Source organism: Acartia tonsa, chromosome 1 (genome assembly GCF_053477335.1).
Source record: "Acartia tonsa isolate MP-2025a chromosome 1, ASM5347733v1, whole genome shotgun sequence".
Classification (NCBI taxonomy): Eukaryota; Metazoa; Arthropoda; class Copepoda; order Calanoida; family Acartiidae; genus Acartia; species Acartia tonsa.
In genome coordinates, this window is record NC_137260.1 from 11718164 (window position 1) to 11789736 (window position 71573).

The 71573-nt window shown below is 32.0% G+C and overlaps 4 protein-coding genes and 1 long non-coding RNA gene across 6 annotated transcripts in view; 2 read left to right on the top strand and 3 right to left on the bottom strand.

The window, feature by feature from the left end:
- The window catches only part of LOC145313048 (armadillo-like helical domain-containing protein 3), a 14120-nt gene extending 700 nt beyond the window's left edge, over nt 1-13420 (bottom strand). Inside the window, exons 1-23 of one of the 2 annotated variants that reach the window (XR_013877227.1) lie at nt 13363-13420; nt 12326-12379; nt 11912-12034; nt 11443-11500; nt 10550-10652; nt 10015-10100; nt 8956-9222; nt 8492-8608; nt 7715-7854; nt 7229-7305; nt 6698-6787; nt 6391-6472; nt 5936-6013; nt 5619-5682; nt 5211-5283; nt 4770-4843; nt 4197-4288; nt 3652-3703; nt 3093-3224; nt 2573-2632; nt 1631-1723; nt 1019-1143; nt 1-792 (exon numbers count right to left, since the gene is read on the bottom strand). The exon at nt 1-792 is cut by the window's left edge and continues 700 nt beyond it. Coding sequence is in view for 1 of the 2 variants with exons in the window: in XM_080152301.1 (XP_080008427.1) it covers nt 1081-1143; nt 1631-1723; nt 2573-2632; nt 3093-3224; nt 3652-3703; nt 4197-4288; nt 4770-4843; nt 5211-5283; nt 5619-5682; nt 5936-6013; nt 6391-6472; nt 6698-6787; nt 7229-7305; nt 7715-7854; nt 8492-8608; nt 8956-9222; nt 10015-10100; nt 10550-10652; nt 11443-11500; nt 11912-12034; nt 12326-12379; nt 13363-13391 (2007 nt within the window). In the remaining variant the exon portion in view is untranslated. Of the gene's footprint in view, nt 793-969; nt 1144-1630; nt 1724-2572; nt 2633-3092; nt 3225-3651; nt 3704-4196; nt 4289-4769; nt 4844-5210; nt 5284-5618; nt 5683-5935; nt 6014-6390; nt 6473-6697; nt 6788-7228; nt 7306-7714; nt 7855-8491; nt 8609-8955; nt 9223-10014; nt 10101-10549; nt 10653-11442; nt 11501-11911; nt 12035-12325; nt 12380-13362 lie in introns of those variants that run through there. The other variant, XM_080152301.1, reaches the window with a different exon arrangement.
- Nucleotides 13421-14275: 855 nt separating this feature from the next.
- On the bottom strand, nt 14276-27992 carry LOC145313055 (uncharacterized). The gene is made up of 12 exons (XM_080152316.1): nt 26930-27992; nt 26486-26542; nt 26222-26288; nt 25329-25430; nt 24639-24749; nt 23727-23806; nt 19859-19935; nt 18427-18672; nt 18061-18190; nt 17372-17578; nt 16864-16992; nt 14276-16333 (listed from the first exon to the last, which is right to left on the bottom strand). Exons 1-12 carry the CDS (start codon nt 27101-27103, stop codon nt 16286-16288), a joined length of 1428 nt encoding a protein of 475 aa, XP_080008442.1. The 5' UTR covers nt 27104-27992; the 3' UTR covers nt 14276-16285.
- A 1536-nt stretch (nt 27993-29528) lies between these two features.
- Nucleotides 29529-50389, top strand: SPoCk (secretory pathway calcium atpase). Its single transcript, XM_080168041.1, has 27 exons — nt 29529-29658; nt 29827-29891; nt 30037-30146; nt 30474-30570; nt 31096-31155; nt 31351-31443; nt 34266-34393; nt 34967-35054; nt 36145-36301; nt 38351-38443; nt 39121-39255; nt 40441-40504; nt 41006-41184; nt 41433-41443; nt 41763-41892; nt 42359-42518; nt 43061-43158; nt 43543-43601; nt 43854-43939; nt 44387-44523; nt 44917-45005; nt 45238-45359; nt 45931-46121; nt 46824-46907; nt 47370-47464; nt 47883-48031; nt 48336-50389. Exons 1-27 carry the CDS (start codon nt 29575-29577, stop codon nt 48482-48484), a joined length of 2913 nt encoding a protein of 970 aa, XP_080024167.1. The 5' UTR covers nt 29529-29574; the 3' UTR covers nt 48485-50389.
- A 704-nt stretch (nt 50390-51093) lies between these two features.
- LOC145313042 (uncharacterized) lies at nt 51094-59439 on the top strand. Its single transcript, XR_013877218.1, has 3 exons — nt 51094-52522; nt 53035-53130; nt 56541-59439. It is a non-coding gene; the product is annotated as an uncharacterized LOC145313042 (long non-coding RNA).
- A 5989-nt stretch (nt 59440-65428) lies between these two features.
- On the bottom strand, nt 65429-68492 carry LOC145313044 (uncharacterized). Its single transcript, XM_080152285.1, has 4 exons — nt 68348-68492; nt 67629-67674; nt 66577-67254; nt 65429-65600 (listed from the first exon to the last, which is right to left on the bottom strand). Exons 1-4 carry the CDS (start codon nt 68393-68395, stop codon nt 65521-65523), a joined length of 852 nt encoding a protein of 283 aa, XP_080008411.1. The 5' UTR covers nt 68396-68492; the 3' UTR covers nt 65429-65520.
- Between the last annotated feature and the right edge of the window lie 3081 nt (nt 68493-71573).

Genomic DNA, 71573 nt, shown 5'->3' on the forward strand with positions numbered 1-71573 from the left:
ATATCACACACACAGAAAATATTGAAACAGTTAAGATAGTGGTGATCATTTTAAAAGTCGGTCTACTGATAAACACAAATTATTTCAATTCATGAAACCAAACTATAAATTATATCTCTGTATTAAGAACAACAGGGAAAATAATTCTTTAAACAGAAAGGTACAAAAAAGTACAAAGGTTTGTCTTAATAGTAGATGTAGCATCATAATTAATACATAATAATTAGGGTTGACAATCCGTATCTGGATCCGGAATCCGCCCAATTTTTGGTCAATTTTGGAATCCGAATCCGGAATCCGTTTTCTAATAGCGGATTGGAATTCTTAATTGGTAGGCTAAAATTAGCATCTTGAGTTTTTTCTTTCAACTCCCGCTTTTTGAAGGCAAAGATTATCATCATTATATATAAATATCTTTAAAAATCTGGTTCGATTTTCGGAAGTGAATTATAGAGAACACTAAGAACATTAATTTTAGGACATATGTAGCACTTAATTTTTTTATTTAAAAATCCGGAATCCGCGGGAATCAACCATTTTTGTTGGCGGATTCTTGTAATAATCCGAATCCGGTCCAAAAATTTGACGGATTGCCATCCCTAATAATAATATTAAATATAAAAGGATGAACAAAAAATAAGCTTAACCAATAATATCAATATATGTTAACTTCTACTAATTTCTATTAACAATAATAAAAACACCACAAAAACCTTACTATGTAAAACAAAAATTTTAAAACAATTTTATCTTTAAACGGTACAAATAGTTTGGCAAAAAAGTCTCTACTGTCTTTTGCCATTTGTATTTCAAGAGAGGGTAATTTTTTTCGTAATTTTCTGTAAAGTTGTGTATTAGCATTTAGTCAAATGCGCTTATTAAGTCAAACTGTTCTTAATTTTTACCAAATGACATGTATGTTTGTGAAGTGTTCATAATTAAGAACAGTTTGACTTAATAAGCACATTTGACTAAACGCTTATACAAAACTTTACAGAAAATACGTGAAAAAAATGACCCTCTTTGTATGCCTAATTTATTCTAAAAAAGTTAAAATGCAAAATACAACAAAATGTTTTTTTACTGGATAGATGAAAAATTGTGAAGCACTTCTTGAAGGTCTAGGTCATCAAGCACTATGTTCTGAAATATTAACATTATTGAAGTAGTATAGTGGCTATGTTTGTTAATTGAGATCTAAAAGCAGATGGCCCTTTTACAGCAAAGACAAAAGATACAGAATGTCAAAAATAGATACACACACATTGTAGAAACAATCCAATTATTTTATTGGTTAGAAATTGTACACATTTTGATTAATGATTGTAATTCTTTGGATAAAGCTTTTCTTTCGGAATTATACCGTCCAAAAACTTGTTATTATGGAACTGAATCATGTGCATAGATTGAAACCCACAATCTTTGTCTGGTAGATATTACTTTTAGGATAGAAAGATTATTGTAACTGATTGGCCATCAAATAATAAATCTAGTGTTACGAGTTACTTTTAAGTATGAATAGTTATTACTTGATCGCTTTATGTCAGAGACTTAATGTTAGAGTCTCATATATGGTTGGTTGATATTAAGATGACCCAAAGTCATAGTCATAATATGAAACTAATGTTACCTGTCTATAATCAATGACCATATTTCTGACAAGATTGGTAAAGAATGGTGTGTGATTCGGATGCTCGGCGTAAGCTTCATATTGGTCCAAATTTTCCTTCAGTCAAAGATACTTCAAAAAATTGATTTTTGTTTTGGGCTGCTTGAAAATCAAAATTACTATGTAGTACTTAAATAAAAAATAAATTAACAGTTTTGTGATAATCAAGAAATAATAAACAGTTTAAAATACATGAGTAGGTTCTATGATTTATATTTGATACTTGGTTAGATATCCTTATAATAAAGTAAAAGGATCTGTTTGCACCGAAGGATCTCGCTAACTGCTTAACCGACATGGTTCTGCTTTACAGGGTAGTATCTTATGAGTTCTGGGAAGGGTTATAACTATTTTGGGGGAGGGTATCATCATTTTCAAACACATGAATAATATTACAAGAAAAAGAAATTATGGGGCACTTTTTATAGATAAATGGACATACGGACATTCTGGTAACGATTATAGAGTTGCTACACTTTCTAAATCATACCTAACTACTACAGGAATCACTACGCAAAGTTTGAAATCGATAGGACAATTCTAACATGCCTAAATTAACGAAAAAAGCTATCCGTTACAGACGTAAGGACGGACGGACCCTAATTATAGAAAAGCTTCGCTTTTAAAAAGAAATTATGGGGTACTTTTTATAGATGTATTTAAGCATATTTTTCAGGGAGGGAGCGGACATTTGGCTGTTAATTACACTAGTCCCCAAAGTTAAATGACGTTTTCTCATTCGTTAGCCTAACAACTTTAAGTCTGTAATTGAATTTTGATTGGGTGGTTCATTAAGTTGAGTGTCCAAACGTTTCAACCACGAATTATAATCTAAAAAATAGTTGATTTTGTTTTATCATAATTAAAGATGTACTTAAATTTTTCGGCTTTTTTGAGTATCTATTCCTGAAGCTTTAGAGTGAGGGAATCATAGTTAGAGCGAACAACCTCCAGAATATCAGTCTGAAAAAATTGAATAATAAGATTATTGTCATTAGGTACCTACGTACTTAGCACTTTAAATGACTGGTTATTTTTATCCATGCGACAAAAAAACCCCGACTTTTTTTATTATTTAACTCTAAAAACAACTAGGTAAGTTTGAAAACTTTCATTTAAATTTACATTTGTGTAATGTATATACTATTTTTATAAATATATTAACTCAAATGTGTCTGACAGGGGAGGGGACAATAGACTACAAATTATTCTGGCACCCAAAGTTTTAAGAACATGCTATGTCATTCGTTGTCACAAAACTTTCATTTTATTCTGATTGGTTGGTTAAAACTAGCACTTTTCAGCCAATAATATAAATCTGTAGAAGGGACAATTTTATTTATCATTATTGGAAATATACATCAAATTATCGTCCGTTGTCCTTTAACTTAAGATCCCTGTTATGCAAACTGCAAGGTATTACCTCTGAAGGTGTTGAAATCTGTTGAGCAGCCAGCCAGGCCTCTATCCGAGGCTGGAAGTGGGAGGTTATAGCCCGGATGTTGATCAGGCTGTTTGTAACTTTGATACTTGTGTCTTTAAACTCTCCACCACTCTAAACATAAAATAAAATCTGAAAAACAAAAAATGAAAAACATTGAACAGCTGATGGACTTACCAAACGTTCTGTATTATTTTTGTACCTCTATAATACGCTTAAAATCATTTTTTGAACAAAAAATCTTTGAAATCACATATTGGTACCGAATTGAAGCATAACTCTTAAGGAAAGCCATATCAGTTCATTGTTCAGCAAGTTATTAATGTAAAAACAAACTAACAAACATACATTATAACACTTTGTATTTCATAATGACAAGAAGGAGTTTAGCGTGAAAAATTTAATAAGACAATGGTACATTATACTTGCTCAACAGAAATTAAAAAGATGCAGAAAGACACATTAAGTATCTCATGAGACTATGACAAACAAATTTAATTACACAAGTTTAGTAGATTTGTCTTAAATAAAATGAACTTACCATTGAATATCGTAGTGACATTGTGTACAAATTATCAAATACATCCTGACACCTAAAATAACATAAACAAACTTGAAAAATTCCATAGGAATGTCAGTAACAAAATATCTAAAATATAAGTATCTTTATCATGCCTTTTCTGATTTCATTTGATATAATATTTCTCGGTGTGAAGATTTACAATTATATATTCAACTATTTATAATTGACATTTTCAATGGATGAAACGAAAAAAACTGTCTTTAAAAAAAATGTGTACAATAATGTGGTCGAATTGATCATACACTGTGTTCCTATTGAACCAACCTGGTGGGTATTGATGCAGGGAGGGAGTGGACATTGGGCTGTTTATTACACTAGTCCCCAAAGTTTTACAACATTTCTTTTTTTGTTGGCTTAACAACTTTGGGGACTTCAATGAATTTTTATTCGCGAATTTATTGAGTGTATTCTATTCTACAGAAGGGGTAATTTTGTGAATAATGATTTGGGATATACATCAATTTACCGGCCATTGTCTTATCCCTTTAGATCCCTGGACTAACCTTACTAGTTCATAGTATAGTTCATCATAGGAAGCGGCAGAGGGAAGGAAGGTGTCTCCATATGTTATAAATATATTAAAAACTGTAGAAACCTAAAAAAATAAGAAGATAAAATTTGCCTACATTTTGTCGGTTTCAGAAATGGATATAGAATACACGTGGATATTATGACTGACAGGGTAAAAATTGTCGTCAATTTAGGTTGCCAACATGGACATTACTTATTGGTCAGTTCATTTAGTAGGAGGGGAGGGGATAGGGGTATCGTTGTTTTAGCCAGCTAAAAGTTCCATTTTATTAGATTACATGATATTCTGTTAAAAGATCCAAGTAATCGTTGTAGAAAATGTATTAGGTATACTTACAAAGAGAGAAGGGACAATGAGCTGTTTATCACACTAGTCCCCAAAGTTTTATACCTTTTATTTATTTATTGTCCAAACGTTTCACCAACTAATTGTAATCTACAGAAGAGGTAATTTCGTGTAACATAATTGGGGATGTAAATCAATTTATCGGCCATTGTCTTATCCCTTTAGATCCCCGATCTTTGCTACTAATACTAAGTCATACTTGAAGACAAATGGTGAAAACGTTGAGCTTCTTCACGAAGAAGGATTCGTTTGTAACTATAAACTTCACAAGAGCTGAAAAGAAAATAAGTTTTATCAACCTCTCAGTCGTTGTCTTACAACTTTAATAAATTTTATTAAATCTTGAATGATTTTCCGCTAATAAAATCTTCTATAGAAAGGGTAATTTTATTGATCATAATTGAGTGTTAGCACCAAACGGTCTTATCTATTAAGATTCCCGTAATTCGTATATGTTAATATAACTATAGATAAGAACTTGCTCATGCATTTGTCAAGAATGACCTTTTTTTGGTATTACTCAATTTTATGATAAAATAATGGATATAAAATACTTGGACATTGTAAGAGATTTTAGCATAAACCAAATAAAATGTTTCTCCCACAGTTGGCTAGGTAATATCTTAAAAATTATATTTACCAATAAGTGTTGACCAGAGTTCCCTCCAATTATATGAGATTCTTACACGGCATCTCCTTTGGTAAGCTAACACCTGAACATCAAACAATATCATATTTTCTTTGCCATGAATGTCTAGTCTCCTATTTTAGTCTGAAACTTTAGATGATGATTTTTTGTACCAATGAGCATTAGTATGTAAAACTGTCGGCCATGCTTAAAAAGACAGAATTACCTATTTTTTACTTCAAAGTTTCGTTTTTTTTATGATTTATCGTTTATTCTATACCCTAAAACTCACTTAGACGGTTAGTTCATGCATGACTTATGTGCTTCGCTACACATGGATGATATTATCCTTGTTAATATTTCAATCAAAGCAATAAAAAATTTTTTTTTAGCATTCAATGTTAAGGTTTTAATACTGACCTTATGAATGCATCCAATAGCAAACATATGAAGTTGGTGAGGGAGGCGCTTCATCAGATGGGACCTTAGACAAACATAATAATAATAATAATAGGGAAATCATTCTTCAATAGAAAGTGAAAGATTGTTTGAAAGATGAAGCCCAATGTCCTCGGGGCCAAAAAAAACAGGGATCGATTTTATTTTATCTTAACTTTCCATACAATAGATACGATAAAAGATTTTTCAGTATGGCTCAGAAACAGTTATAATCTTGAGCGGAAATAAATCTGATTTGGAGCCACACTGGAAATATTCTTATCTACTTTATTACAAACCTGATGAATTCGACCATAAGGTCAATAAGCCCACAAACCAAAGGACGCCCATGAACTTCTATCTCACTTCCTGCTTTCCTAAAAATATAAACTTTGAAAATGTACCTAGGGATTTGTTCCTGGTATCTAATCGTTTTGCCAAGAAGGGGTTATTTTTTAAAGAAGGAAATGCTTTATTAAATTTAAGGAGAGGGTAGGTTCATACTCATAGTACAGGTACTTCAAGTTTTAATTAAATACATTTTGTCCTACTCACTGGCATAAAAAGTTAGGGGACTTGATTGGTTATTACAAAACTATCAGATCCAAACTTTTCTACCAATACTTCTTATTTGCTGCACGGGAAATTTTGTTTATCATAATCGTTTTATGTCGTAATATACCTGAGTTAACTAGACATAAACATATCAAATTCTGCACTAAGAAGCCTTGACATATATCAAGTAAATGGTTACCTGTGTCTCATTGGAGCTCTGTGTAGTTTGACTTTGTAAACAAGGTTGGGATCGTGCATGAGAGCAGTGGCATACTGGTCCTCTGGAAAATAAAGATATTACAAATCATCCAATATAAGTAAATGCAATTAATATTACATTTCAGTTTTTACATGTTCTTATTGAATTGGGAGGTTAAAATCATGTATTATTACTAGGGTCGGCAACCATATCGATTCAGCGGCTAGCGTGATCATTTGTTACACACAGACAGAGGTCCTGTTACTTTATTATCCGAATTTTTTAATTAAAATTATCTGAAATCTACCTGTAATACAAGTTAGTATGATAAAGCAGAGATTTACATTGCTTTGTGCAACCTCAGACTTGGAATCTTGCATAGCAATGCTGATATACTCTGGGTAATTCATTCATACATTATTTCTATGCCTTAACAAATTCAAGAAAATGAATCATCATATAAACGAGCGGAAATCTTCAACCATTCCTCTAGATGAGGAGCTAGAAGATAAAGAACTCAAGTATACCCAAGTAAATGAGGAAGTTCCAACCTATAGGGGCCGGCCGTCATATGGAGTAGAGGTTAAATCATTTCTCCCCACAGACAATGAACTACACATGACAAATTCATTCCCAATTTGTCAAAACTACGTAACCTTCTCAGTGATGCCCCTAGGTTGGAGATTCGGAGACTACAACGAACTAATGTAGGTTGATCAGCTTATATTATTTATCTTAAATGAAGTACATGAAACCTTTATTCTTTCTCTATTGTCCTATTCCTGTAGGCTGTATCTTTAGAAACCTAGTTTGTGTTTATATTTAATTGTATGAAAACCTAGAAATGTGACGAGTAGATTGACAGATTTAAGGTCTGCAGGGCTCACATCCACAGGGTTCTCTTCTGTTTCATTACTAGAAAAGTAAATGTACAAGTATATTTGTATAATCCAGACAACTACCTTTTCGTCTGATTTCAAATTGCTTTCTGTTCTTTTGTAGGGACTTTACGCTATTAAATATTATCTAATTTCAAAGACCCTTTACAAAATTGAGACAGGATTCTCAGCCTTCGCCTCATCAGGGAATCAAAACTGGTTATCATTTTATAATTTTTCAATTTTAATATCCGCGAAAAGCTGTCAATAATACGATGCGATAAATAACTATTATTGAAAAGAATTAATACAGTTTTCGGAAGGTTAACAATGCAGGTTCGTAAAATAAAAAACATATGTATTATATACCAATAATCCATATGCTTCACTTTTTATTGCTCTGTGTGTGTAGGACTGAGCCTTGCGGGAGGTCTCACTAAGTCTACCTGGGAACAGGGTTAGGCCCCTCTGTCTGATAATGTGCCAGAGTTGTGATAAAGTTTCTGTTGAGGTGAATTATTTCATACAATGCCATGAGGGCAGGGTTGTGGGATCTGAGCTTCTCATTTCTTACTGCACTGTCCTCCTAAGTATAAACAAAAGTTAGACATCTGAAATAAATATTAACAATCTGATCTTGTGCAGTTTATGGTAAAATGTTCCTGGAAACGATTGTCTCCATGTACTTTAAAAACTGCAAACGGCCAAACGTTGGAACGTATAGATCATGCTCACATAAAATCTTAAAAGATAAAAGAGTGATTGAAACGTTAACACAATTAACATAATGAACCAACCAATCAAAATTGATAAACCAACGAATAATTAAACATTATTTTAGAACTGTGGGGGCTGGTGTAATAAACAGTCCAATGTGCCCCCCCCCCCCCTCCCTGAATTATATTAGACAGGGTGCCTAACCAAGTGAATGTAGAACTTTACTTATCTTTTTAAATATTTGTTGGACACCTGCCATATTCTAACTATTCATACCTGTATAAACATATTTCCAACCATATTAGACAGGGTACCTAACCAAGTAAATGTAGAACTTTACTTATCTTTTTAAATATTTGTGGGACACCTGCCATATTCTAACTATTCATACCTGTATTAACATATTTCCAACCATATTAGACAGGGTGCCTAACCAAGTAGATGTAGAACTTCCAATTTCTTTATAAACATATGTTGGACACCTGCCATATTCTAACTATTTATACCTGTATAAACATATTTCCAACCATGTTAGACAGAGTGCCTAACCAAGTAGATGTAGAACTTTCTTTAACCATCTCCTCGTACTTTTGTGTATAACCAGACAGACTGCTGGTTACAATCTACAAAATGTCCTATCTTTTTTTGCATTTCAGATTTTTTGCATATGTAACATTTTTAGGAACAGCATCAAGAACTCGATTATGGCCATCTATGTTTATTAAGTTAATTTGCGTTTGCTCTGCTCTGCTAATAATATGTAAGTGAATAAATTGTCAGAGTAGGAGAATGCCATGGTCCAGACCAGGCGCAACTCATTACCAATCATAGTTACGATTTTCAGACAAAGGTCGTGCAATTAAAGGGTTGGTTGCCTGCAATAATTGGGGGGTGTTAATGCAATGTGAATTACCATGAAGGTCTGGCTTTACGTTGTTATTAATAAGGTATACGGAAAGAATAACAATACCTGTGAATAACCATGGAGAACAAGCTCTTGTTCCAGAATAGACAGGTTTAATATGTATGGATTTGTGGAGTCATGCTTCCTGTACTGCACCAGTATGGTAAGAATTGTGATAGCTTGATGCCCATGCTTAGCACGTAGGTCAGACTGGGCTAGCATCAGTATGAGACTGTCAAACACAGGATTGATGAGCAGGTACTCCAGCAAAGTGTTGGAGGACACGTTGTCTGTTCCTGTCACCAGAACTAACAGAAATTTCAGACATAAATCCTGGAAAATAAAAATACGGTTAGAATTGAAACATGACAAACTGTAGATTTTTTTTTTTAAAAAGGAAGCAATCTAATAGTTCTTGCATTACCTAATTCGATCAAGGTATCAAAACTAGATTAGGTACCTATCTTATTTTCTCTTTTTTTATATCAATGTTAATGAAACATAACAAATAAAAATACATGGAAAGAAAACAAAGTATTTGAGGGTTTATTCGTATTTTCACAGTAGTTTTATTTCCTATTTCTAACCCCTCTAACCCTGCAGGCAGGGTGTCGGAGCCGTTTAATTTTGATGCGGCTCCGGCTCCGGGGAGCCATATCTGGAAATACGGCTCCGGCTCCTACCTTAAAATTAATATATCAATTTTTGTTCATTATTGAATTTGATAATATAAAAAAAACAATAAAAAATATTTTGCTTTTATTTGATTAAAGCTATATAAAAGTAGAAGGATGTGTGTCTATTTGTTAAGTAACAATAGTTTTTCAGTTTATTATATGGAAATAGACCGTTGCCAAATTATAATATTACTTTAAAAAATCATTTTTAGCTAATCTAGAGCCGGAGCCGTTTTTAACGAAAAATACGGCACCGGCTCCACCAAAAATGTTGCTGCTCCCGGCTCCGGCTCCGAAACACTGCCTGCAGGGACAATTACATAACCCTGCGAGGCAATCATTAACATTTACCTAACCTAACCTAAAATAACCTTTCAAAAGCTACTGTGAAATTACGACGAGACCCGCTACTTCGCTTTTTTCCCAGTACTTAAAAAAAAGTACCTACCTTTAAACAGCTTGGAGACTCATTGATAAGGAATGTGTTTATGTGCTGTAACAGTCGGGACATTTCCTGTTCCGCTCTGTCGAACCCTGAAGTAGTGAATAGTTAAAAAATTGCATAGTCAAAAATTATTCGATGTTAAAACTAGCACGACACTTAATAAATACTTAAATGTTTTGTAAAAAGGCTATCCTAAAAGAAGAAAAAAGGGACTTTTTTTGTTGAACAGAAACCATAGGTACGTAACTATAAATTCACTAACTTATAAAGTAAGGTTATATTACTATCAGGGATCTTAAGGGATAAGACAATGACCGACAAATTGATGTACATCCTCAACGATGATACAAAAAATACCACCTAGGATTAGTGGTTCAAACGTTTTTACACTTAACTTAATGAACCAACCAATTAAAATTCCTTACATTCCCCAAAGTTGCTTAGACAACGTATACGAAACAGTATTATAAAACTTTGGGGACTAGTGTAATAAACAGCCCAATGTCCCCCCCCCTTCCCTGTATTCCTAAAGACTTACCAATCAAAAAGTTGACAAGATCGAATCCCGAGAGTTGAGCACATTTCTTGTAAACAGCTCTCACTACTCCAGTCAGAGTTTGCAGGGCATACACAACTTTTATCTAAACAACAACGATAACTCTTAATTACAACTCTCATTATTATAAACATAATTTAAAGCATCAAAATTAAGCAATTCAGGAATTGTTGAATGAATTGTTTTTTTTGTTTTCAAGTGCAGTGTTTATAATGATTAAATCCTAAGTATGCAGAGAAGATTTACAGAATATTTGCCCCAACTTTAAACAAACACATTTTTAACTGTCTAGCCAGACCAACCAGGCTGACTATATTACTTCGGGTGAATCCAGTTGAATCGGCGGAATTCCTGGAACTATCTTCTAGAGTGTCAGATATTAGAGAACAAAATAAAATCATACGGAAAATCATACCAAAATGAAAAAGAATAGGTACCTAATGAGAAAAAATTAGAAATAGAGAATAAATGAAAGTAGGTAGGGTAATGAAAAGAGAAAATAATAATAGAGAAAGACAAACAATTACCTATCATTGATCTTTGAGGTGTACAGGGGTGTATATTCTGCACAAGATTTATTTTTTTCCCCTGCTACAGATTTTTTTATTTCCCCCCCCCCCCTAGTTTTTTCTCACCAAGTAGGGGGGAAAATGGAAAAATATTTAAAGAACTCTATATTTTATTTATTTTAACCCTCCTACAACACATTTTTTTAGTTTTTTCCCCAAGAAGGGGGGGGGGGGGGATGGAAAAAATGTTTTCAGTTTTCTTAATTTTTACATTTTTTCCCCCTCCAACCACTTATTTTTTATTCCCCCCCCCCCCCCTGAGCAGGGGATCCCATGTAGAATATACACACCTGGAGGTGTACATACCTGATGAGAGTTTGAAAGGTGTTGGATACATTGATGGACAACTGTGTTCAGATTCTCTCTGACCAAGGAAAACGCTTTCATTTTTTGCAATTTTTTGTAGATAAGCTAGGTATTATTAAACTGTTTTGTACGTCCGTTTGTTCGTATGGATAAAGAGGAAACTATTTCTTTTGCCGACTAACAACCAAATAAATAGGTATGATTTTATCGGTTGCTATTTAAGACACGAGGCTAAATTTTTATGTAAAGATTCTTTCTTCTTTTTTATGCATTAATTTTTTTTTCGTCTGTCCGACATTAATGCTACATTGGAGACTTATGTGCTTCGCTACTTATTAATTTTGTATATATTTAAACTAGGGATTTTGAGCTAGGCATTTTTGATGGGTTAAAAGATTTTCTATCTTAATTTTCAAAGTATAAATTTCAAAATTAGCCTGTATTAATAAAAATTGAAAAATTTTCTTCCCTGATTCCAGACAGCTGATCAGCTTGCAGATTTCCTATCTCCGTCTCCAACGCTCCCATTTTCGGTTTCAACAGGAAAAATTCTTCCCAAAAATTTATATTTCCCAGCGTCATACATTCTCCCCTAAGAAATGAAATAAATAAGTTTTATTAAGCACAGGAAATGGATATAGAATATACGTGGATATTATGACAGGTGAAGAATCGTCAATTTAGGTTGCTAACATGAACAACACTTAATTGTTAGTTCGTTCATCCAGTAGCAGTGGAGGGTATAGAGAAAATGTGCATGGTAATCTGGTGCAAGATCAAAGTAATAATAAAACCATTGTATAAAGTACCTGAAAAATCTAATTTGAAAAATATTTATAAGGCTAAAAAGGCAAAATTATTTTTCTTTAAGAAATATACAAACCTAAAAATGCCTTCATAGAGTTGAACAATTTTCTCCTTTAACACCTTCCTCCCCCTAAACAAAAAAGAAAGATTACCTAAAATAATTACGTTTTCAGCAATCAACAGCCAAAATACATCATTGCAATTATATATATCACAAAATCAGCTAATCTGCGTCAATGAAATAGGACCTGATTAGAACTTTTTTATGGACGATTTCAACATTTTTTTGTAATGGTTCCCTGTATAGCATATTATGGGTTATAGGCAAGTCTTTCTGGTTGTAATCCTTGATGGTAAGGTGGCATTAATATTTTTGGGAAGTCTTTATTTATTTTGCTGCTAAGTTAATTGATTTGTAATAATCCAAATGACCTATGAGAACATGCTTTATCATTTACTTTTCCGTCCACCTGTTTGGTTTCCCTTGACATGTAATTTAACATTGTTTTATCTGTTTATTACCTTTGTTTATTTAAGAAATAGACATATATTGTAAAGTTGTGTAATAACAATGCAATCAAACCATTTTCCTCTACCTACTTATCCTATTATATTAAGTAGTAAGCGTTTTTTGTCTGTCCCAAAGAATCTCGCTAACAGCTGAACCGATATTGTTCTCCTTTACAGTAAAGCTTCTTATAGATCGTGGGAAGGTTTTAAACTATTTTTGGGGAGGGTGTCTTCACCCCCCTACCCCCCATAAAAATATTTTTTTAACTCTTTGGGACTAAATTTAAATAGGATGAGGTCGACTTTTCCACCTCCTACCTTAAGTGCCTCTAGAGGCTTCTAGGGGGCGTAGCCGCTAGTATATTCTAAACTAGCAGCTACGCCCGTAGGAAGCCCCTTGAGGGAGGGGGGAGGAAAAAGTTGCACCCTCCCCCTGCTTTTTTATCTTTAAAAAAGAAATTCTATTCCCAAAATAGCTATAAACCTTCCCAGGACTTATGAGAAGCTACACTGTAAAGGAGAACCATATCAGTTCAGCGGTTAGCAAGTTCCTTCGGTACAGACAGACACAGATCCTGCCAGATTGTTTGTTTGTATACTTACCCAGAACCACTCCTCTTTCTGACACTCATTCTTAAATCTTAATTCATTTCTAATTCTGAAATAATCTTATTCAAAACATATGCAAAACTATTTCTATTTGTCTTTACAAAACTAGATCTATTAGAAAAAACTTTCGAAAATAACGTTTACTTTTTGTTTATATTTAAGTTATAAAAGTGATGTTTTTCTTTCAATTTCATTTTTTAAAAAAATGTCTTGAATTTCAAATTAAAATCTTAATTTTTAGTACTAGGTACTATTTAAATATATAACATTGCCCTTATGATCAATTTTGAATTGTCATATCATTTTTGACAAAAAAAGCTTATCAAATTCATTTCTTTGTAATTTTAATTTTTATGATCTTAGATCATTTTTTTCATAGTTTTTAGCACAAAATAAAATTTGAATACAAATTACATGAAAACAATAAAATAATATTATACAAAACTGAAAGAACGACTAAGTGCATTGACAAAAGATATGGTTAGCATGCCCTCTTATAAGAGATAATTGTAGTACAGCTACTCAACTTATTTCTTTTTAGATGAAACTTTTCTCAACTTAAGAGTCGGTCTGTCCGTCTGTAAAGTCGGGCTTTGACCGATTATTTAGGTATGTTAAAATTGTCCTATCGACCTCGAACTTTGCATAATAAATACTGAAAAAATTAAGTCCAATGTAATAAGCAAAACATCTCTATAATCAAGTCTTAAACGTTAGTGCGAATATTTCTTAGATTTGTAATAACTTAATTGTTTCTATAATATTTTCATTGCAATAGATGTTTTTTGTCATCCCTTGTTAAAGCTAGTTATAATGTTGGTAACTTCATAAACATTTCTTTAGTATATAGGATAACTTGTCTATGGATATTTGTAATCCACATTTATTCGTTTTTAACGTATTTATCTTGCTATTGCTGCCTGCTTATGGATATAACTGTCTTTGTTTCAAAACAAATATTGTCATAAAATGTTACTTGTGTGATGGAAATTAAATTGTTCTTAGGATTAATAATACAAAAGAGTGATATATCATATGCAGGGATCTAAAGGGATAAGACAATGGCCGATAACTTTATATCCCAAATGATGATACACAAAATTACTCTTTCTGTAGATTACAATTAGAAGTTGAAATGTTTGGACAGTGGACACTCAACTTGTTGAATCAACCAATCAAAATTCATCAAAAGTCCCAAAAGTTGTTAAGCCAACGAATAAGAAAATGTTATTAAAAGTTAAAACTTATTAAAACTTTGGGGACTACTGTAATTATCGGCCCATTGTCCCTTCCCTCCCTCCCTAGATTTATGTTACAAAACTATGTGATTAACTATTATACATATGAGTAGGGTTGACAATCCGGATCCGGAATCCGCCCAATTTTTGGCCAATTTTGGAATCCGAATCCTGATCCGTTTTTTAATAGCGGATTCCGGATTCTTATTTGGTAGGCTAAAATTAGCGTCTTGAGCTTTTTCTTTCAACTCTTTTAAAATATGGTTGGATTCTCGGAAGTGAATTATAGAGAACACCAAGAACATTGATTTTTAGGACATATGTATGTAGCACCTAATTTTTAATTTTTTTTTTTAAAAATCCTTTTAAATATTGCTAGAATCCGGAATCCGAATCCGGAATCCGCCAAAAATAAGAATCCGGAATCCGCCAATTTTTTTTGACGGATTCTTTAAGAATCCGGAATCCGAATCCGGCCCAAAAATTCGACGGATTGCCATCACTACATATAAGTATAGGCATGTTATTTTTTAAGAAATCAAAATCAGAATCACTAAAACGAGATCACAATAATAATATTAATAATACGGTTTTCATTACATGAAATACATTATTTAGAATATTTTCCTTTTTGTTTGAAACATAAGAAATGTTTAACTGATTGGCTTTGCCTAACTCTGTAAAGCATAGGTTAGGTATTTAAAATATCTTTTTTTGTCTAAATTTTAAAATGAAGATCAGAATTTTTTGGAAAAAATCTTAAAAGTAGACCATTTAAGATACAAAAAAAAATATTTCTTTGCATTATATGAACAATTTAATTGCCCCAGCCATTTAGTAAACCTATAAGGCCATGGACACTTTATTTTTAGCTCTTTAGTAGCTGCTTACAAAGAATTTGTATTTTACTTTCACAAATAAAATTACTTAAAATATCTTTAGGTATAGCTTAGAAACCGATTAATTTCAGCTGGATTAGAACCGGTTCTCAGCCATACTGAAAAATCATGTATAACGTTGTACAAACAATTTTCACGAATATTAAAATAAAATCATAAAATTAATACCCATTTTGTTAGCACCGCGGCCTTATGCCCCTCGGGGCTAACAAAACTATCTTTGATCTTCCAATTTTTATTTTAATATCCCGCGGAAAGCTGTCTATATTACTATGCGATAAATAACTATAACTGAAGACAGGTAATAAATTCGTTTTAAGATGAATGCCCAAATAAAGAATATCAACATATTAATACGATACATAATACAAGTCATAAAAATAAATCACATATATAGATTTTTATCTTAATAATTGTCCATGTCGATGGAAAATACTACTATAAATTATTTTTTACTTCCAAATGAATGAGGAAAAGATATAATTTGAATGCTTTAAGCATGTTAAAAATTTTACTAGGGACAAGATTTAATCACCAGATTAGTTACAGGAAGTATACCTAACAATTTTTATTATCAAAAACTAAAAAAGTTTTCTTTAAAAATAGTCACCTCTTTAGTTTAAAATAATAATTTTATAGTCTTTTAAAAGACCTTTCACATTTGCAAAATGAAGACTTAGATTAAATAATTGCATTTTAGGAAACAAAAATGCACAATTTGTAATTTTTACAATTTTTTTAGGCCATTTAAAAAGCCTGTATGTTGACTGACAATAGAGTTTAGGAAGAATTTGACCGTTTGGTGAGTGGAAGGGCTGTTGTTTGTTCCTATAAAATCAATAAACAAATAATAAATGGTAGCTTTAAAAAAGGCATAAAAAATGAACAGGGGTGTATATTCTGCACAAGATTCATTTTTTTCCCTGCTGCAAATTTTATATTTTTTCCCCTCCTAGTTTTTTCCAGCAAGGAAGGGGATAAAATGGAAAAATATTTTCAAAACTCTTTAGGTATTTTATTCATAATTTAATTATCCCCCTCCCACATATTCTTTTAGTTTTTTTTCACCAAAGAGGGGAGAAAAATGGAAAAAAATGCTTTCAGTTCTCTTAATTTTTACTTTTTTCCCCCCAATCACATATTTTTATTTTTTTACCCCCTTCCCCCCTCATTCAGCAGGGTCAAATTCGCAGAATATACACCCATGAAAATGAAATAAATGATACACTATAGGCTGTACTGTGTACACTACAGTTACAATAAGAATATGAATAATGTAAAACAAAGATTTTTCTGCTTTTTTTCTTTTTCAAAAACTGTTTAAAATACCTACCAAGGTCGTATAAAGAGGAGTTTACCTGATTATTATGAGAAAGCAATGAGTTGTGAAGTTTCATGTGGTTCTTCAAAGTATAGCTTCTGTTGAATCTTTTGGGGCACAAATGACAAGAGTATGGCATTTCTCCACTGTGAATCAAACTGTGTTCCTAAATAAAGTTAATGTGTTCTTTTCAAATTCAATTTCAGCATAATTTCTTTCATGTAGCTATCCCCTTTAAAAAGCGAAGCATTTCTATGATTAGGTTCATCTGATTTTTGGAATATTGATTCATATTACCACAAGGTACAATGTTTAAGCGAAGCATCTCTATAATCAAGTCCAAAAATATAAGTATGTCCTTAAATAGTATCCTGTATATAAGAAGTTTTGCAACAAATTTACTTTCAATTTTGTTTAGACTTGTGCATTAATATTCTGCTTATTCAGTTCTGACACTCTACAAGTTTCGATGGTCGTTTGTTCTACTTTTTAAGAGCTTCGCATTTATGTATTTTGTCATCCTTGTTATTTTAGGGTTTACTTACCTTTAAATGATGCTTCATTCTAAACCGTTTTGGACAAACACCGCAGGCAAAGGGCCGAGATGGATCCTCAGTCTTTGGATAAACAGCAGTAGAGGAAGCCAAAGCAGCCATAGTATTAGCAGCTGCTGCCACAGCCGCCAAGGTGGCAGCTGTTGTTTCTGGAGTTGTTAGTGTTGGTGTTGTGTGTCCGTTGGCAGTCATAGGAGATCCTGTGGGAAAATACTTGATTGTTGTTTAGTTTCTTAATAAAGAAGTGCATAAGGTTTTTTGTCTAAAGCTTAAGATCTCGAAAAATTCTTGGTACTGATTGCACTTTGTATTGAAGATTCGTAAATGTATTGGGATGGTTCTAGGCTATTCTCCTAACCCCAACCTGTAATCCTCTAGATGCTAAGGGTGGAGCAACTGTTATATATATGAAAATATATTAAGTTTTATTTATATTACACTAGAAAGCTTATATCCAAACAGTGACAATGAAGAAGAGAATTAAGAAGCCTAATGCAAACAGAAAAAAATGGACAGAAAGACCCCAAGTTTCTTCATAGTTCCATATTGTAAAACTTACAAAAAACTTGTGCTTTAACTCTTGTTTTGGTTATAAAAGTTTCAGATTAGAATTCAAAAAATTCACATTTACTCCCTCTGATTAAAAACATTCACAAAAACAAAATTTATTCAAGTATTTTTCCTGGCAGTAATTGTAAAGGTGGCGTCGGAGTTCTTTTGTTTGATTCGTCCTCAAAGGGTAAAGTTTTGGATAATTGTAGAGGTTTTGTTTGATCCAGTAGGCCGGGCCATTCTCCAGATTTTATACACCTAAAATATTAAAAATTAAAAGTTATGTATTAACGTTTGTTTATTCTGTTATAATTGCAATATCAAATAAAAAGAGAAAAAATTCCAATATGAACATGAATTTTATGGGATAATTTTGTCTGAACCTAAAGATCTCAAAAATTACAGGTTTACCATAGAGGCTAGTAATTAAAAATGACAGATAGGGAATTTATCAAATTTAGCCGAAAAAACTTTAAATTAAACTATTTACAAACCTCGTTGGACTTGATTTTCTTCGATTATGTATAATACTGCGTGGCGGGAAGAGGGGATGGTGCAGAGAATATCTTTTATCCTGTGCACACCTCCCCTTGTTGTCTGATTCTCGTATGGGTGGCGATATAGATTCGCTGTGTGTTACAAAATTGTCCTCGTCCGTTTTCATGGATTTTCTGTTGTTCTTGCTGAGATCTTCAGGTTCTTGTCCAACATATTCAGTTAATACTCGTTTCTTTGTTTCCTCCTTTACAAGGAGAAATAGTTCAATTAGGGTTGGCAATCCGGAATCCGGATTCGGGATCCGGAATCCGCCCAAATTTTGGGCCAATTTTGGAATCCGAATCCGGAATCCGTTTTTTAATAGCGGATTCCGGATTCTGAATTGGTAGGCTAAAATTAGCGCCTTGAGTTTTTTCTTTCAACTTCCCCTCTTTGAAGGCAAAGATTATCATCATTATATAATATCTTTAAAAATCTGGTTCAATTCTTGGAAGTGAATTATAGGAAAAAACCAAAAACATTAATTTTTAGGACATATGTAGCACTTAATTTTTTTAATTTTTAAAAAAAGCCTTTTAAAACATTGTTAGAATCCGGAATCCGAATCCGGAATCCGCAAGGAATCCGCCACTTTTTTTGACGGATTCTTTTAAGAATCCGGAATCCGAATCCGGCCCAAAAATTCGACGGATTGCCATCACTAAGTTCAATATAAATTAAGTTAATATCAGAGATTTAAAGGGATAAGACAATGACCGAGAGATTGATGTACATCCCAAATGATGAAACACAAAATTGCCCCTTATGTAAATTACAATTGAATCTATTGAACACTCAACTTAATGAAGTTGACGAATAAGAAAACGTTATTATCAACTTTAGGGATTAGTGCAATAAACAACAGCCCATTGTACCCCCTTTCCCTGAGTTAATGTGCTAGGAATATGCCAAAAATTGACAAAGGGATATGGATAATATTTATACCTAAATGATATTGGTTTTGAAGTTCTCAATAATTCGCCCACTCCACTGTTTATTCACATTTTATATTTCCAATCAAGTTATGATACTAAAATATACCCACTTAGTAGAATTTATTCTCTTTATTATTAAAAACTAGTATTAAACTTTTGTAATGTTATATTCATGGCGGCCACAGGACACCAACAAACTTCAAGTATCATCCGGATACAGAAGAGTAATATTGTTAAGAATTTTAGCAACTACTCTGATCTGAACAACTTGGATCCAAAAATCCCTTTGAAGCCCCCCAAAAAAATTCGCGCAAATATATCTATCTTCTTTTTTTAAATCAAGACAATTTTTCTACATTTTATGTAAATAAAATGTTACATCCAGGAAAAAACATTTTGTGGTCCTTCAGTAACTTGTAAGTGTCTTTTTTTTTATATTAAATGAACTTTTCATTCCTGTTGTTGTGTCACTGACTCTCTGAGTAGAGACTGGGAAAATGCTTGCGAGATTTGAGACTCTAATGATGTTGCCTTCATTTTGTTGGGTTTTCATACAAGATATTAAAAGTAAAAGAAAAACACTTCCACTCTTATAAAATCTAATACGAGTACAAAAATATCGTGGAGCTCAACAAAACGAACATAAATAAATAATTAAGTATTGTAAGAAACAGAATTGAGAATTTTCAACAAAAATTGTGAAAATTGTAAAATTACATAAAAAAATGCTTAGGTAATAAGGACGTAATTCTATTTTCTAATTTCGTAAGAGATATGCTTTAATTAAATATTATGTAAAATAGTCCTTGAAATCCCTATTTCAAAGCCAAGTTAATAGATATTTCTATCGCAAATGTAAAGATTTGTTACCAAAATAGCTGAATAATAAATATGTTTAAATTGGAGTGATATTTTGAAAGTTACATGCTCTAAATACAGGGTGGCCACGGACTTTTTTTCAAAATAGTATAAAATAGTATGCAAAAAAAAAGTAAATAGTATGCAATAGTATGTAAAATTTTTAAAAATAGTATGCAATAGTATGTAAATTTTTTAAAAATAGTATGAAATAGTATGCATTTTAAACAAAATAGTATGAAATAGCAAGCATTTAAAACACTATAGGGCCTTATAATGTTGGTTAGCTATCAGTAAGGGGGGGGGGGGGGTTTAATGCAACCATCTCGTAATCAGTGAGCAAATGGCACTTAGAATTCGAATTTCGATCTGAAATTTTGCATGAGTAATCCTTGATAGGTCTATTTTCCCTGAATCGAACAAAAAGTTGGAATAGTAACGGCTGGCGGCTGGCAGCTCAGCCGTTTAGCCATTTTTTGCCTTTTTTTAGGGCAAATTCATCATTAATTACGTAGGAATCAACTTTTTAAAACATATTTCTGGTTTAATTCATTTTAAATGATAACAATAACCATTTTTTAAAATTTTTAGTACCAGCTGCTAAACGGCTAGAACCGGCAGAAAACGGCTGGGAGCCGCTAAGAGTATAAAGGGTAGTTAGGGCTTGTGACATGTCTAGGGGTAGGTTTCTATGGGTGCTGAGCTCAAAAATGCTCATTCTACTCTTGGCCGCTCGCAGCTGAGCTGCAGCTGTTACCCAGCTGCCATATGGATTGGCCGTCACTATTTTTAGTAGTATTTTTGAGCTCAGCACCCATAAAAACGTACCCCTAGACATGTCACAAGCCCTATCTACTCTTCATACTCTTGGCCGCTCCCAGCCGTTTTCAGCCGGTTCTAGCCGTTTAGCAGCTGGTACTAGAAATTCAAAAAATGGTTATTGCTATCATTTTAAATGAATTAAACCAAAACTATGTTTTAAAAAGTTGATTCCTACGTAAATAATGATGAATTTGCCCTAAAAATAGGCCAAAAACGGCTAAACGGCTGAGCTGCAGCCGCCAGCAGTTACTTTTCCAACTTTTTGTTCGATTTAGGGAAAATAGACCTACCAAGGATTACCCATGCAAAATTTCAGCTCGAAATTCGAATTCTAAGTGCCATTTGCTCACTGATTACGAGATGGTTGCATTAAACCCCCCCCCCCCCCCCTTTGAAATGTCCGTCTGTCCGTATGTCTTAGTTTGGGGGAAACGTGATTTTCTCGGCTCCTATAAAAGATAAAAGGCTGAAATTTTTAAACAACATTCCCATTATTAAGGAGCACAATTAACTATAAAACATCAATGGTGGTAGGACCGCTTTTTAGCAGGTTTTAGGCTATTTTTGTGTTTTTCACATTTTTCTCCATATCTTTGGTGTTTATGGTCTGATTTCCAAAAAAATTTCAGTTATAGTATCAAAATTAAAATTCCTGTCGTTTCAAGAAAACAACTATGACGGTCAGACTGCCTTTAAGCAGGTTTTAGGCTATTTTTGTATTTTTCACATTTTTCTTCATACCTTTGGTGTTTATGGCCCGATTTCCGAAGTTTTTCAGTTATATATATCAAAATTAAATTTCCTGTCGTTTCAAGAAAACATCAATAGCGGTCAGACTGCCTTTTTGCAGGTTTTTGGCTATTTTTATATTTTTCACATTTTTCCTCCTATCTTTGGTGTTTATGGTCCGTTTTTAAAATTTTTTGTAGTTAAATATATCAAAATTAAATTTCCCGTTGGTTTAAGCATCCAGTGTGTAATTTACTTTGACCGTCAGTCTGTTAGTCATAGTACTGAAATATAAATATTAAGAAATTAAAAACAAATGTTGAAAAGGTTTCGTGATTTTTTCCTAATATACCTACATGCTTTAAACAACTAATATCTAAATTCTTATTTATTTGTTTGTGCTTCGCTACTTATGGATGTTGTCATCCTTGTTGTTCATATATAGGACAATCCGGTCCAAAAGTATGTAGCGCAGCGATAACACTAAATACTGAAATAAAACTGATATACTAGATATGGCATATTTATTTAAAGTAGATCGACACATTCCAATAGTATACAATTGATTCTAAATTCTTAAAACCAGCCTATCTATGATTAGAAAGTACGTAGCATTTTTAACATTTTTCATATAGACAGTAGCTGCGCTATTTCAAGTTGTGTATGTTCAATTTATACTTTTTACGTCAATATATTGTCGCGACAGGTTATGTTCAGTGTCAGTATATTGTTTACCTTAACTACAGCTGGGAGTTTTTTTAAGTGCTGCTTTTCTATAAATAGGTTCTCATGTATGTCTGTCCGTACGTAACGGATAGCTCTTGACGATAATTTAGGTATGTTAAAGTTGTCCTATTGTTTTCAAACTGCATTATATGATGTCCGAAACCGTTAGATACTTTATAATTATTGTCAGTATGATTTAATTATGATTCAAAGGAAGATTAGCCACAATTTTATGAACGATTATTTTTAGTTTAATTTTTATCCTATAATATAAGTAGTAGTTAAGTTTGTTTTTCTAAAGCCAAAAGTATGTTGGTCCTAATCGGTTATACTTTTCAGCTAAGCTCATAAAAAACTTGGTTGGTTTTAAGCTATTTTCCTGAGGCGAGGGGCGAAGCAACAAGTGTTATGTAATTGATAAATCAACCCTATCATCTAATTGCAAAAGGGGGGGGGGGGAGAAATGTGGTGACTCGTCACACGTGACACGACATACCAGCAATTTTATTTTGGGTGCTACTCCCTTAGTTTTAGAGATAATTGGGTGAAATCTTTTTGGTTGTGTCACTAATTACCCCAAGTTTTGGTATCTTTCAAAAAAAAATCTTTACATTGAATGTAGAAATACCAATAACTTTCAATAAAGGTACAACAATCTGAACTGAAAGACTACTTTCTTCTGGAAACATTTCTAAAAAAAAATTGAAAACAAAGTAGCGATTTTGCCGTATTTTCACTGTAGCATTTGATAGGTTATTTTAGGTTAGGTAAGTGTTAATGATTGCCCCGCAGGGACTAGAAATAGGAGAAAAGATACTGTGAAAATGCGATGAAACCTGCTACTTGGCTTTCTTTTCATGATAAAAAAATTCAGTTTGTTTTAGTTACCTAAAAATTTAAGATTTACCTGAAATCCAAAGAAATAGTGGAAATAGTATGCAATTTTGGACAATAGTGGAAATAGCATATTTTTTTGGAATAGTTTGCATAGTATGCAAAAATAGTGGAAATAGTGGAAATAGTATGTTTGTGGCCAGCCTGTAAATAAGTCTTGAGTTTATGGAAAATTAAATGACGGAAAACTTTATCTTTTTGTTTCACATAGTTTTAATACCAACATTATTGTGTAATTATTAATTTTGGGGTAAGAATAGATAAACTAGCTGGCAAGTGGTATGAAGACCCGCCTGAAGAGGTTTATGCTGCTGAGAATCCACTGCCGTTTCTTGTCGTTCTGTACATAATCCAGATACTGGTATCTTTGGTCCTGAAATTATGAACAGAAAGTTGTCATAAAGAGCAGTACAAGACTATATATTTGAGATTCAACATTATGAAAACTTTTTTGGACTCAGATTTTTCACTATTTACCTACTAATAGCTTTTCTTTAAAAATATTGTTTTGACTAAATGATTAGGTAGGTAGGTATTAATGCCAGATAAAAAATAATGGAAGTAAACAGTTTTTTTCCTGATAAAATAAAAAATAACCCAAAGCCTTATAACTTTTTCTGTTTTCCTATAGCCGAATGTAGTATGTTTATTGTGTAAATATGTGGGTTTGGTAAGTAATATCTATATAGTGATTAATACAAAATATTTTTGAAAAGGCTAATATTGGTCCTAGATGTGGGAAATATTGTAAGATATAAAAATACTTTAGCCACCGTTTAACTTTCACTTTCTCATTGTCTGTCTGTTTGTTTGTCTGTTTGTCTGTGTGTCTGTTTGTTTGTAGCGAAGGATCTCGCTAACCGCAGAACCGATCGGGTTCTCCTTTACAAGGTAGTTTCTCATAGGTCCCGGGAAGGTTTATAACTATTTTCTTGGAGGGTAGGACACTCCCAACCCCCCCAAAAATGATAAATAACCCCCCCAAAAAAAAAAATTTTCTTTTTAAAACTAAAATTAAAATAGTGGGGTCGAATAACCCCCCCCCCCAAAAAAAAAAAAATAAATTGTTTTTTCTTTCTTTTTTATTTTAAATCTAAAATACGAAAAATTGGTTTGATCAAACCTCTTGGGGCAAAGCCCTAGAGGCTAGGGGCGAAGCCGCTAGTTAAAAAAAAAGAATGCGATGCGAGAAGTGTAAACTACACCTGTTTGTGTTTGTTGTTGTTGATTTAGAGGCTCTGTGAGTCCCTGGACCCCCAGTACACTGGCAGCCTCCATCAGGGGAATAATCAAGTGGGACGGAACTGTTATTTCACCTAAAATTAATCACGTGATATATACGTGGAGTGGAGTCATATAAATTAAAATGTAAAGATTTATTTATAAAACGCTTTCATTACTCTGAAAGTAAACGAGAGTAATTTATTACTAAACTCCCGTTTATTTGCCTTGCCAAGTAATTAAAATCAAAAATCTAAAGGGATAAGACAATGGCCGATAAATCAATGTACATCCCCAATGATGATAACAAAATTTTCCCTTCTGTACATTAAAATTAGTTGTTTAACTTTTGATCACTCACCTTAAATAACCAATCAATCAAAATTCACTAATGTCCTAAAAGATGTTAAGCCAACGAACAAGAAAAAAATTTGGGGACTAATATAATAAACAGCCTATTGTCCCTTCTCTCTATTGATTAAAATTTTCATGCCTTAAATATGACACTAGGGTTCCAAGAATCTAAATAACTGGAGGGTAGTATACTTTGTATTATACTAGTGGCTGAATCCATAGCCCTAGCTAAAACCACTCTGAAACCTATGTGAATAATTCTATCAGTATAGTAGACATCGTAAAACCTTACTACTTTATATTATAGAATAGGATCTTACCTTTATACATAAATGCCAGAATGAGTTCAAGTACATGTGATTGTACGTCAGGAATTACCACGATTGGGTAGCCGAAGCAACCATTCTGTTCCATTGTCATGCCTGAATAATATGTTGCATTATTAGGTAGAGTAAAACTTTAGAAGGGGTTAAATAACTGCATGTTCCCACCCCGTGGACCCTGTGCCGACTTTCAATTAGGTCTTTAAAAATTTGCCAACAGCATCGTAACACAGCCAAGTCGCTACAAAAGAGCCGACAGCAATTTGCTGGCACACGAAAAAGGTCCCCAAGACAGGGGCCAGGTTAGGTATACTTGTTAGATTTATTGTTTCATTTAATAATAGACAATATTACCTATTCTGTCTTAAAGATATGATTTTTAACTATAAGAATTAAGTAGAAATTTACGTTGTGTTCAAATAGGGTACTGTACCTGCTGGTTAAAGAACTTTCAAGTTTTGGTTTTCCACAATACAATACAACTTTAGATTTAGTTTCAATTTATGCCTTCTTTAAAAAGTTATAAGAATCTATGTTGAGCCAAGGCCCAACTTTAATTGTAAAAATCAGAGTTTCGGATCCGGATCCGCATTTTTTTGGGTCCAAGGATCCGGATCCGCATTTTTCTGCGGAGCCGGATCCTTGTACTCAAAAAAATGCCAAAAAATGGAAAAATCTACCTAAATTTATATAAAATCTCAGACATTCTCTTGATGAGAGCCAATCTTTAAGGTTTAGGTTCAGACTTGAAAATTAAAAGTATTTTTGACTTCGAATTAAAGAATAAATATTTTTTGAAAAATTTGGTGATTTTATTTTTATTGTCAAGGATCCGGATCCGCATACAATCAATGCGGATCCGAAAATAGTTGTAAAAATGTTGTCCTAACCTTTCTCTGGATTGAAGAATATATTTCTGAAATAAGTTGAGCAAGTTGCAAGTACCAGTCTGTGTGCCTACAATAAAAGTAATAATTAAGCTTTTAAGAATAAAACATGCCTTAAATATGAAAAATATCTAAAAAGATAGATTAGTAGGTATTTTAAATAACTTCACATGCATTTTATTAAATAAAATACAAATAACTATACCTGCCTATCACTATTAGCCAACATAAAAATATTTGTTTTAAAAAGCAAAAATTAAACAATACCTTGTAGAACTTTCCTCCAGTACATGTCACTGTAACGTCCGACAAGCTATCTATTCCCTTCAAATAGCAAAATTAAAATTAAAAAGGTTGACAAAACATATGGCAACTTTGATTATCCGAAGCTAAAGACATTTTCTACATATTAGCCACTGTTTCTTATTGTTTAGACCCAAGTCGTCATTGAGTAGTTGATATACTTTTTCATTTTACTATTACCAACTCAAATTCTATGATAAAGAACATAATGACCCTCTAACTCATGAGAGTTTATCATTTTATCTCACCAGCAACTAGTAAGTAGATTTTAAGCAGTAAATAATTTTAGCCCTTAAATATCCCGGGAACTATGTGAATCTTTCCTAAAAAAGAGAGCTCAAGAGATTAGCGAGAAATAAACGGACAGACAAAAATTCCTTACTACTCTATTTGATAGATTATTCTTACTTCTTGTGGTGAGATGAGTCGGATAAATGAAGCGACGGAGACAGAGTAATTATTCCATGTTAGTTTATACTCCGACACGGAGAGACCTCCGCCCAACATTCCTCTGGGAGTGCTAGGAGATTCTAAACCTCCTAACATACTCATCTGAAAAAAAAGAAAAGTAATTAAGAACATGTTTTAGGTTTCACCCGTTAAATTAAAATACTAAGGGGAAAAAATCAAAAGGAGAGCGGACTGGACTGTTTATGTTGAATGTTCGATAGTTTCAACCACTAATTTTATTCTACAATAGGGTAATTTTGTGCGTCATTATAAGGGATGTACATCAATTTAAAATATCCTCTCCCTTTTTATCCTTTGGAAACAAGTTATTTGACTTTGTCGCATGTCAAGGGCCTTTGGTTAAGTAAGGCTAGCCCCTTTCCATGCCATGGCAAACAGTCATATATTTATTACCACGACCCGGTGGACATATCACGCTTTGAAAATCAAGTAGGTAACTCTATGATATTTAAGTAAATGCGCACATTTACAACTAAAATTTGAGTACGTATAATACATTCTTTATTATAAATTTTATATTAAAATATTTTTAAAAATTGAAAATATAATCAGCTGTTTGAACTAAACTTATGAATCACAAATAAAATAAGAAATTAATTATTTTGCAACTTAACATTGTCTAGGTACATATACCAATAAACATTGAACACCATTAAAAAAAATGGATAAGGGAACTTTTCTAAGCACCTATTTACTTATACAATTATTAATATTATCTGAAAAAAAAGATAAAAAAAACTGTTAAAGTTGTTAATTCAAGATGTTAAAAAAAATTTTAGTTGGTTTATAATATTATAATAATATTGACATATACTATTTAAATGTATAATAAATAAAGATTAATAAAATGACAATCATTAAAAACAAACAAAATAATTAAAATGAGCTGTAATATAGTAATAATCATTTCCCCCTAGCCGTCTAAAAAACTGTCTGGCTCTAAAAAAAAATTAATCGCTGCGGGATTTTTCATTGTTGTTAATGACATTGGGGCCGCTGTTGTGTCTGTGAGACTGTGTCTGTGATGTGTTGTGTAGTTTTTTTTCTGCTAGTTAGTTTACCTCGGTACGGATAGCCGCTTTAAAAAGTAAAATCCGTAAATATCATGGAGAGAGGGGATATATATTGGACTAAAAATTAAATTTTTATTGTACCCATAAGCACGCTCTCTCAAACACTGGTTAAAACTTTAGGTATTTTTATAAAATTTTGATTGATTAAATTCGAACTATCATTATCCTTGCAAATTTATTTCAACCAACTTAAAGTTTATCAATGAAGGGATAATATTGTTTGTCATCATCGAGAATCTACATAAATTTATCGTCCATTGTCTAATCCTTATAGATTCCTGCTAATTACTGAAAAAACAATGGAAAACTCAACCAATTTATAGGAAATATATCAAATTCAAATGTTTTGTTTTGGAAAATGAAGCTGTCGTGTTGGTATTGAATCGATACAAAGATATTTTTACCCTTCACATTTATTCCCTAAAAATTGTATGTTGAAAAAGCATGAAAAGGGGGGCAAGGAATTATTCAAGCACAATCAAAGAAAAAAATATAGTTTTCTGTGTCTACCTAATATATTCAGGCAAAAAAATATTTTAGTATGTCAGTATTCCTATCTCATTTTTACAGTGCAGTGGAGAAAAGTTACTGTAGTATTTGTCCAAATGTCTTGTAAATTACTGCAGCGATGGCCGTAGCTATTCCACGGTCAGGTTACGGTTTGCGATTATGGAACGGCAATATTATTATGGGTGTCAACCATAAAAAGTTTTTTTTTTCAAAAACTTTTTTTAATGTGAATTTTCTTTAATGAAACACAATTTCTTCTCATTTAAAGAATGATGTATATAAAAGTTTATAATTTTACGGGAAAAATTGCTAAATGTTGACACCCTTGTGTTTACGACGACCTCTCGGAGAATGTGAAAAGTGCGGCATTTTGGCTTAGTTGCGCGCTAACCTTTGGTCTGGGATGTTTGTAGTGCTCCTAGCTGGCTAATTATTTACAGTTAAAATGTATTCATTCTTTAAAAGTCTTATTGTGGAGTTAAAAAATTATTTTTTTCTGACATTATTTTATTTTTTATTTGATTTTTGTGACCGAAAATAATTTTTTTATATATTTTAATGACAATTTAATTGTGATTTCATAAATGGCATAGTGACACGTAATGGTTAATGAATAATTGAATGAATTAAAATTTCCTAAAAATTTAATTATAACACATCGTTTGCATGAGAGTTTTTAATTAAGAACCTCAATCTATGTTTATATTATTTATTTAAATTTAATTACCCAATAATTTAGGAATTAGCTTTTAAGGTATCTATCTATATATGTAATACAATTTTTCTCTTTATTATATATTGAAAAAAGTTACACTATCTACAAATTAATTTAGCTAAATCGATTCACTGATTATTCGATGTTATGTTTTTCCAAAACATAATTTTAAAATTTTCATCTACTAAATATCAAAAACATGCAATATACCTATATACATCTGATATTTAAACAATTTCAGAAAAGATTATGATTTGTTGTCTAAGAATGTTGATGTATAGAGAATGATAACCGAGGGGGAGGAGAGAACGAGAACAGCCGCCAATATGTGGCTCAACGATCTGCAGCCTGCAGTGATTTCTGCTGAGGTCCTATAGCTTTACCACATGAAATAAATTCTGAGCGATCAATAATTTATAAAGTTTTCAAAATAGTTACAACGTCAAATTTTGATGTAATGGTTGTGGGGCATAAGTCTATAAAATATCCAACATTAGATAGGTATAAACTTCTTAAATAATAAATTTTCCATTTAGGAGATGTCACAAATTCTCCAAACTGACGAACGAAACGGATTAACTAGTAGAGCAGCAACAGAAAGGTATTAAACTTTGTTACTTTTCTAAATGACGAGAGAAATTACAATAACAGGAAAACATTAACTCTACATTATTACAATTAGGTATCAATGATTAAAAAAATATTGTGAAGAAAATAAAGAATGTTTTTATGTAAACACTTTTCAGGATTCAAACCCTTGGTCATAACGAGCTTATAGTTTCCGAGGAGGAACCTATTTGGAAGAAATATTTGGAACAATTTAAGAATCCATTGATCTTACTTTTACTTTGCTCAGGTAAAGTATATCCAAATTATCCGTACCTAAATAACTTAATTTTATGAAATTTTTAACGTTATTTTACTTATTAAAATAAGGATTTCGTTTTTCTGGAAGTTTACATTATGTATCATTGTATATATACATGGAAAAGAATACTATCCGGACGATTAAGACATTCATGAAAGTAACAAATTGGATAAAATTAAGTTAGAGGTATAATAACTACTATTAAAAAAACAGACTAAAATTAAAATCACAAGATTATGAAAACCTATTTCATGGATCGAAAAAGACATAAACTGTTATTTGTTTGATAATTATTTGTATGCTTATTGTTTATAGCTGTTGTGAGTTTATTAATGCGACAGTTGGACGATGCTGCAAGTATTACGCTAGCTATTGTCATCGTAGTTACTGTGGGATTTGTTCAAGAATACAGGTATAACACTTAAACTGTTCATACAAATATATTCCATGAGTAATACATCTTTCATAGCAAAGTATTTCACAATGTAGTATTCTAAAATACTTCAGTAATACAATTTTCTCAAATGACTCTACTATAAGTAGATTTTAAGTCAATAGAATGATTAGATGATAGTGTAGTTGCTCTTCATGTACTTAAGTGTACTTACATGGTTTTTTTCTTTATATAGCCAACAATTTAACAAGTTATATTGTCACTATTATTAGAATAAAGATTGGATTATTTATTCGGATCATGGAAAGAAAACGAAGTTGCCGGTTTCATCGTATTTTCACAGTAGCTTTTAAAGGGTTATTTTAGGTTAAGTTAGGTTAAGTAAATGTTAATGATTGCCCCGAAGGGTTAGAAAATATGCCCCGCAGGGCTAGAGCCCCCCGCAGGGGCTAGAAATAGGAGAAAGGCTACTGTGAAAAAACGACGAAACCGGAAACTTGATCAATGATCCATTTATTCTTATATACATACGTATATTATTAGATCTGAGCAGACTTTGGAAAAGTTGAAAAAGTTGGTTCCACCAATTGCTACTTGTGTCAGGTAAGCTAAATTTTCACAATTGATTTTCCATTACAAATCTTTTGCAAAAATCAAAAATATATGTTTTTATAGCAAACTTACTAGTTGAAAGAAAAAGATAAATGGAAGCTAAAAAATGCATAAAATAATGTACATTGTACAACTGAAGAGTGTTTTTCTATTTGCTATCCCTTCCTAATCCTTTTTTTATCGCAGAGATGGACGCGAAGAAGTATTTGAAGCCAAATATCTAGTTCCTGGTGATCTTGTTATACTTAATACTGGGGATAGAGTTCCTGCAGATATAAGGTACAAATATTTAGTTCTCAGTGTAGTTCTTTTTATTCTTAACACGGGGGATAGAGTTCCAGTATACATAAGATACAAATATTTAGTTCCTAGTGTAGATCTTGTTATACTTAATACTGGGGATAGAGCTCCTGCAGATATAAGGTACAAATATTTAGTTCTTAGTGTAGTTCTTTTTATTCTTAAAACGGGGGATAGAGTTCCAGTATACATAAGATACAAATATTTAGTTCCTAGTGTAGATCTTGTTATACTTAATACTAGGGATAGAGTTCCAGCAGATATAAGGTACAAATATTTAGTTCTTAGTGTAGATCTTGTTATACTCATTATAACGTTCGAATATTTAGTTCTAAGTGTACATCTTGTTATACTTAATACTAGGGATAAAGTTCCAGCAGATATAAGGTACAAATATTTAGTTCCTAGTGTAGATCTTATTATACTTAATACAGGGGATAGAGTTCCAGCAGATATAAGGTACAAATATTTAGTTCCTAGTGTAGATCATGTTATACTTAATACTAGGGCCGGGATAGGGTTCCAGCAGATATAAGGTACAAATATTTAGTTCCTAGTGTAGATCTTGTTATACTTAATATAGATGGAAGAGTTCCTGCAGATATAAGGTACAAATATTTAGTTCCTAGTGTAGATCTTGTTTTACTTAATATAGGGGATAGAGTTCCATCAGATATAAGTTAGATTTAGTTCCCAGTGTAGATCTTAATTAATATACAGTATGACTCTCGAAAAAGTATTTTTAAGCATCTGCAGCCCTTATTTCTCAATGAATTATTAAAAAATGTATATGTCCTTGTTCTCTATAGATTTCCACATAAGTAGATATAAAAATATTTTTTTTACCTCCATTAACACCGGAGATTTTTAGAGCTAAAGTTTTGAAAAAGTGACTGAGGAAAAAGTAACTTTTAACATGAAACGACTTTTTTAGCAAAATTCAGGTAGAAGTCCTTTTATTTTTGTTACTAGCAGAAACTTTATACAAAAATGAAATAAAAAATTTAGGCTTTGAGTAAAAAGCATTTTTTTACACATATTTTTTGAGTCTTTTTAGTTTAATGATATTTTGAAAAACTTACTTATTAGGCAAATTTGTTTTAGATTAAAAAACCAAATAAATCTTTATGAATATAGCAGGAAAATTGTTTTTGTTTCATAATCCTAACTTTAATAACAAAAAAGTTATAAAGAAAATAAAATTAGAACATAATGATTTTTTAGTCTAAAAAACTTAATTAACCCCCTATTAAATGATTGAGATGTCAGAAAAGGGGGCGGAGCAACTGTCATAATTAATCCTTTTTATAAATAAGGGTAAATAAATAACCTAAAATTTGCAAATAATCAATTCATTCAGTAGTATTTTTTGCCATATAAAATTGATATTTTTTGGTAGAATAAAAATAAATTAATTAGTTAACTTGTTTTTCTTTGTGTATTATTATTCAGTTGCCAGAAAAACATAATATAACCATCCAAAAATTATGAGAAACAAAAAAAAATTCTTTTTCTCAGTCACTTTTTCAAAACTTCAGCTCTAAAAATCTCCGGAGTTAATGGAGGTAAAATTAAAATTTTTATATCTACTTATGTGGAAATCTATAGAGAACAAGGACATATACATTTTTTAATAATTCATTGAGAAATAAGGGCTGCAGATGCTTAAAAATACTTTTTCGAGGGTCATACTGTATTACATATGATTATATTAATATTAACAAGAACCAATATGTTCACAATCAAAATTTTTAGCTGTTTTGCTAAACAAACGGACAAAATCGAATTCAAGAATAGATTTCCTTTTAAATATATACTACTCTTTACCACCACTTGTATTTTATTATATTGTAGTAATTCCAATTAGCCTAATGATGTCCCAATTATATTAAACTTACATTATAAAAACAGCTGCGGAAATAATCAATATAAATCTTATTGATAAAAAGAATGCAATATTTTTGAATAAAAAGAACCATAAACTTGAGTACAGACATAAATAAGGAAATTGTGTCAGTCGCAATAAATAAGACAATGCAATGTAAACCATTCAGATACAACTATTAAAATTAAAAAGATAAGCTGAAGGACGGATGAAACAGACAAACAGTGGCTGCCTGATTAAAAAGCAGAAACAATGTAAAGAGTAGAGTCGGGCCGGATATCCGGCCGTTTTCAATATATGGCCGGATACCGGATATTGAAACTATCCGGACACCGGATATCTGGCTGATTTTTAATGCCGGATATCCGGTTATTCGGCCTGATAATCGGTAATTTGCCGGATATCGAACGTTGACCAGATATCCGGCCCAACCCTAGAAAGATTGTTTTTATTATTAATTTTCTGTCAAAGAAAAGTGGATTAGCAATAAAAATAACTGTATTTACTTAAATATAAATAAATATACATGCTTATTAATTTTCATCTAATTAAAATATTTATACGATTTATAATGATTATGAAAAGGGACAAAAATAAAGAGTAATACGAGACAAATGTTTTATTTTTATAGTTACAATGAATAACTACATAAGTAAAACAATATATCAAATTACATTTATACTAACACTTGAATTATTTCATTATTATATTTTAAATTAAATATTGTTGATAGTCTGGTAAAATAGAATACAATTTTAATTTTAACAAAATAAAAACAAAATCAAATGTTCAATCAAAAGCTGCGTCAATATAGAATGACCTTACATTTTCCCCAAATTTTCTAGGATCTTAATCTATTGAAATTTTGTACCAATATTAGTTTTTTTTCAATGGCAATAATTCATTATATCTCTAGGTTATTGACGGCATATGACATATCGTTGGATGAGTCCAGTTTGACCGGAGAGACGGAGCCGGTTTCTAAACACAGTCGACCTATACAGGCCGAGGGACATATTGGGCCATCACAGATGAAAAATATAGGTAAGTACTCTATACAAATGGTCTTTGCAGGGGTGTATATTCTGCACGAGATCCCTTACTATATGGGGGGGGGGGGGGGAGGGGGTAAAAAATAAAGAGTACTACTACTGAAAACATTTTTTCCATCCTTGGGGATAAAAAATAAAGAGTACTACTACAGAAAACATTTTTTCCCCTTCTTGGGGATAAAATATTTTACAGCCGGGTAAAATAAATAATTGATTGATTGATTGAATAATTCTTGTGCATAATAAATTATCCTGGGTCTCTGTGTATCTCCATAAAAAATATGTATACGACATTCCCTGGAGAAAAATAAAATTAGGCTACTTTTTTATTCATGACCTTGTAACAGGTTCTGTGGACCTTTTCTATCAGACGATTAGACTTCCATTAAAGAGCAAATAAAGAGGCCCAAGCAAATGAATTGAAGAGTTCTAGTCTTTAAAGTACTAAAATAATCTAAGGCAGATTTTTAACTTGGTATTACAACTATAGATTGCTTTTAATTGCATGCTTGAGTTGCGCATTTATTTTGTGTTTTAAATATTGCTGAATATTCTTTATATTTAGTGTTTATGGGAACAATGGTTTCCACAGGACATGGAACAGGTCTTGTCGTTGCTACCGGTGAAAAAACTCAGTTTGGTCAAGTTTTCAGGTACAAACTAATATTTTCCAGTATGGCTTCGAAACCGATTAATATCCGCTAGATTAGAACCAGTTCTCAGCTATACTGAAAAATCATGTATAGCATCGTTTTACAGACTTTTCCATGAATATTGAAATAAAAATAATAAAATTGTTACTTACCAGTTTTATTAATATGGGCCTCGGAATTAACAAAACTAGTTTTAACCTTATAATTTTTCATTTTAATATCCGCAGAAAGCTGTGTTTAATATGATGAAAATTTGAATCAAGTAAAAGCATAATGTAACTACCTATTAGGTAATGTATGTACTCTATGGATGCAAATATGTAAGGAAGGGCATTTCAATTTACTCATGTTTCATCATAACTTTAAGTAAACAAACATAGGGCAAACTTTGTTCATATTAACTTATATGATGATTATAAAACTTATGGATAAATTGCTTTAAAATTTGAAATATTAAATGAACAGTTAATTTTTTCAACACAAAAAGTTAAACTGCCCTTTAATTATAAACAAATTAGCTTATCAATTTCCTTTAATACTGTAGGCAATAGGTATCGCATTTAGCCAATAATGGATTAAAACCTTCCATAGACTAATACAGAGCTTCCTCATAGAGGACTGTCTAACACACATTCACATAACTGACTTTGCATAGGCTAAAAACTGTAAGTTTTTATTTTTTTCTTCGCTTTTAAAGAGTTTATTTCATCCTTGTTTATATCAAATGCATTTATGTTTATAAGATTATTTATTAATTGAAACTTTTTTGCATCAAGTGTAAATCTTATATACCTAACTACATATTATTTTATTACACAACATTTGTTAATACTAACAACATAAAGAAAAATTATCTAATTTGACAGAATCAATAAATATTGCAAAAACCTAATGCAATAAAACACTTTTGCTTTTCTTTACAAAAATAAATGAGTCATATTTAAAATTCTTATACGGCTAAAATTTGTCTTTGTAACCCAATACTAAGTTGAAAATAAGAATGTTAGTTTTCGTTGTTTTTCCATTACTTTAGGTTAGATTACATTGTGCCTTATTTTTTAAGAAGATTTATCATTATTTTATTTCCCAGGATGATGTCTGAAGAGGAGTCACCACCGACCCCTCTGCAGAACTCCATGAACACCCTGGGCAAACAGTTGTCTGCCTACAGCTTTGTTGTCATTTTCATCATTGTCGTGGTTGGTCTCCTACAGGGCAGGAAACTCATGGTCATGTTCAATATTGGGGTAAGTATATTCTGATCATGGAAAGAAAACAAAGTAGCGGGTTTCTTTGTATTTTCACAATAGCTTTTCTCCTATTTCTAGCCCCGGGGGGGGGGGGGGTCTCAAACCCTGCCGGGCAATAATTTACATTTACCTGAAAATAACCTATCAAAAGCTACTGTTAAAATACGACGAAGTCCCTCCACTAATGACCAATAACCAATAAGAGGCCAGCATAAATTTTACATTGGTCAATTACAGTGTATACAGGCCTCTCATTGGCTATTTTATGGTATGACGTCATAATCTGTGGAGGGACTTTAATCATCTTCCATTTTAAATGCTGAAAATTTCGATATTTTTGTTATTTTCGATAATATTGGCGTAAAACTTGTTTTGTTTTGGAACTAAAGGGAAGTGGGTAGGGGGGAAATTTTAACTTAAAAGTGTTTGTAAGAATTGGTCCTTTGTCCCTTTATAATCTAAAAATTCTCTTCTCTTATCTGGTACACCAAATCAATTTAGAAATAGATTCTATTTAGTAGAAGTTAAAAAGGGAACTATCCACGAATGAGAGCAAGTGATTCTAAGCACCTTCCAGCATTGATCCATAGTATTTTTTTAGTGAATATACTAGGTTAATATTTGGTTTATCAACTAAAAACTTGGGTTTTACCATGGTTTCATATGAATAAAAAAACTTTGAAATGTAAATCGGTTTGCAATGCATTATCATCAAATGCTTTGTTGAGTTCAAAGGACAAAATAAAATAACACGACCGAAAAGCATTAAATGCTGTAAATTGCAAAAGTTCCCTAATTAAACTGTTTACAATATTACAAGTTACCAACCCTTTTTCTAAATATACCTTTTAATCAAAATAATATACTTTTGTGTCAAAGCTTTAAAAGAACAGTTTAAACTCATCAAAACATTTGATTATATTGCACCAAAAAATGCTTGACTTTTCAAAGTTTTTTTTTTCATATAAAACCATGGTGAAACCAAACTTTTTAATCAATAAACTAAATATTTATTATAAAACTAGTATATTCACTAAAAAAATATTGCGGATCAATGCTGGAAGGTGCTTAGAATCACTTGCTCTCGTTCGTGGATAGTTCCCTTTAGATACAAAAATTGCCCAATTTCTTAACCCTTACAGCTCGGGCCCCAATTCCCACCTTAATAGATCGGGGGGGGGGGGGCTCAAAGAGCCCCCCCCTCTATCTCGGCTCCTGTTACAGATAAAGACGTAAAATTTTTTTCTGGTGGTTCATGTGTAGTTTTAGAGAAAATTACTTTTTCTAGTCACAGCAGCCAGGCCGCTCCTTAGCCGCTTTTTAGCGGCCAGCCGCTAAATTTTAAAACAGCTGTAGAGCGGCCAATTTTGCAGCTAGGATGACAAAATTTTAAGACGAACTTTTATTTTTCATAACAAAAAAATTACTTTTTCTGAACATCGCCAAAAAACGGCAAATAACGAAAACCGCCATTTTCGGCGGTTACGGCGGTAAAACGGCGGTTGGCGGCGCCGGTTAATATTTTAATCTGTTTGATGTTGCTCAAGGATTTACCAAAAAAATTTATAGGACTCTAGCTGTAATAGAAGCCACGATATTCATGATATATGTCTGTAGTAAAAGCCGGACAAAAATCGGTCATAAAGTCGGTCAGGGAGCGGTCAAACGGTCATAACACATTTTTTCTCAGAAGGTCATTGATATCTAAGTATTCACCAAAAAAATTTTAGGTTTCTCCTTATACACAAGAGTCATAATGTAGAAATTACGATTTTTTTTCTAATTTTGGTGCTACCCAACCGACTTTGACCGGACACCACGACCGACACAGACCAGATATCCTAATAAAATCAACTCTTGCCGACGTATAATTACTAAAATTAAAAAGTCATGAAGTCACAGCACTCCATCTTACCTACAAAAAAAATGAGATTGAAAAAACTAGAGGGGGGGGCTCTTGGAGCCCCCCCCCCCCCGATCTGTAAGGGTTAAGTTATAGTGACAAGAATCCTAAAAATCAGGGATTTGAAATATAATAATGTATAGGTGAGTCTTGCAGTAGCAGCTATTCCAGAAGGCCTTCCAATTGTAACAACAGTCACTCTGGCTCTTGGGGTCATGAGAATGGCTAAAAGACAGGTATTATTATTATTTTGTTGTAGAAATAAGAAATGAAATACTTATTACCTATATAGATTTAGTTTAAAATAAATCTAAATAAAATATGGCGGGTAGATGGAGAGGTCGTAGATGTGTCCTCCCCCCCCCTCCCCAACGACAGCTGAAAATACTTATGGGTTTCGTGATTTTTTTCCGAATTAATTTCGTTACTGTTATAAGCTGGATTAGACCCCGCCTCTCGCAAATAATGTGTAAATAACCTCTGTGGGTTTTCCAGGGGTGTATATTCCGCAAATTTGACCCTGCTGAGAGGGGGGAGTAAAAAAATATGTGGTTTGGGGGGGGGGGGGGGGGTAATGTAAAAAATAAGAGAACTGAAAGCATTTTTTCCATTTTTCTCCCCTCTTTGGTGAAAAAAACTAAAAGAATATGTGGGAGGGGGGATAATATGAATAGAATAAAGAGTTCTGAAAATATTTTTCCATTTAATCCCCTTCCTTGCTGGAAAAAACTAGGAGGGGAAAAAATGAAAAAAATTGCAGCAGGGGAAATAAATTAATCTTGTGCAGAATATACACCCCTGGGGTTTTCCTAACCAGTAACCAATAATTCCAAAAACAAGCATCAAAGATACCTTTAATCAAATCAAATATTTGTTGGGGGATTTTAGATGTTATTAGTAGTTTTTTTACTAGGCAATTGTAAAGAAGTTACCAACAGTGGAAGCTCTTGGTTGTGTCAACATTATTTGTAGTGATAAGACAGGAACAATCACTTGTAATCAGATGACTGTTACTACAATAGTTACTGCTTGTGGTGATAAGATAAAGGTTTGAAAGGGGTAGTTTCACGAAATGCATTTGAACTTAATTTAGTGAACCGCATATTTTTTGCTAGTTAATGGGTTAAACTATATTTATATGATATATATTTGAAAGAAATTCAATTTTCTACCACGTAGTTTTGAAAATATTAAGACTTGAAAATCGTCTTTTTGTGATATATGCAATTTAAAAAGAAAATTTTCAAGTCTTGATATTTTAAAAACTACGTGGTAAAAAATTGAAATTCTTTCAAATATATGCCATATAAATGTAGTTTAACCAATTAACCAGGAAAAAATATGCGGTTCACTAAATTAAGTTCAAATGCCTTTCGTGAAACTATCCCTGGCATTTTTTTTCTCATTTTGTGCAGCTAAAACTTAAGAATTAGGTGTAGCCAACAATCGAAAAAGATCTAATATAATATTTGAGGGCAGAAAAAAAGTCACCTGTTACTCCCAATTTTGTTAAAATCATGTTAATGTTTTGTGATTTATTCCGAATTAATTTTGTTGGTAACTGATGGCAAGACCACCGAAACTTAAATATTGCTCGGGGTTGTATGTATAAGCGTTATAGCTTTTAGCTTGTTTTCATTTCAAATTTTATGATAAAGTGGAAGCCTCTCTAATTATTGTATTTACCTAAGTTTGCCGTTCCTATGTCGTTTTTTTTCTACATTTTAACCTCGTTAAATGAAGTAGGACAAGGATGACAACATCCATAAAAGCGAAGCACTGAAATGGTAGGATAATGTTTATAAACATACTTACATTTTTAGGACTTGATTATAGAGTTGCTTCGCTTATAATATTGTTCTTTGTTGTCCCAGAAATCAATATACCAAAAATCAGATCAAACGGATAATTAGATTACATAAAAATTAGTTGTTAAAAAAGTAGAAAAATCAACATGTTTAAAATGGACGTACGGACTTTCTGGTAATGATTATAAAATAAAGTTGCTACGCTTTATAAATCGTACCTAACTACTACAGGAATCATCATGCAAAGTTTGAAATTGATAGGACAATTCTAATATGCCTAAATTAACGAATAAAAGCTATCTGTCTCGGACGGACGTACGGACGGACCGACCCTAATTATAGAAAAGCTTCGCTTTTATAGATATCTATGTGTCTCAGCCGTTTTTCATCTGAATTCATGAACATAAGATAATTTTGTTTACTAGGTTAGTGGTATGGGATACAATACACAAGGAAGATGTGATGTTATAGATAGTCAAAATTGTGAAGGTAAGCCTTTTTTTTTCATTATCAGAATTACTTTATTTTAGACTAACCCAGTTAGTAAAATACTATGAAAATACTTGACGTGTTATTTTACTGTCTTTCATTTGCTTTAGAAAAAAAACTTTTTATAAAGACTTTTGTTGTTAAGTGTTTAACTTCATAAAACTGCTTCAAGGTTTTTAAAATTAACTTGTTCTTTATTGATTGAGAAAAAGAGTTTAAGTTTCCCTTTTTATAAAAATACCAGCGGCTGTGCCCTTAGCATCTAGGGGCTTTGTATTCCATTAGGTATAAAAGAGAAGAAAAATAGCTTAAAACCTTCCTAAGACCTAAATCTCAAATAAAATAGCCTATAACTATCCTCGGATCCATGTGAAGCTACCCTACAATGAAGAAATCAATCGATCGGATTCGGCGTAGGAGTTTAGTAGATTGAAACCTTAAGCTTCAGACAAAATAACTTACTACTTTATATAATATGATGGTAGCTCCTGTTTTGTTCAGGTACATTAGCTGACCTGCACGCAGTAGCTCAAACTTGTTGTCTCTGTAACAACGCTCATATTGGTGGCGAGGTCCTCAGGGGACAGCCCACCGAAGGTGCTCTACTTAGCTTAGCTGGGAAAATTACTCCTCAGGAATGTATCTTTGACAATATTACTAAAAGACATGATTGCATTTTTTAAAGTTTATCAGTCTAAATTATCTACAATTTTTTAGGCTTTTGATAGTTAACTAGCAGCCTTTTCTTTTGATCTTGGACAATGCATGCAAGCGAGATCGATGCTTTTTTTTCAAACACTAGCCGTATAATTCACCCTTTGTTTTGGAATACCTTATTACATTATATTGGCGGCACTCAGCATCATGGAGAAAAAATAGACTAATCTAGACTTAGATATTTAAATAATATAGCCTAATGCCATCTTAGGATCTTTTGTGGCAACGCCCCTTAAGGGGCGATTCGTCGTATTTTTAGAATAACTTTGATAAGTTATTTTAGGTTAGGTTAGGTTATATTGGGTTAGGTGATTGCCCCACATGGTGAGGCAATTGGCCCCGCAGGGTTAGAGCCCCCCCCCCCCGCAGGGGCTAGAAATAGGAGAAAAGCTACTGTGATAAAAAACAAAGAATCGCCCCTTAAGGAGCGTTGCTACGAAATGGACTAGGTATACCCGAAGTCTCTTTGAAATAGAGAGTTTAAATGTTTTACTGGTTGGCGAGATTTTAACGTATAAAGACGAAAACTGAACTAATTTAGGTATATAATAGGATTATTTATATTATATAAAATCAAAGAAATGTATGAACAGGACTTTACTGTAAAATATCCACGTAAGAAAGAAGTGCCATTCAATCATGAGACTAAATCAATGTCTGTTATTTGTGAGGTATGTTTTTCATTTATCAATGGTAGATCAGTTGCAGTTTGATTTTGCCTTATTCTAGGAGTGATTTCTTACTTCTAAATGTAAAGACAATGGGAAATTTACCTTAAAGTGCCTTGTTGAGCAAAAAAAAACCTCTCCCATTATTTTGATTTAAATGGAAAAAGAGTTTTTTGTTGTTTGTTTAATGGTAATGTTAGGTTAGGTTAAGATATATCGAGTCCCGCGGGGGTTAGTTATAGGAAAAAACGTCAACTTCCCTTTATTTTCAGTTTATTTCAAGAAATGCGGAAAATGCTATTTCAGTGCTCGATAGGCACTTTGTGGGAAGGTCCCTAACAATGTTTGCTGGAAGGGTTTCTTTTCTATAAGATGAAACATTTTTAAGTTAAACATTACTTCATAGATTATTTATAGAAAATGCAAACGTTTTCATTGAAATATATGTATAGAACTCTTGTTTCTTTAGAGCTTAGAGCACCCTGGCACCGAGGTAGAGTTTATGAAGGGAGCCCTGGAGAGTGTGTTGACCCGGTGCAGCTACTACCTGCAGCATGGTATGGTTCAGCCTCTAGCGGGCACCAACGTGGCCAATGAAATGATGGAGGCCTGCAGGCATTTGGGAGAACAGGAATTTAATCCTTGAAATATTATTAAAAAGAATTAAATTACGAAAAAATTACCTACAGTTTACGTTTGCTAAAGGATGAGTCTGTTATATTATAAACGGTTATATGACATTGATTGTCTCTCAAAATTTTAGTTAGTTTCCTTCATATTTCATACGGACTACAAATAAGCCTTTTATTTAAGCATATTTTGAAAATTATTTTATGTTAAGTTAAGTTAAAGGTTAAAAGAGCACCACATGGATAGTAACCAATAGGGGTAAGACCCTGCATTGTTAGTGCCCTTGAGTGGGCTAGAAATGTGTTATTTTCAAAAATTTCATAAAGGGTTGGGGGCGGGGGGGGGGGGGTTTGGTGGTTTCGGCGTTAAGAAATTAGTTCGAGTGAAAACAAAGGTAATTAGATTAAGGGTCATTTTGTTCATCCTGTACCTAATGACTTCTTTTTATCTTATCCAACTTTGAATTTACAAAGATTCTTTTTTTGTAAACTAGGTACCTACGCAAAATTGATTGTCCAAAATGATTTAAGGATTGAAATCTAGGGTTTGCGTGTGATTGCTCTGGCCAGATCAGGTCCTTCTGGTTACACTGGCGAGAAATCAGCCAACATGGTTCTTATTGGCCTTGCAGCTATGCAGGTAAGCCATATTGGTTTGAAGGAAACTGGATTTCTTTGTGAATTTATAAGCTTAGCGAAACCCAGTTTATAATCATTATGAGCAAATTTCTAGAATATTTTAGTTCGATCGCTAACGCTTACCTCTCTAGTACTCTACCCTGGAACAAACTCTGCAGTTTTTAATAAATGCACTGAGTAGTTTAGCATATCTGTAAAATTCTAACATATACTTATTTTAGAAAAAAATGTATTTTGACACTGGAGAACGATTAATCATGTGAAAACTTTTTCCTTTTTTTCTAAAAAGCTGTTTGCTGTTCTAGTGCGGTTGAAATGAAATTGTCATTTGATCCTCTCCGAAAAATTATGAATATTTTGATTAATATAATATTGTTTTGTTTAGGACCCACCCCGTGATAGAGTTCCAGATTCATTACAAATACTGCATGCAAGTGGAGTGAGGTAAATATTATCCTGAATGGCTTCGAAAACGATCAGAACCGGTTCGGGGCTATACTGATAAAGCATATATCTTTAATATTTTAAGCATTTTTTTATGAATAGTAAAATCAAATTATAAGAAATTCCAGTGTTGTTTGCATTGGCATTCGGTCTCTTGGGGCCAACAAAACTAGAATTAATCTTATAATTTTTCTTTTTTTTCCGTGGAAAGCTGTCAGTCTTTATTACGATTACCAATCAAAACTTTTTCAGGACTTTGATGGTGACAGGTGATGCTAAGGAAACAGCAATTGCTATTGGTAAACAAATTGGGCTGGTCAGCCGGAATTGTGCTCCAGGTAGAATTTGAGATACACATCTACTCGATAAGTATTGAAAGACTGTTTTTTTTGTTTATTTTTTTTTTAATACGAACACATTAACGTTTAGTGATGCTGATATTTCGCCTTCTTTCATTTTTATTTTCCTTAGCCTTTTAGGCCTCTATCTAATATTATTGTTAAAAAAATACGCTTAGCAGAAAGAAATTTTAAAAACTTTTATGACCCTTTCCAATTTAACAGTTAGTTTCAGTTAATTTTCTTGAATTAAAACTTATAATTCATCCATCTTAATTTTCAATGTTTATAACCTTTAAATCATGTACCTACTTTAATATTTCTTTGCCAAGAAATGTAAAGCTAACATTTGGAAATTCATGTTTTGTATGAGCATAAAAAGTAGAAGGTTAAGTAAAGACTTATATGCAAATAGATACATTTTTGGAATTAAAATTCTTCATCTAGATGGACGTGGCGTAGCTATTTCCGGAGCAGAAATTGACCAAATTAACGAGAATGACTTACGTAGCTTGGTGAAGGCTGCGTCAGTATTCTACAGGGTCACTCCTAGGCACAAAGTCAGGATTGTCAAAGCTCTTCAGGTAAAATTTTTCCTCATTATTAAAATAGCCTTAAACCATGCTTCAAACAAAGCTCTATCGAGAACTAACAGAGAGAGCGGGAGGGGACATTGGACAATGGGCTGTTTATTACAAAAGTCTCCAAAGTTTTATAATAACATTTTCTTTTCTTAACAACTTTGGCGACTTTTTTTGAATTTTGAATGGTTGGTTTTTTAAATTGAGTATCCATACATTCAAACCACTAATTGTAATCTACAGAAGGGGTAATTATATGTTTTAACATTCGGGATGTACACCAACCTGTCGGCCATTCTCTTATCCCTTTAGTTCCTTGAGAAATAAGGATCTTTTACGGCCTCAAGACATCATAACTAAGACTTTAATTTTTTATTTAATTTTTAAAAATTTTAGTCACATGGATATATAGTTGCTATGACTGGAGATGGAGTCAATGACGGGGTTGCTGTTAAGAGTGCTGATGTTGGTATTGCTATGGGCAGGTAATTTTTTCTTTTCAAAAAAGAATTGTGAATGTTACCTACCCCCCCTAGAAGGGAAAAAAAAGTGGAAAAAATGTTTTCAGGACTTTTTTTCTTTTTTCTCCCTCCTACAAAATTTTTATTCCTTCCCCCCCACTTTATCAGGGTATCACATGCAGAATATAATTTTACATGAAAGCTTTGTTTTTTGCCTCAAACACAAATGACTAAAATTTTGTATTTATTATTTTAGGTCTGGTTCAGATGTGTGCAAAGAGGCCAGTGACGTCATACTCCTTGATGATGATTTCTCTACTATTATGTCAGCTATTGAGGAGGGAAAATCTATTTTCTATAACATTAGAAACTTTGTACAGGAATGGTTATTTTAATTCTTTAATATAAAAATATTTGCTTATCTCTGGAAAAGTCATGTTTATTATGCTTCTTTTTGGGTTTGAATGTGTAATGGATATGTGAAAATGCTGTTGTGGATGTGGTTGTTTAAGTCTGAACCACACTGTGTCATACTAGAGATGGTACTTAATGCTGCCATCTCAGGGCATGACACTAATAGTAAGGGAATACCTTGGCCCATAAACTCGTTATTGTGGTGCTTAGTTAGGACTTCCTGACAAAGGTTGTGAAATTAAGCCGTTGTAATACTCAACCTAACATCATTGATTGATAGAGCAACACGTTTTTATCTGCCCACCAAAGATTATTGTATATTTATTTCTATTGATGGTCTTACCTCATTTCTGCGATTAAATAAGATCAAAGGGGACCTCCCTCTTACTAGGTGAAAGTAAATAGAGTACAGAGAGTCATGGAGGTTGAATACCCTCTTTTAAAGTGTTAGGGCATGTTAAGTCAAAAGCTCTTCAAAATACTACCTACACATATATTAATTCTAAGGTTTTAATGTTAAGATAACCATTGGTTTAGTTCCAAATGAGCACAAGTATTGCCGCCCTTTCCTTGATCACCCTCTCCACCCTGATGGACACCCCCAACCCCTTGAACCCCATGCAGATACTATGGATCAACATCATCATGGACGGTCCTCCAGCACAAAGTTTGGGAGTTGAACCCGCGGATAAAGACATTATGAGGAAGCCACCTAGAAACACAAAGGTTAGCAAATAAAGGGTTTTTATTGGTGTAGACCAGGGATCTAAAGGGATAAGATAATGATTACATCTCTAATGATGATACCCACAAAAATTACCCCTTTAAGTGATTAAAATTAGTGGTTGAACACTCAACCAATCAAAATTTATTGAAATCCCCAAAGTTGTTTAGTCATCGAATAAGAAAGTGTTATTATAAAACTTTGGGGATTAGTGTAATAAACAGCCCATCATCCCCTCTCACTCTGGGTGAGACGATTTATTCCTTGTCGGCTCTTTCACACAAGGTACCTTGTTGACTCTACTGATGTTTAACTGTAAATTACGGAGATAGTTTTTCTTTTGCATGTTTCTTTAGGTCAGGATTGGTTAGGTATTATTAAATACTTGGTAGCCCAGCAGAGTCTAGACATAGGAAAAAAACTCCCAATTAAACAGGCCCTTTGTGCAAATTCCTTATTGTTAGTCCAATATTTTGAATTGAAATTTTGTAAACCGTTGCTGTTTTTCCATTCTTTTTAAGAAGCAGATTAGGATTCATGCCCAACTATTGCGATGGTTAGGAATAATAATGAGATATTAACATCAGAATGGAAGATGGAACGGAAATATTGGTTGTCTGTTAAAATTGATTTATTTATTATGAGAATATAAAGTTATATATGACTAATCAGTTTAATATACCTAATTCACTAACAATCTTTAGGAAGCCATGTTATCAAGAAGCTTGTTGTTAAACATAATATTATCAGCAGCTATCATTGTTTGTGGTACTCTCTACGTTTTTAAGGTAATGATATTCATTTTTTATTTAGATAAAATAAATCTTTTCGATAGAGACAATGGATTTTTTGCTATAAGAAGTTCAATTGAGCTGTATCTTATTTTCTGTTACTAATAATGAAGATATTCATAACAATAAAGCTTGCAAATTAATAAATCTAACCTATCGTATTTTTGAGCAACATACTAAAACTATTTTGATTAAAACTAACAATAGGATTAGGTAGTTGATAGGTATATTATGGACACATTATTGATAAAATTTGGGGTAGCTGCCCTCCAAATATTTTTAAAAAAATATTAGGTACTATATAAGCACTGAAAAAAAATCATGAATTCAGATTTTTCGATGCGCTAAAATTGACTTTTAATGGACAGTACCTACAGACCGTAAATACAAAAAAGCTTCGGTTAAAAAATGTAGAATGGAAAAGTATTGCCATGCATTCCATTATGACAAGTTGTTTAGGAAATGATGGAAGACGGAAAAATGACAGCACGAGATACAACCATGACTTTTACCTGCTTTGTTTTCTATGACATGTTCAATGCTTTGTCCTGCAGGTAGTATTTGCATCATCTAACTCTGTGGGAATTCTTTATGTCTTTTATATAATTTGAATGCTACCTAACCAAAAAAATTATAACATCACTCTTTTTGTTCTTTTCATCGGTTTATATCCTTTAAATCGCGTCATAATTAAATATGTTAAAAATTGTATCTACTGCTGCTATGCTAATTAAATGCACGACATTGATAGTAAGAGTATTGGGAATGCATTGGCCCTTCATTGGCTCAACTCATTTATTGCCATGCACAGTTAGGACTCTCAGGCAATGGTCGTGTAATCGCAGGGCTGATTTTCTACAATAGCTTGGATGTTAGTGCCTTGGAGACACTATAAAAGTCTGGTCTTACCGCATAAGTATGAAGGTATAAAGTACGTTTTAACATCAACTAATCATTTACTTGTATTTTTAGGTCTTTGACGAAATCAGTGTTTAGTATTGGATTATTCAGCAACAAAGCTTTTTGTTTTGCTGTTCTTTTCTCTCTTGTTGGTCAAATGCTAGTCATCTACACAGCTCCTCTACAATATATATTCCAGACTGAACCTTTATCTATACAAGGTAAATATGCAGAGAGATGGGGCAATGAGATGTTCATTACACAAGTCCCCAAAGTTTTTTTTATAATGACGCTTTCTTAACGCTTTACAACTTTGGAAACTTTACTAATTTTGATTATTTGGTTCATTAAGTTGAGTATTCAAACGTTTCGACCACTAATTTTAAACTACAGAAGGGATAATCTTGCGTGTCATTATTGGAATGTACATCAATTTATCAGCCATTAAATTTGGAAGAAATCTTTAAACGCCTTGATTGTTTTTATGAAATCTACCTTTTTTCCTATAAAATATTTTTGTTTTAGATTTGTTATTCTTAGTTGGTCTGACCTCCAGCATATTTATTTTCTCTGAGGTCAAGAAATTTACAGAATCCTATCTCAAGAATAGAAGGAGAAATAAGTCTCCCCTGAGAAGATCAGAATCCGCTAAATCTTTAATCTCATTAGTTTAATTAATTTATTATTTATTTTGTGTAAATACAATTTGTTAAAGGTTGATGAAAGGTTTAACCAGATTTTTTGGCCACAAATTTTCAAAGCTAAAAATCTAGAATTTTGATATGCCATTTTTGGGGAATATTATTTATCATTAATAGACCTCTCCATAGTTGATCTAGGATATAAGTTCATACTTCAAAGTATAAGAATAGAGGGGGTATGACCCTGTTTTGATTTTTTAGGTGTCTTTAAATCATTTAATAACGTCAGAATTATAAATTCAGCACAGTTCCTACAAAATGACAGAATGCAATTTGCTAGTAGAAAAAAGGGTCTCCACCCTTTGGGGCAGTTAGTTGTCTGGATTAGGTATACATTTATGTTTGCATATTTATTGTTCAAACAGGGCACCGAAAGTGCATGGATGTTTTAACTATTGTTAAAAAAAATAATTTGCAATTATACCTAATATAATATCACATATTCCCTAATCGCGTGATGACTGAAAATGATAGGAGGGGAACATACATTTAGAAGGGAAATTGTTCATAGGTGCAATATCACATACAATTATGACAGACAAACCAACCTACCGATTAAAAACTTTAAATTGTTGCTTTGTTGCTCTATTATCTTATAATTTAGAATAAGTAATGGCCTAAAATTATTTTAAAAAAAATTTCGCCCATTTGATGATTTGTTGTCTTTTCATACCTTGCTCACACATTTGCATCTTTTTTAGTTGTTTTTTAAGTTTATATCACAATAACAAACTTCAAATGGGCTCAATTTTTCATAGTTACATCGAATTAAATTGAAATGAAAGCCTTTATTTGTTATTAAAAATTCAAATATCGAAATAAATTTTTATTTATTGTTTAGTAAGATTACATTACATTATACATTTATGTAAATAGTGGTAAACTTCATATTTCATATATTATTTATTGCATGAAACATTTATGATTGATTCCTATAAGAGGACAATATCCATAACGAAGAGTGCAACTGCACAGAGATAATTGTCAAATGCTTTGTTTTAGTCTAACATACAGTAATTGACAATGGTTTAGTTAGAACATATAGACCAAGAATAGTTATTTATAGCATCGCAATACAGCTTTCCATGGATATGAAATTAAAAAACTATACGATTAAGTTTTGTTAGCCCCGAGGGGCTGAAGGTCTGAGCCAACAAAACAGTTATCAGTTTTATGATTTTATTTTGATATCCGAGGAAAGTTGTCTGGTATAGGATGCTATACGTATGTTTTAACCGGATATATTAAATGAGAACCGGATATAATCCAGCGGATATTAATCAGTTTCGAAACCATACTGTTATACATTTTTTTACGACTATACTGAGTAACTTCACGTTGATGAATTTTCTTATTAGAAACAAAATTTTGATTAAATGAATGAAACACAAACACAATCGCTTTAGTACTTTAATAAAATGTAATTGGAATTTAACTAGTACCGCCAAATGTTTAAAAATCTTTACCTTATTATTAAATCATTTTTGTATGTAAAGTTTTATATTTTCTTTTAGAGTATTATTAATGATATATCGTATAAATGAATTGATTAGATAGTAAGTTTTAAAATTAATATTAAACTCACAACATAGGAGGGGTGTATATTGTTATTTCGTAAATTAAGGCAAGGCTGACAAAGTAAACTGAAATTTTATTAGCTTAGGTACTTAAGATTGGTATTAAGAGGAATAATCAAAATGAATTCTTCTCTTAACCTCTTTAATTTTCTTAGATGGGCCAACCTAGATTATGAGAATTAACAATTATCTTCCCTCCATTTGTTATTAGAGATGCAGCTAATTTGCTTTTTAAAAATTACATAACATAATCAAATATATCCAATCCATCTAAATATAAAGAATATACATATTACATACATACATATATATACTATTTATCTTCATTCTTAATAACTTTCAGAAATGATTACATTAGTTTTATTTATTAAAGGTTGTGATATGCTAAAGTTAAAAATTCACCCCAAAAATTATTTAATTTACTTAGGAAATAAATATTTTTAGAAGCTAAATATATTGCAGTTTTAATTAATTTATTGGGTAGTTTTAAACAATAATATGTTTTTTTGTATTTTTAATTGTTATTTTATGTTTTTTTGTGAAATATTGGAAAAAATTTGAGATTATTAAAATGTGATTTTTTGTTATGCATTGCACTCTGAGACAAACTCAGGATTAAAGCAGAGATGGCATAAAAAACACCATTTGGTTTAAACCAAGTGGTTTAAACCAAAAAAAAACAAGCTTAAAAAAACCAAGGTGGGGATGTTTTTTTTTTTAATATTTATAATTTTATACAAAGGCCTATCTTTCCAGTTATACCTTTTCATAACGTAAAAAATACAGTAAATAACTGTCAAAAACCTAATTAAAATTACCGTATCACCAGGGTTGTCAAATCGGGCGGGCGCTTTTGGGCGGGCGGTTTTGGGCTGCCTCTTTTTCGGGTCCTGTTGGGCAGATTTGGGCATCCCCCGTTTGGGGGGTGAGAAAAAGGGGGAGGGAGTGAAAAGAGGGGGGGGAGGCTTATAATTTGGATATTATTAAAAAAAACAGTTTAAACAAAACAAAAAACTGTTTTTTTCGATCTCTGGATTAAAGTATAGTTCCGTTAATTGCCGTGGGCTAGGAACTTGATTTTTGGTTCACCACAGACATAATGTAATCGTTAAAAAATGGTTTCCACATATTTTGAAAGATATTGAAATCAAAAGTGTAAATTTGATTATAGCTAGATTTATGAGTTTTTTTACCCATATGATATAAAAAAATTATGCGCTACAAAACCTCAAAATGTAAAAAGGATTAATCCAATTTTTATTTTATTTGCTCACGAGTGCACTGTAAAAATCTATTAAAACATTTGAGTTTTTAGTTATTTGTATTATACCCTGATGAGATTTTAAGTTTGATATAACGTACTTTCACAAAAGTCCTCAAAAGTTTGAAAAAGTTAAATATCTAACTTTAAATCTTTAGGAAATAATAACACAAAAACAAAAAAAATTATGCTTTGAATTTATCATTTATTGGAATACATTTTATCTTAGTAAGTTGTAATTTAATATAATGAAATAGTTTTTTTAGGTTTTATAAAAGTTTTAACTATTTAAATTTTGCTTAATTATTCCATCCAAAGATCTCAAATTAAAAGTATTCATCTTGGGATAGAGATAATGCACCAAAGAAAAACTTTTCTGTCAGTCATTATCAGTATCTAGTTAGATATTTACAACATTTAGAAAGGGAGGGAGGGGATTTCTGACACATTTGCGTAAACCTAGTATATAGGCTTTATCTTTGGACTGAGAGAATAGGTTATTAAAGATAAAATGATTCTTATATGATGATTTTTCTCAAGTTTTAAGATTTTTTGGATAGGCCTCCAGGTGGTCTCTGTACAGGTAAAAATGAAAAAAAAGAAATTTTAAGAGTTAGAGGTTAACTTATGAAACAAAATATTCATGTTTTTTCTTCAAATTTATGAATAACATTAAAAAAATGCATATTTTGTTTTATAAGTAGATTTCTAACTCTTTAAAAAAAATTTTTTTTTTTCATTTTTACCTGTACAGAGACCACCTGAAGGCCTGGAGCTCCGAAACCTGGAGGCCTATCCAAAAAATCCAAAGATAAATTCTATATACCAGGTTTACGCAAATGTGTCAGAACTCCCCCGCCCCCTTAATGACATCTTTGATAAAAGGAAAAGTGACTAAGGCAAAATAGTTTTTTCTTGAGTAACCTATCTCTATCCTAAGTTAACGACAATTAACAGCAATATTTTATTATCCTTGTCATAATTAAATTTCATACACTTAGATATAACAGTTTTATTTATTTATATTTTTATGCTTGTTCTTTTTATAATGGAAAAAGGGTTAAAGGTTTTTTTTCAGAAATTTGCTTGAAGTTGTTTTTAAAAGTTTTTTCTAGTTTCAGATTTATTGAAGTAAAAATAAAAATGACCGATAAAAGAAGACTTACGGATGAGGTTTGTTATTATTCAATCATTTGAAAATTACAATTAAATTCCTATTATTATGAAGTCGATGTGTTAATTGTTTTAGTTAGAACTAGCGCTTTAACCACTAGCCTCGTGTTGCAAGGGTCGAATTTAATTCCACTCTAAAAAATAAAACAAAGACGCATATGAGGCCTCCCTGAAATATAATACCAAATTGGTCCTGGCAGTTGAGGGGTATTTTGCTTAAAACAAAATCTAGCTAAATTGTACTTATATCAACGATTTTTTAAAAATGTAGTTAAGAATCCAATCATGATATTTCCACGGAGTAGTTTACCAACCTTTTTAAAGATTAAAATTGCCCCAAACTTTCTGCTTTGTTATGAAATATTTGATTTTCGTTGAAATCAACATGATTAACATTACACTTATTTTAAATACAACAACAAAAATTGTCGTTTTAAACTAATCAATCATGTCTCGAGTCTTTCTAGACTGTCCTATTTTAACTGCTTAAGCTTTGAAATTTTCTTGTTAAGGAGAGTTCTGCATACCTAAATGGTTTGGATGTGCTGTTCTGGCACAGAAGTTTACTTTTAGGTGGTAACGCTGGATGAAATTTAATCAAATTCCAGGTAGGTTTTGTTTTTTATAAATTTTTTTTTTATTATGGAAATAAAACGAAGTAGTGGGATTCGTCGTATTTTCACAGTAGCTTTTCTCTTATTTCTAGCCACTGCGGGGCTTATTTCCATCCCTGCGGGAAAATCATTACCCTAACCTAACTCACAGGCTACTGTGAAAATACAACTAAACCGCTAGGTACTTAGGTAGTTTTCTTTCCATGGTTCGTTTTTTTGCTTCCTAATGGTTAACTAAAAGTTAGATATTATTGTTTATTTAAATTTAAGTATTTTTAGTTTTAGGCCCTTTTCAGCACATAATTAACAGTTCTTTATGTGACATTTTTCTGTAGTTCTCTACCGACGGTTTATCAATCTAGGGAAAACTGCACAACTCACGCCAAGTTAAAGTTTGCACCTAAGCTTTTTATATACTTTTTATTATTTAACGGTTACAGAATAAACGCAGGAGTGACAAATGTCGGAGTGTCTAAAATATCAATATATTTAGGTTAGGCTTGGGTTAAGAATATCCCCCCACAGAGGGGTTAGACATTTAAAAAGATGGGTTAAAATAGGTTAGGTTTGGTTAAATGACCACTCCGACGTTTGTCACTCCTGCGTTTGTCCTACGGCCCTTTTAATTAACTAGATAACTTTCATGCTGATGTTAGTAATAAAAGTATACTGACGACGGTCAATCAATTAAGTTATATCGTTTCAATGCAGACCAAAGTCTACGCTATTTCTATCCTTTTCATAAGACAGCTTAATGTTCTTGTTCGCCTATACAATATTCAGGGTGACCACTATGTACGTTATGTTCAATATGTTCATATTGAACACCATTTTTAGGTTTTTTGGTACGTTTTTGTTCGTTATTGATTTTTGTGTACAATATGAACATTTCAGTATACGTTATTGTACGTTTTTCTGTAATGTATGGTTAGTATTAGTAATCATTAATTTATTGTATTTCATAAAAACTATTTTTAAAAATTTCTGCGTGCTTCGCGCGCCATTTTACCAATTTATCCCAGGATCTATGACGTCAAATAAATTAAACTCAACTCAATCAAGTATTTTACTAAATATCCAACAAAAATTACTCAAAATTAATTGTAATTACAAACCTTACCAGGACATATATGAGAAATTACACTTTCAAGGAGTATCACATTTGTTCATCAGTTAGCGAGATAATTTTTAGTTGATTTTTATGTTTTCATGTACTTATAGGAATAAGATACTACTTTCTATAATACAAAGTAGAACAATGTCTGTCTGTCTATCTGTCTGTCTTAATCTTCAGATCTCGGTAACCGATGAACCGATTGGGTTCTGCTTTTCAGGTAATATACCTACTGGTCCTGTTGTGGTTTTAGGCTATTTATATGGGGGTTGGGACAACCCCAACCCCCTAAAAAAATTTCCCCCTCAAAATTTTTTTATATTTATTTTTGTAAAATATAACAAGTAGGTAAACTCCCTTTAAAAAAAACTCACTAATTTTTTTCCTTTTTTTTACATATTACAAACGAACAGGGGGGGGGGGGAGTTTTGACACATTTGCGTAAACAGTGAGTATAGGCTTAATCTTGGGACTGAGAGGATAGGTTATTAGGGATAAAATCATTCTTATATGATGAATTTTCCCAAGTTTTAAGATTTTTTGGATAGGCCTCCAAGTTCAGGAGCTGCAGGCCTCCAGGTCCTCTCTGTTGTACAGGTAAAAATTAAAAAAATAATTCAACCTTAGAAGTCAACCTATGAAACAAAATATGCATATTTTGGAATGTTATTCACATATTTGAAGAAAAAAATGCATATTTTGTTTCATAAGTTGAATTCTAACTCTTCAAAAAAAAATTTTTTTTAATTATCCCTAATAACCTATCCTCTCAGTCCAAAGATAAAGCCTATACTCACTGTTTACGCAAATGTGTCAAAACTTCCCCCCCCCCCCCCCCCCATTCTTATTCTATACCTATAAAAGGGGGACTTTATAATACCTCTTTAGGTGACGCCCTAGAGGCTAGAGGCGAAGCTGCTGGAATATTTAATCATACTATTTACATTTAGGTGGTACTATTTACATGATTAAATTGGGGTAAATTTTCTTAGGGGAGGTAATTAAAGGGGGGGGGGGGGTAGTAGGAAGTTAACACCTAAAACAGATTCGAGAGGGGTAGAAAAATTTCTGCCTTTTCACCCCTCCACCCCCTCACAACTTGAGCTTTTTATACCCGCTCCAATGAAAAAGTTTGGGTATCCTTGGATAAGTATACTACTTTCTATATATACTAGCGGCTACGCCCCTAGAGGCCTCTAGGGGGGGGGGGGGGTAAATTTTTTTCTCTTGGGAGGATTGTGGTACCCTCCCCAAAAATAGTTATAAACCTTTCCATGACCTATGAGAAGCTACCCTGTTAAGGAGAACCCGATCGGTTCAGCGGTTAGCAATATCCTTCGTTACAAACAAACAGACAGACAGATATTGTTTTACTTTGTATTATAGGCTAGCGACTCCTCCCCTAGCATCTAGAGGCTCTATATTGGAAGGAATTTGGAGGACATAAAAATAGCCTAAAACCCGGACTCTAAAAATGTAATAGCCTAAAGCCATCTAAAGGAGGACCACATCGGTTCAGCGGTTAGCGAGATCCTTTCCTTCAAACAAAAAAGCTCCCTGAAGAGTAGATCCCAATCAGTTCATCGTTTATTGAGATCTTAAGCTTCAGACAGACCGAAAGACATCGTTCTACTTTGTATTATAGATATATGTATATTGTATATGTGGTTTATGGTACGTTATTGTACGTTATTTTTTCAAAAAATGTACGTTATTGTGTTCATTGTAATTTTTTTGTAGTACGTTATTTTCATTATTAATATCAAAAAGGCGGTGGTCGCCCTGAATATTGTAATTGGGGATGGCAATCCGTCTAATTTTTTGGACCGGATTCGGATTCTTACAAGAATCCGTCCAAAAATTAAACGGATTCTCCGCGGATTCCGGATTCTTATTTTTGACGGATTCCGGATCGGCATTCCGGATTCTAGCAATATTTTAAATAGCTTTTAAAAAAGAATGAATTAAGTGATTTAATTTTACCGGGTACTGGAAAGATTCTAAAGCTGCGTTTTTTCGTATTTTCACTGTAGCTTTTCTTCTAATTTTAGACCCTACAGCGGCCAAAATGACTGTTAGAATTAAAGTATTAGGAACAAAAAGACTCAAGACGCTAATTTTAGCCTAATAATTAAGAATCCGAATCCGCTATAAAAAAAACAGATTCCGGATTCGGATTCCAAAATTGGCCAAAAATTAGGCGGATTCGGATCCGGATTGCCAACCCTAATTGTAATGTTGTTACATTACTGTTGTTGCAGTACTTTTGAGAATTATTGTTTTGTTTTAGGGAAACTGAGCCAAAAGTTGAGCCATAGGAAGGAACGATGTTATTTTGCAGAGAAAAGAACCAAATATGAGAACCATTGCATTGAGGACATAAATTAGACGACTTGGAAAGCAGAGGGCAAATAATTTCGATCCAATTAATCAATTTAATTGTTGACATGTGCTTTTTTAAAATTGCTCCTGTGATTGAAATGTACAATCATATTTATGAAGTACCTATTATACCTATTCATTATAGAATTTTGATTATGATTTGTTCATGGTTAAAAAAAAAGATAAGAAATATCGAATCATAGAAAGAAAACAAAGTAGCGGGTTTCGTCGTATTTTCACAGTAGTTTTTCCTATTTCTAGCCCCTGAGGGGGGCTCTAATTCCTTGCAAGGCAATCATTTACCAAAAATAACATTTTAAACGCAACACGGTTGGACCCTCAGATGTCAAAACTTTATTTTAGTGTTTGGCCAAAATGACTTTGCAATTGTATCTGTAAGTACGTCTAATAACACCCTTTGCTATTTTTAAAATCCTAGAAAATTTTTTTTGCAAGAAAATTGCATAAATTCGCAACCTTTTTTAGAACCACTACATAACTCGAGTTTTAAAACTTTTTATATACAGGGCGACCACTGCATACTATATATACTATTTATACTATATAGGATGAATTTGGATACTATATCATACTATATGACAAAAATTTACTATATATACTATATAATATTACCTTTATTTGACCAAAATTTACTATATATACTATATAATATTAAATTTAAATTACAAAAAACGAATATTTTCAGTTTTGAGACAACGCCTCTAAAGGAGTGTTTAGTCTTTTTTTCACAGTATGATTTATCCTATTTCTAGCCCCTGCGGGGGGCTTTATCTCTGAGGGGCATTCATTAACCTTTGACTTACCTAACCTAACCTAAAATAACCTATCAAAAGATACTGTGATATGACAAAATGCATAAAGCTCTACAGTAATTGAGAAAATCCTGAAAATATATTATTGTTTGTGATTATGTTTTAAATAGGTATCAGTTATTTTTCATAGAATTAACTTAACTGGGGAGGGAAAAGTTTTGCCACTTTCGCTTACTCCGTGATTATTAAGCTAGGTATAAATGTGAGACTATAGGTTAGTTGGGATAAAAGTTTACTTTTGGGTATTAGTTTACTTTTATTTATTCATGTTTTGGATAGGTTTCCAGGTTTAGGTGCTGCAGGCTGGAAGGTGGTTTCTGGACAGGTAAAAAAATTTAAAATTTTTGTTTGAAGATTTAGAGATCAACTTATTAAACAAAATATGCATCATTTAGGATGTTATTAACATCTGAAGAAAAATGAAAATTAGCCTCCAGGGTCAAGTCCTGCAGGCCTCTAGGTTCACTCTTGACAGGTAAAAAATAATTTTTTTTATTTTTAGAGTTAGAGGTCAACTTTTAAAACAGAATGTGTATTTTTTTATCTTATTAACATATCTGAAGAAAATATACAAATCAGCCCCCAAGTTCAGGTCTTGCAGGCAGCGTTTCGGAGACGGAGCCGGGAGCAGCAACATTTTTTCGGAGCCGGAGCCGTATTTTTCGTTAAAAACGGCTCCGGCTCCAGATTAGCTAAAAAGGATTTTTTTAAAGTAATATTATAATTTGGCAACGGTCTATTTCCATATAATAAACTGAAAAACTATTGTTACTTAACAAATAGACACACATCCTTCTACTTTTATATAGCTTTAATCAAATAAAAGCAAAATATTTTATATTATTTATTTTATTTTATCAAATTCAATAATGAGCAGGAGCCGGAGCCGTATTTCCAGATACAGCTCCGCGGAGCCGGAGCCGCATCAAAATTAAAAGGCTCCGACACTCTGCTTGCATGCCTCCAGGTCCACTCTGGACAGGTAAACAATCAAATTTCTTATACGAAGAGTTAGAGGTCAATTTATGTAACAGAAAATGCATTTATTTGGATAATATTAACATATTATTATATATTAACATAATATTTTACCTGTCCAGAGTCCATCTGGAGGCCTTCAGAACCTTAACCTAGCCTGGAGGTCGATTCACAGTGGTCTATTTTGGCATTTTGGTGGACATTTCACCTACTTCTACTCAAAGTCAATTTTCTCAGCTTGTAGTTGATAGAATCGTTCAAAATAAAAAGCATGCGCCTTATTATTACTCAATACAACTTGTGTATTCATTTAGATAAGAAAAACAAAAGCCAACTGGTCTAGAAAATACTTTGAAACTTAGCTAAAATTTCATATTTTCATACTATTTTCTTAAGTGGCAGAGAGCCTAAATTCGATGTTTCTAAGCAATAAAACGTTTAAAAACCTTGCAGCATTAATAAACATTAGTGTAGAAATGATTATATAAAGGTAAATGCCCAATCACCAAACTTTGTGCAACATACATTTGATACAACTAATTGAAGTTTCTTCACCTTTTTTACGAAGTTATTTTCTCTTAGATAAGTAATAATACTTAATCTAGTACCTAATGTTTTCAGCTTTTAATAGCTAAATCTAGAAATTGTAAAATTTTGTTATTAATATATCCAATAAAATTAATTAGAATACGAAAATTAATTGAAGAAGTTTAATTCTACTGAAATATTTGGGAATAGTCCATTTCGTGGCAACGCACCTTAAGGGGCTATTCGTCGTATTTTTAAGATGGCTTTTGCTAGGTTATTTTAGGTTAGGATAGGGACTATACCTAAACATTTGATGTTAAAATATCATTAAATAGTCATGTAAAATGGCTAACAGCTGAGCAGCAGCCGTTACCCAGCTGCCATATGAATTAGCCCCCACTATTTTTGAGAGTATTTTTAAGCTCAGCACCCATGAAAACCTACCCTTAGACACGACACAAGCCCTATCTACACTAGACTATAAAAGTTTTAAAGATTTTTAATCAATATAATAGATTTGAAATCTGCATAAAATTTTAAGGATTTTTTATAAAATTAGTTTTTTATATAATTCTTTATTTAAAGGCGCAAATACAAATTAAGTTAAATAATTTTGAGATCTGTGATTGGTGGATTGAAAACTATCTGCGCTCTGATTGGAGAAGCTTAAGTGACGTACATCATTCAACCAATTAGAGCGTAGGTAGTTTCCAATCCAGCTATCCTATTGGTCAAAATTTATTAACTTAAATCGTATTTGCGCCTTTAAATAAAGAATTATATAAAAAACGAATTTTATAAAAAATCCTTAAAATTTTATGCAGATTTCAAATCTATTATATTGATTAAAAATCTTTAAAACTTTTATAGTCTAATCTACACATCATACTCTTGGCCACTCTCAGCCGTTTTCAACGGGTTCTCTAGCCGTTAAGCGGCTGGTACAAGAAATTTTTAAAATGGTTATTGGTAACATTTAACATGAATAAAAGCAAAATTATGTTTCAAGAAGTTGTTTCCTACTTAATAACTAATGGATTTGCCCCGACATTGGCCAAAAAAAGGCTATACGGCTGAGCCACCAGCCGTTAGCCATCACTTTTCCACCTTTTTGTTTGATTTATGGAAAATAGGCCTACCAAGGAATACTCATGCCAAGTTTAATAACGAAATTCCGATTTTAAGTGCCATTTGCGCATGGATTACGAAAAGGATGCATTAAACCTCCCCCCCACCACTTAAAAGATTAAAACATTCATTTTAAACCTCTGAAAGTCTCTTAATCTAGCATAGGCTCTTTGTGGGCAGTTTAAATGCATCAGAATTTAAAATTAACAGAGGAAATAAAAAAATTGTAAAAACATGTTTTTCTTATATTGGAATTTTAGAGTCTGGCCCCTAAAATTAAAGTTAAAATTTTGGAAGAAACCGGGCCCTGCAACAACCTAAACTAAACATGAAACTATGGCATTATACCTGTATATTAAGAATAATATATGGTTTGGTATGTTGCGGGGCCCGGTTTTTGGTAAAAAAACTTAAAAAACTGAAAATTATTGCCAACATTTTTTGTACAAATATTTAGGAAATGACATAATTTTTTTTTTTAAAACAACTATAAAATGGATAAAAAAAGTTTTTAAAAAATCTAAAACCCCAGTTTCCTAATATATCATGTAATATTATGAATATAAATAGGTTAAGAAACTTCATTGTATCAATGTAACACTGAAAAAAAATATTTTTTCCAAAGATGGTGAAAATTCAAAAGGCAAAATTCATGACGTGAAAATAATCCTGAACCTTCATGTTTCAAAGTTCATAATTCATCAACTAGTAGTTGAAAAGACAAAAACTCTTCGGTTTCATATGAGATAGGGTATATATTTTCAAAATAAATTATTAATTTTGAGGAATTCCAATGTTGATTTTTGGTGAAATGTCCGGCCTTAGACCGCTGTGCGATTGTCATTTTTTCTTTAAAACACATAAATAGTATCTAAAGAAAATGCTTATGTTGTTTAGGGTAACGCGGGGTAATTCCGGTCAATTTTTTTCTTCAACTTAAAAAAAAACATACTTCCCAAAAACTTTTTCCGGTTTTTAAGAGTGCAAATGAACGATATGGCAATAACGAAGAAGCCTGTCTTGGTCCCATTAAGATCTCGCAACTAGAAGTCGGTCAAAAATCGGTTTAAAGGGCGGCGGTTGGCCTATACCGGAATTACCCCACCGGTGGGGCTATTCCGGTCAGTTGACTTTGGGGGGGTGGAACACCCCCTTAAAATATTTTTTTTTTAAATATTAAACTATGAGTAGAAAGCTGAGGTCATTAGCTTTCTAACAGTACTAGTCGCATGCAGATCAGACAATTTTTTGACAACATTTTCCCCATTTTAAAAAAGTCGGTAAAATCGCAAAAAAAAACATCAATTTTTTTCATGCAAACTTTTAAAAAAAAATCATACTTTTTATTATATGATTAGGTTTTTTTAAGCTTTATACATAAATTAGAGGCAATTTCTGATTCGCAGGTCTTGGAATTTCTTGAAAAAAGTGATTTTTTCCCAAAAAATTTTTAATTTTAAAAATCCTGCCAGTTTTGACAGCAGTTTTTGATACAATTTTTCTTGTCTCAAATTGGCTAGGATTGACCTACAAGGGTGGTTAAGGTGTCTAAAGATGCAAAATTACATGCCTGACAATTAACTCGAAATGATATGGGGTCTAACTCTAATATTTCAACACATTTTATGCAACAGGAATTTTGAAAATGCAAAATTTTGAATATGTACTCTAAATCTTGGAGATAGAACCCATATCCTGGGGAGTTTTTGTTAGGACATGCAAAGAGCTTTCTATAGACACCTTAAACACCTTTCTAGCTTAATCCTAGCCGATTTGACATAAAAAATCCAAACCGCGCAAAAATCGCGAACACCCTCTTATACGAAAAAGATGCAAGAGTTTCATATGGAATTTAAAATCTTCTAGCGGTCTTTCTATTAGACATACCCCTTCTTACATGAGCCAATGCAGCTGATACATCTTCAGGCAAATATTTAAGGCGTTCCTTTTGGTGATATACTCTTCCCATTACTATAAAAATGTGTCTGAAAAATTTTAAATGTCTTTACAATTTGAAAAGCTTAGGCAACAAAACATGTATAATACAAGCAGTAAAATGACTAATAATGTACATCTAACAACAGGCAAGGGAAGGTTAAAGCCTTTGTCATGCATTGGGGTTGTTCATGCTTCCAGATCACCTGAAAAAAACATTAGGGTATAATATATTTATAAATATAGTAATAAAAAAAAAGTAAAAAAAGTGACCGGAATTGACCATATTTTTGAGACGAAAAAAAAATTATGAAAAAATCAAGTTAGAACAACGCCTCCAATTGCAAACGATAAATGAATGCCATATCTTTCATTTTACAAAAACCCGCGGGTCAATAGGACTTACCATTTTTTCACAATTTTAGGTTGAACATGGCCTATTTTGAAAATTTTTTTTTGCAAATTTTTTGCAACTTTTTGAGGGCAAAAAAATCATAGAAGGAGTGATCTGACAAAAATTTGCTGAAGTAAGAAATGAAAGTATAGGCAATAAACTACAACTTTGCTTTTCTGAAGATCTCTCGCAAACGTTTAGAACACCGTTAAAAAACGGTTTTAAAAAAGTTGGTCGAGTGACCGGAATTAGACCCCCCTACCGCATTTACCCCACGTTACCCTAATAAACTAACCTTTAACTCCTTAAATTTAAAATTTTGATGTTATAACTGTCCTGAGTCCACCTGGAGGCTAATTTTATTTTTTCCTTAAAATATATAAATAACATCCAAATATAAGCTCATTTTGTTTAACAAATATTCCATTAACTGTTCAAATCAGAAGTTTGATTTTTACCTTCCCAGAGTCCACCTGAGGGTCTCCAGCACCTGAACCTGGAGGCTAAATGTCATTTTTTTTCTTCAAATATGTAAAAAATATCCAAAAAGATGCATATTTTGTTTAATATGTTGACCTCTAACTCTTCAAACAAGAAATTTGAATTTTACCTGTCCAGAGTGGACCTGGAGGCCTGCAGAACCAGATCTTGGAGGTTGATTTTAATTTTTTCTTCAGTTATGTTAATAACATCCAAAAAGATGCATTTTCTGTTTTATAAGTTGACCTCTAACTATTCTAATAAGAAATTTGAATTTTTCACCTGTCCAGAGTGAACCTGGAGGCCTGCAGGACCAAAAATTGGAGTCTGATTTTATTTTTTTTCTTCAGATATGTTAATAACATAAAGATACATATTTTGTTTAATAAGTTGATCTCTAACTCTTCAAACAGAAATTTAAATTTTTTTTACTTGTCCAGAAACCACCTTTCAGCTAGCCTGCAGCACCTGAACCTGGAGACCTATTCAAAAAATGATTAAATATACGTGAAGTTCTACCCAAAAGTGAACTTTTATCCCTAATGACCTATAGACTCACATTAATACCTAGCCTAATAATCAAAGAGCTAGCAAAAGTGGCAACCCCCCCCCCCCTCCGCCCTTATATGTGAAATTACTTTGATAACAGCTTTGCCTTGAGTTATTATTGATGATTTATATACTATGTATTACTAAATAAAACAAAGTCCGATACTATATCATACTATATGAGTAAGAAAAAATATACTGTATATACTATATGGATTAAAAAAATATACTATAAAAATACTTTATTTGGTTTTGGAGTGGTCGCCCTGTATATAAAATCCTTTTTACAAAAAATATCAATAATTACTTAAGATTAAACCTGAAAGAAAAAAAATCTCATTACACGTGTTAATTTGCATGTTTTAGGTCTTTTTTTGAGGAAAGTATAACTTCCACATTTTTGACAATAATTATATTTTTTTAACATTTCAAAGTAAAATATAATAAAACTTAAACGATTTTTCTTGAATTATCAGTTGAAAATTTCATCAAACATGCAATTTAAGTGATGAAAATTTAATAAAATCATTTTTTGAATGTTTAGAATTACCAATTTTCTACATTTAAAACAAAATGTTAACAAAATTTAAAAACATTTTAACATATAACTTCAAAAATCAATAACATTTTATAAAAAGATGTTTCAAAAAATAAATCATTAAAAGGTATTAAAATGCATTTCAAATTACTTAAAATTAAAACGAGAACATCTTTTTACAATGTATTCTGTGTAATAGAGTTTAAATGACATGATTAGTGAATGAAATATTTCCTAAACTCATTAAGCCTTTTTGTGACTATATTAAAAATAATTTATTTTGTTTTATAGTGTTTTTTTATTCAAATATTTGACAAAATTTTCCCTACGTCAATAAAATAAAGTCAGTTTTTTACTGTTTCCAGGTTTTTCTTTATAATTATAACAATTAAATATAATATAAATCTTCATTATCTTTTATTTGAATTATCATACACATTAAAATGTAAAGTATAAGCTAGAATAGCACTTTTTTTAACGAATATTTTAATGACATTATATCAAAATAATTCCTCTTAAATATCACACAACATATGATTGGGAAGTATAGCCATTTCTTGGAGGTATAATATTTACAAAAATACCATTAATTCTGTTTTTATCAGAAGTTAAAAAAATTTAACAATTCTAAAACAATGGTTGGCTGTCTAGATATTGAGTACACTAAGACTACGGCTCTGTTCTATTGAAATAACGTTGCAAAAAGAGGGGTTCTGAAAGTAATCTACCTAATTATTTTTAAAGAACCAACAAGTACTGTCAGTATCTTTTTTCTTGTAATCTAGCAGACAATCAAATCATAACACAATTTTCATGATAAAATATTCAGGTTTCTACTTCACATTTTAAAAAATATACTGATCAATAAAATGTTCAAAATTTTACTTTGTACTAATTGAAAAAATATGTTGTAATTCTTATTTTAAAGTTACATTTTTATCCCTGACAAAATCATAGACGACTTTTAAAGGCATCTTATCTAAACTTTTTGAAGAAAAACTTAAAAACGTTAATTAAGTATTAAAACTATTTTCTTCGATTTTTCTGAAGTTATTATCGCATTCTATGGGTTTTTTATTATCATTTACTTATATCGAAAGTGCCAAACATTGTACCCTAACTTATTCATTTAATAAAAAACCAAGCGTGGCAACTGTAAAAGTGCGACGAAACCCGCTACGTCGTTTTCTCTCCATGATCCGAAATATCTAATACAAAAAGTTCTTTCACAAATTAAAGTATATAAGTTTAAAAGGATAATCAGTCTTATTTTCCATTTTGCTTATGTTAAACTAATGTAAGGACTTTGTCCAGTTTGGCATAATGAATTTATTTGCTGTCCTTTAATTAGGAGGAAAGAAGATTTTGATTACTGAATTTTTTTTAAAGAATAAAAATATTACCTATAGGTTAAAAATAATAAGTGCTAGGTATTAAGTTTAATATTTATTCTTTATTATAAAGATATTTTAATATGATATATGTATAATATAGAAAAATAAATTAAATAAAAAATACAAAATGTTTATAACTCAGAATCTTCATCATTATTATTTTTGTCTATTTCTGTCAGATCGAGATCACCATTTTCTTTATTAGCTTCCTCTGCAATAGAATATTCTTCAAAAATCAAATTTTAACTAAATGAATTAGGAATCTTTTATTTTATCAGAAAATGTCTTATAAGTCAGAGGAATGGGACTTGAGACAACCTTTTCTGCACCTTAATTAGAGACAACCTTTTCTGCACCTTAATCCAGCTGATGTCAACAACATAAGGGGGGGGGGGGTTAATGCAACCATCTCGTAATCAGTGATTAAATGGCACTTAGAATTCGAATTTCGATCTGAACTTTTGCATGAGTATTCCTTGGTAGGTCTATTTTCCCTAAATTGAACAAAAAATTGGAAAAGTAACGGCTGGCGGCTCAGCCGTTTAGCCGTTGTTTGCCTATTTCAGGGTAAATTCATCATCAATTACGTAGGAATCATCTTTTTAAAACATATTTTTGGTTTAATTCATGTTGAATGATAGCAATAACCATTTTTAAAACTTCTAGTACCAACAGCTACCGTCTAAAACCGTTTGATAGCGTTTTGGAGTGGAAAAAGAGTATTATGTGGAGATAGGTTTCGTGACTAATTTACACTATAGATATCAAAAAAATGGGAAAACGGCTGAGCCGCCAGCCGTTAGCCGTTACTTTTCCAACATTTTGTTCGATTTAGGGAAAATAGACCTACCAAGGATTACTCATGCAAAAGTTCAGATCGAAATTCGAATTCTAAGTGCCATTTAATCACTGATTACGAGATGGTTGCATTAAACCCCCCCCCCTTAATTAAAAAAAAAGCATGAAACCCATATGCAATTTCAGCTTTTGTTGGGGGTCAACACAGTAGAATTTACGACCTCTACATCTGCCCCCCCCCCCCCACAAATATTATTTTAGATTTATTTTGCTTGTTGGTTACACCTTATTCCTGCCCTTTATTCTGTTTTTAATTATAAACAAATTTACCCTATAGTGACTTAAATAACCTCAAATCAACCTAATAAAAGTTCTAAATTTTGCTTTACCTATACTGAGATTTTCAGAGGAGTCTTCTTCACTGTTATTTTTTTCTTCAACTTCAGCAACTTTCACATCGTCAGATTGCTTCTTGTCAGCACCATCTTCATAATCTTCACTGCTCTCTAATGATGTATCTTGATCAGGATCAGCGCTTTCTACCAATGTTTCCTTTACATCTGGATTTTCATTTTTATTTGTATTTTCATCGTTTTTGACGGATGCAGTATTTCCCTCTTCTGTGCTTTCTGCTGAATCAGTTGTATTCTCAACACTTTCTGTGGAATCATCATCAATACTTTCAGAGCTTTGCCTGGTTTCAATATTTTCCTCATTGCTTTCTGTAGACTCTGTCTCATTTTCAGAACTCTCTGTGGAATCCACCTTATTATCTTCAGTGGATTCTGTTGATTCTATACTCTCTCTAGATTCCACATTTTCCAGAATTTCATTAGGTTTGGTTTTCTGTTCTGAAGTATCCACAACATCAGTGACATCCTCTACCATATTTTCATTGCTGTCAGTTGTTTCATCATTTTCTTGACTAGAAGTAATTTTAAGACCTTCTTCTAGTCCTTCAGTGCTGGTTTCTTCAGATTCAGGACTGGTCTGTTCATATTCTTGATTATTTTCAACATAATCTTGTTCATACACTTTCTCCAAGGTAACACTGGCCTCCTTGTTTTCTGAAACATATTACAATCTTTAAATATCAACACATTTTTTTATGTGTCAAGATCTTAAACTTTTTTTTCCCCTAAGGTGAAATGTTAAGTTGAGGTAAGGAAATGTAAAGAATGAAATTCTATGGAAAATTAGAAAAGGGTTGAAGTATTATTTTTACATCAAACACAACCTCTGAACTATTTGCTTTTGTGTCTTTGCAGTCATGAAACACAATTTAAAATAATATACGGTGGTTAATGAAATAAGAAACTTGCTTGAATTAACTTCCTGGGCACAATTTTGTGTTAAAGATATTTTGCCTAAGAAAGACTATGAAATGAAATGACTAGCTTACTTCAAAGGATTTTAAAGTGTAAAAGATAATAATTCTTACCATAATTTGGTTGATCATGTAGCTTCCTTGTTGTTGCCCCATCTACCTAAAATAATGGAAGAAAATATTATTTTGTTTTGAAAAGAATATTTTTTTCTGATCTTAGTTTTATTGATACTGCAACCTGTTCAAGTATCTTAATGGATAAGAAAATGGATGGACAATGAATTAATATACATCTCTAAGGGTGATAAACAAAATTACCCCTTCTGTAGAATACAATTATTAGTTGAAATGTTTGGACACTACTAGTTAGGAACCCACAAATAAAAATTCAACTAAATGTAACCAAAATTTTGATCTAGCGAAGAAAAAAACTTGGTTGTAAAACTTTGGGTACCAGTATAATTTACAGTCCAATCTCCTGTCTCCCTGTTTTTTGCTTGTTATTATTTTATTGCAATGGATATTTTGTTTACAAAAGATATTTTTCTGATTTATGAGCTTAGTTTTATGGATGCTGTCATCCTTGTAAAACATCTTTAAGGTAATGTTCAAATTAAAAAAATATATGCCTTTAACACAAAGTATTTATGAATCTTAACAATAATATGCTTTTCTGCAAGTTAACATATGTCGTTAAAAGTATTTTTTAGGTGATGACCTAAGAACTAGGATTCTCTGGTATAACAGTAAAGTAGTTTCATGGGCATGTATGTTTTTAAAATGTGATAATACTTTGACTGAATGACTATAGGAACTGAAATTTGCTTACATACCTGACTGAAGGCTGCGGTACAGTACAACACTAGGATTACAAATATCATTCTTGGCTTTCTGTTTTTTTCCTTTTTTTGATGCTTGCAAGACAGAACACGCTAGTCTACTGGATAGTACTGCGTATGTCCGCCCTTTTATGTACGATCCAAATTTTGCGTTCATATATGTATATTAAGATAGCAGAGATATATTAGAGGCTTCAGTCTTTCTTTTAATGTTCATTACATTAGGATTTTAATATATAAAACATTTAACATCCAGTTACCATAAGATCTTTTATCCCATCTCATTTTATCTCAGCTTCTAATAAAGCTAGAGGGCTAAAATTATTGTGCTTATAATAAATTTTTAATCTGCTAAACTGAACCAATTGAGTTCTCTGTTTATGGATGCTTTATATAGGTCCTGGGATTATTTTAGGCTACTGAAAGAATTAAGTCTTAAGGGTTTTATGTTATTTTTCTTCCACCTTTTAAACACAGAGCCCCCAGATGCTAGGGTCGCAGCCAATAGTTGATGATGAAATAGTATTTATTAGTGGCTGCACCCCTAGCATCTAGGCTCTCTACCTTCGAAGGCAAAAAGAGGGCAAGAAAATAACCTAAAACCATCCCAGGCCCTATGTGAATTTTCGTACCTAGTTATTGAAATCGTTAATTTTACACACACAAAAAACCTTACTACTCTGTAAAATAGGATATATTCTAAAACTCATAATTCTAATATATTAACTGACCCTAATATTGTTCATATGATTTCTTTATTTATTTAATTTTAAATATTGTGTACAATAGGTACATGATAATATTCAAGTAATGTTCAATAATAATAGTATTTGTTTCACACCTATTTATTATATATTTATATGTTTATTTGGGTCAATCTTAGGCTCTAGAATGTCATAGATTTAATTTAAGATTTTTATGATAGTGATACGGTTTGATTTTTTAGGCTCGGCGAATTTTGTATCATTACTTATTGCGTCGTATTATGGACAGTGTTCCGCGAATAATAAAATAAAAAGTTATTAGATTAAACTAAATCCAGTTTTGTTAACCCCAAGGGACCGAAGGTCCAGGCTTACAAGACTAAATTTAAGATTGTTATTTTATTATTTGTGGAAAATTCATGTATATAATACGATACTAACATTATTTTTCAGTATGGCTGAGAAACAGTTCTTATCCACCGGATATTAATCCCGTTACCTATTTAAAGATATTTTATAAAGAAGAACTCATTTGTTTCAGTGGTTAGAAAGATCATAACGTGTAATCAAATAAATGCCTTTCTACTTTATTTAAGAACTAGTGACTACGCCCCCTAAAAGCCTCTAGTGGCACTTTAAATGTTTGTTTTTTTTGTTGCGTTCAAGTTTCTACGATACCTCGCAATGTTACGTAGGAGTTCCTATACTTAAAATAAAAATTTCGATTTATTATTATTTCTCTTGGGAGGGTCGTGGTACCCTCCCCCATAATAGTTATGAGAAGCTACCCTGTTAAAGAGAACCCGATCGGTTCAGCGGTTAGCGAGATCCTTCGGTACAAACAAACACACAAACATCCTGTTACTGTAGTATAAGGACTAGCAGCTGTGCTCCCAGCATTTAAGAGCTTTGTATTTTAAGGAGTAAGGAAAGTAGGATAATAGCCTAAATCCAAACTTAGATATAAAATTAAAATTGCTTAAAACAGGGACCTATAAGAAGCTCCCATAAAATGGAGAACTTAATTGGTTCAGTAGTTATCGAAATCTTAACCTACAGACAAAAAAAATCTTACTACTTCACAGTTGAAGACTACCTTAAAAAATATTAATATAAAAAAAAAACATTTTGTACCTTGAAAATTGATCATTATTTTTGCGTCTTTATTTACATTTTGCAACAATTAATAGAAGGGTTGTCTGCAGTTAATAAATTTAAAGGAACTGTTACTGCTGCTGCCGAGCCCTGGTTTGTTGATCATAACACAAATGTGTGAAAAGTCATATTTACATCTTATTTACCTAAATAGATAACTAAAATAGGAATTTCCAAAACTTAACAAAAACGTTTCAGACTTATTATTTATGTTTTGAAAAACAAAGCTGTTCTTCATTTAGGTCCTGTCTTAAGTCTATAAATCCATGACGGATTAGATTACGCATATTAGAATCGTCTTATCGATTTCAAACTTTGCTTGTATAGTTACTCTCTTCATAAAATATTATATCTGAAATTTTTTGTCTTATTTATTTAAATTTAAGATACGAAATAACGACATTTACTCACTTCTTTAATATAACTAAATCGAGAGTTCTCTAAAGAAGGCATCTAAATCCCCATTTAATCAAATTTCAATGAAAGTCCCCAAAGATGTTAATCAATTAATCCTATTATAATTATTACTTTTTTGTACACTAGTGGATTGTAACTTGGAAGCAACCAACACCGGAATAATTGTCTGGTGTCGATTGCTTCCCATTAGCCAGTGGGCTAATTATATAATCATGCAATATTGTAACCTTTCTGAATTCCCGAAATAAAATTATTATAAAAAAAACGTAATTATAACGACTTTCAAAGACTAAACTGACTTTTTCGTTACTGTTAAAGGTGGTGATACTCTATAATTGTTAATGATAAGGGCCGAAGTCATACTGGAAAAACACTTATTTTTTGATAAATTTTTATTCTAGACTTTAGTAAGGATATTAACATCCATAAAACCGTTGCACAACAAATTCAAACATGCATAAATCAACTATTTGTAAGGATGATGTATGTTTACCCTTTATGTATAAAAGCTTCGCTTCAACAGAGTTAGAGAGTTACAGGAGAGGATTAAGATAGAGAAAGAAGGAATAAGAGTGAGTGAGGTTGACAAATTGAATTTGAAAACCTATATCTCTAGTTCTTGGATTCACTTATACTCCATACCATGGTTATCAGGTTAAATATTTATACAAAATTTTGTAAATACCAATTCTTTTTAAAAGCGAAGCTTTTCTATAATTGGGGTCGGCCCGTCCGTCCGTCACACACGGATAGCTTTTTTGTGTCAATTTAGGCTTGTTAAAATTGTCCTATCGATTTCAAACTTTGCATGGTGATTTCCTTAGTAGTTAGGTACGATTTAGAAAGCCTAGCAACTCTATAATCATTACATTAAACATGTTGTTTTTTTACTTTTTTAACAACAAATTTTATGTGATCTAATCATCCGATTGATCTGATTTTAG

Excerpts from the sequence above, each read along its gene's own strand:
- LOC145313055 (XM_080152316.1), bottom strand. The coding sequence starts at position 27,103 with ATGTTCTTAATTACTTTTCTTTTTTTTCAGATGAGTATGTTAGGAGGT. Across the intron at positions 18,191-18,426 it reads AGAAAATCAAGTCCAACGAG|GTGTATAAAATCTGGAGAAT; the intron begins GTTTGTAAATAG and ends TTAATATTTTAG. Across the intron at positions 16,993-17,371 it reads GAATGAAGCATCATTTAAAG|GAACACAGTTTGATTCACAG; the intron begins GTAAGTAAACCC and ends AACTTTATTTAG.
- SPoCk (XM_080168041.1), top strand. The coding sequence starts at position 29,575 with ATGATAACCGAGGGGGAGGAGAGAACGAGAACAGCCGCCAATATGTGG. Across the intron at positions 35,055-36,144 it reads CAGTTTGGTCAAGTTTTCAG|GATGATGTCTGAAGAGGAGT; the intron begins GTACAAACTAAT and ends TTTATTTCCCAG. Across the intron at positions 41,893-42,358 it reads CAATGTCTGTTATTTGTGAG|AGCTTAGAGCACCCTGGCAC; the intron begins GTATGTTTTTCA and ends TTGTTTCTTTAG.
- LOC145313044 (XM_080152285.1), bottom strand. The coding sequence starts at position 68,395 with ATGATATTTGTAATCCTAGTGTTGTACTGTACCGCAGCCTTCAGTCAG. Across the intron at positions 67,675-68,347 it reads GTACCGCAGCCTTCAGTCAG|GTAGATGGGGCAACAACAAG; the intron begins GTATGTAAGCAA and ends CCATTATTTTAG. Across the intron at positions 65,601-66,576 it reads CTCTGAAAATCTCAGTATAG|AGGAAGCTAATAAAGAAAAT; the intron begins GTAAAGCAAAAT and ends ATTCTATTGCAG.